Source organism: Sminthopsis crassicaudata, chromosome 5 (genome assembly GCF_048593235.1).
Source record: "Sminthopsis crassicaudata isolate SCR6 chromosome 5, ASM4859323v1, whole genome shotgun sequence".
Lineage (NCBI taxonomy): Eukaryota > Metazoa > Chordata > Mammalia > Dasyuromorphia > Dasyuridae > Sminthopsis > Sminthopsis crassicaudata.
In genome coordinates this window covers 4,207,873-4,276,801 of record NC_133621.1, presented here as the reverse complement: position 1 = coordinate 4,276,801, position 68,929 = coordinate 4,207,873, and the positions used below count along the sequence as shown (strand labels likewise).

General features: G+C 57.1%; 2 protein-coding genes across 2 annotated transcripts; both read right to left on the bottom strand.

The window, feature by feature from the left end:
• Positions 1–9,769: 9,769 nt before the first annotated feature.
• Positions 9,770–11,314, bottom strand: ARL4A (ARF like GTPase 4A). Its single transcript, XM_074269241.1, has 2 exons — positions 11,128–11,314; positions 9,770–10,562 (listed from the first exon to the last, which is right to left on the bottom strand). Exon 2 carries the CDS (start codon positions 10,475–10,477, stop codon positions 9,872–9,874), a length of 606 nt encoding a protein of 201 aa, XP_074125342.1. The 5' UTR covers positions 10,478–10,562; positions 11,128–11,314; the 3' UTR covers positions 9,770–9,871.
• A 13,864-nt stretch (positions 11,315–25,178) lies between these two features.
• On the bottom strand, positions 25,179–67,648 carry SCIN (scinderin). Its single transcript, XM_074269240.1, has 16 exons — positions 67,273–67,648; positions 61,632–61,786; positions 60,362–60,523; positions 52,072–52,221; positions 45,795–45,887; positions 44,842–44,974; positions 42,853–42,941; positions 41,998–42,201; positions 41,141–41,262; positions 33,840–33,930; positions 31,616–31,786; positions 30,195–30,372; positions 29,879–30,000; positions 27,121–27,198; positions 26,750–26,810; positions 25,179–26,191 (listed from the first exon to the last, which is right to left on the bottom strand). The coding sequence occupies exons 1-16, from the start codon at positions 67,472–67,474 to the stop codon at positions 26,043–26,045; spliced, it is 2,160 nt and encodes a 719-aa protein (XP_074125341.1). The 5' UTR covers positions 67,475–67,648; the 3' UTR covers positions 25,179–26,042.
• Positions 67,649–68,929: the final 1,281 nt, after the last annotated feature.

Sequence of the window (68,929 nt, the reverse complement as noted above, 5' to 3'; positions counted from 1 at the left end):
TAGGATGAAGGGATGAGGGCAGATGGGGATGAAGACGGGGTCTGAGCTGACCTGCTTTCTACCTTAAGAACTGAGCCCATCGAAGATCTCCCCTCCAACAGTGTCAGTCTCCATTCTGCCTCATTCACTCAGTGTGGTAAACATTTCCACACTGGAAGCTTCCTCTGGCTCTGTTACCAAGCCAAGGGTCCCCGGCTTCCCCTGGGCCGCTGTTGGCCGTTCCTCCTCATGGCTGGCCCGACTCCTTTTGGGATCACACACTTCCTCCATGGTGTTTTTCGTTTTTTTAGCCACAGTCACCGATGCCTCTCAAAGAGATGTGAGAGGTCCTGAATAAGTCACAGAATTCCATCTGACAGCCCAGCTGAACTTCTCTACTACCTAAGAGTGGGGCCCACGGATGTCTCTTCCCCGGGGTGGGGCCAGGGAGGGAGGCTGAATCTGGCTCTAAGATGGTACCCTGCCCTTGCCCTCCAGCACAATCCCAGGCCCACTTTGAGAAACCACTTCAGAATGACTTCCGTCAGTGGACTGGAACCTCTGGGCACATCCTCTGCCCCATTCTCCCCAGGCCTTTGGAGTTTTCCTTCGGAGGCTGTATCCAGTCCTTCTTCCATGTCACAGAGGCAGGAATTTAATCATTGGAAATGAGAACCAATCCACGTTTCAGGGATGCTGAGATTCAAGTAAGAAGAGGCGGGGTTTAGTGAATGCTAAAATAAAGGCAATTGTGTAAACGGGTCATCCAAAAGAAAGGCTGGACGCCTTAGACGTAAGAGTGTAAGTGACAAGCGTGAAAGAACCTACAAGGGAACCTAAAGTGACGTGGCAGAAACATTTTAGAACAGGATCTCCCCCAGGGCTAAAGAGCACCCCCCTCTGGGATTGATCATGGAGCGTAAATAAAAGGACCACCGGAGATCCTAAAGCTCCACAATGGAAGCCATGGGCAGGGCCTGGAAGCAAGACCACCCCCAAACTGATGAGGACACGAGCCAGAATGAAGTAGGAAAGCAGTCTGGAAAAAGAGCTCACCTCTGAGGTAAGTAGCTGCCTTAGGGACATTCAGGGCCCCCCAACATCACACCTCCGGAAGGAAGAAAGCCCCTCGCCTCTTATCTCTCAGCCAGACACTTCTGTCCCTGCTGGGGGAAGTATCTCCTGGAACACCTCCCCTCCCCCGCTCCCACCCTCCACGAAATGAAAAGAAAGGGAGGAAAGAGGGATGGAGGGAGGAGTCAAAGAAGGATGGAAGGAAACTCTTTCCCCTGTTTATATCCCCAGATATTCCATTCCGGTATCCTCGAGGGTTTCCATGTTAAGAAAACGATGGATTGCTTTGAAGCCCAGGCAGCCATAGTCTGTTTTGGCCAGCCTCTGTCCAGGGAGGCTCTCTCAGCCCATCCCTCCCCCTTGTGAGACCCCTTCTCTGGGCCCCCATCCCTTGGGCCCTCTGCTCCAGGCTGGCTAAGGGGCTCCGGGTCACACCGTTGTTGAGGGACCATGTCAGGAAGCACCTTTTCCTACGCACTGCTGGGGGCTCGGAGGGCACGGACGGGGCATGGAGCCCAGCCCTCAGGAGTGGAGGAGTATCTGCTCCCCCCGGGACTCGGACCCACAGTGTGAGATGACAGGAGGACTGGAAAGCAGGCCCAGGGGTGACACGTGAAACCGGGGATTTTAAATTCCTCGTCCTTTTGACCCCCGACACCGCTGGGCCTAAACGCCAAGACATCAAGGAAAGAGGAAAATGCATAAAAATGTACAAAAATATCGGTAGCTCTTCTTCGGTTAGCGGCCGAGAGCCGGAGGCTAAGGGACTGGCTTGGGGAGTCGGGGAGTAAGGGCGGAAATCCCAGCCTGGGAACATAGTGCAGAGCCGCTGTTCTCTCAGGAGCCCCCAAAGGGCCGCTTTCGGAGAACGGGCAAGACTCACTAATGCCAACTGATGCAGCGCACGGAGCAGAACCAGGAACACCGCCCACCGTCAGCAGAAAGGGCCCGGGAGCTGTCTAGTGGCCCACAGAGGCCCCAGAGGTGCAGGAGGGGCTGCTGGGACTGCTTTATTACAGGTTTTGTTTTCCTTTCTTCCTTGCTCCTCCCGTGGGGGGGGGGGGGGATGAGAGGGAGAGAATGGTTGTTAACTGGAAAAAGAAAAGGTCAAAAGACCCTGCAGTTACAGACATGGCGGCAAAGGCTGCACGAACTCACGGGGTCGGCCTCGGGCTTTACCTGTGCTATCCCTTCCATAAGGGGATGTGGGCGCCTTAAACTTACCGAGTCACCTCCGACAGCTGTGCCCCGGACTCTGGAGCCCAGGGCCCATTTGAGTAAACTGCGGGGCAGAAACGCTGCTTGTGACTCCCTGAGTCAAGGGGGGGGCGGCATTGCAGGCAATGCAGTTTTAATAAATCCTCCCACAAAATCCACATCAATTTACTCAACTGCCATCTGTCCCGGCGCACTCTGGGAGAGGTTACGGGGGGGGCGGGGACTCTGAGCCTCCCGGGAAAGGGGGTCCCTGCTTACTCTGCTGCGCTGAGGAGCCCCGTCCTGCCCCCCCCCTCACATATAGTCTGTCTCTCACACTCACACACATACACACGCAATCACACACACACACACACACACTCACACACATATACTCTGTCTCTCACACACACACTCCCCCACACACAAACTCACTCACACACACACTCACACACATATACTTACACTCACACACACACTCCCACTCACACACACTCACACACATATACTCTGTCTCACACACACACTCCCCCCCACACAAACTCACTCACACACTCAATCACACACACACGCACACGCACACACTCCCACTCTCGGGGCACTGTGGACTGTGGGACCGCGGCCCTGCCCTCGGGGGTGGAGGCCGGAGGCTGTCTCCCTCTGCACTCCCAGGCCTCGGCTCTGTTTTGACAGCAATGAAAACACGGGGCTGGGGGGGAGGGGCCGGGGGGAGGGGCCCCTCCCGGCGCTGCCGACGCCCCACGCCTCCCCAGGAGAAAGTGCCCGGGAGCGTGAGAGCTCCGGCGGCCGGGCGGGATGGCCCTGCCCTCCGCTCTGCACTATCTCCGGCCTGCAGGCGCATCCGGAGCGGCCGAGCGCGAGGAGCCTGGGATCCCGCCCGGGCGGCCCGCAGCGCCGGCTCTCGGGGCCTGGGGGCCCGGGCCGGGGGGGCTTTGGCCGGGCTCTCGCGCTCTCAGGCCGCTTCTCTAAGCCATGAATGGCCTTCAGGAACCGGCGCCGCAGGGAGGAGAGCGCGGGGAGGCCCTGGGCTCCCTTTAGGCCGAGCTGCTCCGGCGCCCCCCACGTCCCGCCCCGGGGCCGTCCCCACCGGCCACAGACGCCGTGGCGTGCACGCCCCCCCCCCCCCGGCCGGACAGACTCCTAGGCGGACCTACTTGCTTTTGAAAAACACCTTGAAGTGGGGGACCAGGGACCCAGGCTCGGCGTGCGGACCCCGACTAACCCCCCCCCCCCGTTTCTAGCAGCAGAGCCCGAGATTTCCCTCCAGGGGAAGCCCTTTGGATGGGAAGGGACACCTGAAGCAAACATCTCTGTAGAAGGAAAAAGCGGGGGGGAGGGGGGAATCTCTCCCGGTGTGAGAATAGCGGGGAACGAAAGGGGAGGGGGTGACGAAAGGGGAGGGGGTGATGAAAGGGGAGGGGGTGATGAAAGGGGAGGGGGTGACGAAAGGGGAGGGGGTGACGAAAGGGCTTCCCTGGCAGAAGCCCTCCCCCCCGGACACTTCCGGGAGCTGACCGTGGCAGCAGCAGAGCCGCAGATAAGTCCGCAAGCCCCCAAGGGAAAGAAGCCGCCCCGAAGGGGGCGAGGGCCCGCCGCCTGCCCTGAAAGAGCCCCTCCTTGGCTCCGATGGCATGACTGGGGAGGGGGGTGAAAACGAACTTTCTTCTTAAGACGCACCAGAAATCAAAAGAGAGCCTCCGGCTCCGGCCTCTCCCATCCCGATGGCCGGAGGCGGCCCCGGGCTCTCGCCCCTGGGGGGCCGCAGTCACTATTAAGCCTTAGGAAGGACTGTGTCTGTGCAAACCCACTGTAACGGCTCCCCCGTTCTTCGCTGAGGCCAGAGGTCCCAGAACTCCCGCCTCCCTGCCTCTGAAAGCCGTGGAGGCTGCTGCTGCCTCCTCCGGGAAGCCCTCCTTGATGCTCCCTCGGAGGCCCCTTCCCCGCTTGAGCTGACTGTCCCTCCGTTGTGCTTGAATTACGGGCCCACAACTTCTCTCCTACGAGAGCCAAACGCTGTCTCAGCGAGGGTCCCGGCCGGGAGCCCCCAGAAAGGATCTTACTGAATAATCAGCCCGGCCGGAGGGAGCTGGCGGCCAGACCGCAGCGGCTCCGAGGCGGCCCAGTCCCGACCCGCTGCGCCCGCGGTCCTTTCTGGGACTTTCTTCAGAAGACCTTGCAGGGTTCCTCTGGCCCAGGCCCATCGCCCTAGTCCCCGGCCCCGCCCCGCGGCCCCCCAGCGTGGTCCTCTCGTCCGCCCTCAGAAGGGGCTGGGGAGGAGCCGGAAAGGAAGGTGCCCGAGGGGGCTCCAGGTCACTCAGGCAGAGGAGAGTGGGGAGCCCCGGCGGGCCCGGCGGCCTGCTGCACCGAGGGGCCGCGGCCGAGCGCTGTTTCTGCTTGTCTGGCAGGAGGACACTGAACTCGGCCTCAGACGGCAGCCGATTGAGGGGATCTTCATGTTCGGGTTTTTTGTTTCCATTGTGGTTGGGGGGGGGGCGAAGGGGCAGCGGCCGGCAGCCCTGAGGCTTCGCTGGGCAGGGAGCGCCTGGTATGGCAGCTTCTCCCACAGTACAAGAAAAGGGGGAGGGGCACGGACAAAACCTGGAAAGTACACAAGGACGACAGAAAAACAGCCAGGAGGAAGCCGGTGAGTGACTACTGGGTAAATGTGGTGCCCGCCTGCCTCTCAGAACTACAAAACGTAAAGCCTGCGGCTCCCCAGCTCTCGTTCTCTCCGAGTTCCCGTGTTAGCCTTGGTCAGTAATGGCTAAGTTTCCAAAAGAGAATTGAGACAGAGACTGAGACACAGAGAGAACGACAACAATGAGGCTTCCCTCCACCAATGTGTTGTCACCTGTGACCCTCAGCCTTGGGAAGCACTTTGTGGCTGAGGCTACCCAGAGGCCTCCAGTTCCTGCCTACCCGCTGCCCCTGTGCCAACTCCGGGCATAGCTTCAGGTCTCACACAGCAGGGCTTCTCCTTTATACCAAAGCACACCCACCGCCCTTGAACTTTAATCCACTTGCCTCAGATCCCTGAAGACGTGGGGACAAGGGTCTGGACCAAGCTGGCCCCGGGACGGAGAGGAAAGGGTGAATCTGAGAGGCGTTTCAGGAAGAGATGCCAGGATTTGGTGACCCTGAACTTGGAAGTTTTTTTTAAAGGATGGGAAGGATCCTCCCTACTCCCAGCCCCCCATGGTACCTTCAAGGTTTCTATCATGGAAGAGAAATAAATACCCCCTGGAAAAAACATCATTTGAAAGAAGACTTAGAGCTAAGAGAATGGTGGTTCAGAAGGCTCTCTTGATATGATGGGGATGGCCTGCCTGCCTTCCTTGTTAGGGGCCAGAAGTCTGAACTTGAAAGAAAGGATCCTTACAAAGTGCTGAGTCAGTGGAATTGAGAGAGACAATCATTATCTAATTGATCGTGGTTCCATATGATTGATCTCCAAGGAGATGTTAGGGGCCAGAACTTGAAACAAGGTACTGAGTGGAACTGGAGACAATGGTTAAATCTAATTTAGCGTTGATTTATCCTACAACAAATAATGGTTTCCTAGTAATATGGTGTATACTTAATGTGGGGCATATAAGGGAGAAGCCTCAGGGCCAGAAAGGACAAGCTCACTAGAAGTTCTCAGAGGCAGAGACAGATTCATTCCATCTTCCACCCTTGCTGTGGCTGAGGCTGAAGCACAAACCCTTGGAAGCCGGGGAGATTCAGAAGCCAGAGACGGCAGGTGGGAGCTCAAGCTCTCAGAACCAAGGAGAGAGACAGGCCCCAGGAAAGGAGACAAGACTTGGAAAGAGACAATAAATTATTGGACAATAAAAAATTGGACTTTAACCCCTGGCTACTCGTGTGGTGATTACTGAACTGAAACGAAGGCTGCTCCCAGAAGCCTCCCAAAAAACCTGTTTCCCAAGAAAATTACATTTTAGAGAAGAATATTACACTTCCTTCTCTTTTCCTTCTGCCTCTCTCCCCATTTCCATCCTCTTTATTTACCATGATATGGCGACTTCTCGCCCTGCCCAGGTCCCTTTTGTGTCCAGAAAGCATCCTTTCCCCTCCACAGTACACCTTGGGTAGACTTATTAGTTCAGAATGTCTATTTCTAAAAAGGACCCCTTTATCTGAACTCTTCTCTTTAAACTGGCTCGGGATCCTCCAAGGGCACACACGCTGAAGGCTTCCCAGGAGAGGTGACCCAGGCTGAGCACTGAAGAAAGCTCCGGCCCCGGTGACTGAAGATGCTGAGCTCAGGAAGCCCCAAGGGTCCAGTGCAGCTGGAAGGATGCATGGGAGGGCCCTGCTGCGCCACCCGGGCAGGCTTTCATACGAAGGTGGTTCAGGGACATCTTTGAGGACATGTGCTGGCTCCTTCCGGGCTGGTTTTCCTCTTTTAAATTGAGCTTAAATTCAGCCACAAGCCAGAACTAAAGAACTCCTGCCAAAGAACGCCTCTCCCTGGCTACCTCGGGGCAACGGCTGCACTGGGGAGCCAGGAGGTGCCTGAGGCCCACTGCAGCTCCCACCCTAGGGAGCTGGGCGGCCCTGGACGTGTGCTTTCACCTGACTTCCACTCTTGTCTACACAAGGACAGGCCTTCACCCCTGGGCTCCTGGGGGCTCCCCCAAACAAATGTCCGTAAAGGTCTGCAGACCTGTGGGCACTATGGGTAAAAGCGCCATGGTGAGCAGGATGGCGAGTTGCTGTTGGAAAAGCCAGATCCCTCCCTGTGGATGCCAACAACTTCATTTAGGAAAATCAAGAGGAAAAAAGGAGTGTGGAAGACAACCGTGCGCATCAAGTGCCTACTATGTGCCAGGCTGTGGGAGAAGCCAGCACAAGGAGCTGAATCTAAAAGGAGAAAATGGGCACACGAGCTAGGGAGGAAAAGGGGCGGCCCAGTGCTGGGCCTCGGGACCCCCAGGACACAATGGACCCTGAGGACAGGCTTGGCGGACTCACCAGGGTCGAGGGCCCCACGGATGGGAGACCAGAGTGATTTTAGAAGAACTATGACATGAAAGGTGATCTTATGGGGGAAAGTTACAATAGTGAGAATCCCACTGACAGGCCAGGTGGGGGAGAAAGAAACCCATAGGGCCGGTCTTTGCCAGGCTCAGGGCCCCGGCTTCCAATACTTTCTCCTCTCACATTCGCAAACCTGATGTCCACAAATGTTGAATTGATCTCGAGTCCCCAAGGAGGAACACTCCTGCTCCTCTTAGGGCCTGACACCCACAACTGCACAGCTTCCCTCTCACCTGGAGGCTTGGCTGGCCCCCAGCTCACGGCTTCTCTTAAACCAATCTGCCTTTCTGAGGAAACCGAAATGCCTTTGGACCGTTAGGGATCAGCCCTTGGCTTCCCACAGCTTCCCTTATACAGGGAAGGATCCACCCACCCCAGAACCAGGGAGCACTCGGTGACTATGGACACTTTCCTCCTATGTGGAAGTCTATTGGAATTTAATATTAGTTTAATATGGAATTTAATATTTCAAAAGGCCATTTCTTTCTTTGTGCTTACGGCGTTTCCAGATTTCTTGAGCTAAAACTACTTTTGATTACCCTGAAAATTTAAAAAGTCAGTGTGGGGACGTTCGCTTTCTTCCCTTCCCACATGCTTCAGTGGTGACTGGAAAGACTGGGTTAATGCAACTACGGTGGGGGGAAAATTCTTCGGAGGAAAAAAGTGATTTTTATCAAGAACAATGAGTCCTTCCCCCCCCCCCCAAGTTTAATTTTGCTCAAAGGAATTTTCTACAAAGCCACGTGACACTGATTACTAGCAAAGGAGATGGAAACGGGTTGTGGAGTTCAACATTTAAGTGTTGGGTTTCTCAGGCTTAAGTGGCTTTCCCTGAAGTCATTGAAGTCCTGATTCTAGCCATTCTTCAGAGTGATGCGGCAGTGGGAGGGGGGAGAATTCACCAACTTCCTCCAAGCAGGAGGTCCGGGCCTCCCTAGTCCCTGACAGGTGGGGGGAGGGGTTATCCGCAGGGGCCCTGTAGTCTTTCCAACTCAGCAGAACCCAGCCAAGTTTGGCCTTGAGGCCCAGAGGTGGACAAGATCACCCAGCCCCCAGTCAGTCCTTCCCGAGTCCTGAGTGCAGGGGCGCTCAGCCAGAGGGATCACTTACAGGCAGGTGGGGGGGGTGGCCCTTCACAAAATGCTGGTGAAAAAAGCGACACGCAAAGGGGGGGGGGGGGGACAGTATCTTTTTAAAGCGGGTTGTTCTCCTAAGGGGACAAGCTGCGGCAAAAGGGGAACAGGTGGAGGAGGAGCCAGAATGACACACTTACAGAATGACAATAGGGGAGATAAGGTGAAGACAAATTTGTTCACCTGGAAGCAAACCTGGAGGTCAGATGACACCGCAGCTAATGGGAAGCACTTCAAAGGCCGCACCGGTTGAACGTTTAGATAACACGCGGATGACTGCGTCCCATTATGAGCTAATACACAGAATTAGTGGGTTCTTTCCCAGAAGGCCGGGGGCCTGACTCGCTCCGGGCTGCTCCGGTAACTCTACGGGTGCCCTGCGGGACAAAGTTTAGGTTTCCTCCCGTCCTACTTCTGAGGGTCCGGTGCCCCCCTCCCCCCTTCCCCAGGGACCTAGGTCGTGTTTCCCGAAGGCAGTCATCCCCACTCCTAGAAATCGCCCCCCCCCCCCCCCCCCCCCCCGCCACCAGTGCGGGTACACAGAACATACACCAGCTGCTGCTGCACTTTTTATTTAAACCCAGATAAAATCAGCTTCACTATAAAACCAAACAAAAACATCGCCGCTAAAGTGCATTTTGGTCGCCTTCAGAACAAACAGTGGCTGGTTGTACAATTCAAGTGTCTTTCCGCACAGAACTCCGGTGATGGCAGTCACAAGTCATTGCTGGTTGGTAGAAAAGGTCTTTTTCACATTGAACTTCGGGGCTTCCCCCGACCCGGGGCTCCGGCCCCCGGGACAAATTCCGCCGCGGTGGGTTTCCGAGGCTGCGGTACCGGGAGGAAGGGGCCTCGGCCCCCGAAGGCTGCCAGTCCGCCTGTAAACAAGGACGCAGCGCGGGCCCCGATACTGCCGCGGCCCCCGCCCGCCGGCCCCCGCCGCTCCAGGGGCCGGCCCGTAAGTGCTTCCGACACAAGACAAAGAGGCGCCCGGCGGCCCCCGGGGAGGGGAAAATGCCCACCCCCCACCCAAGCTCCTGCTCGGCCCCCCACTCCCTGCGCAGCCCCCCGCCCCGCCGGACCCCCGCCGCTCCAGGGGCCGGCCCGTAAGTGCTTCCCACACAAAACAAAGAGGAGCCCGGCGGCCCCGGGAGGGGGAACGTCCGCCTCCCCAAGCTCGGCCCCCCGCTCCCTGCTCGGCCCCCGCCCCCGGCGCGTCGCACACACGGCCACGCGCGGTCCATAGCTTTATTTCCCTAGTGCCTTGAGGTGCAATGCCTACAGCTGCGGTGTGGTCGGTCCGAGCCCGCGGGCGGGCGGCGGCGGGGGCCGCGCGCTCCCGGGGGCCGCGGCCAGGCCCGAGCCCGGCCCCCCGGGCCCCCGGCCCCCCCGGGGCTCGGCTCGGCGGCGCTCAGCCCGCGGCCTCATCTCTTCTTCTTCTGCTGGCGCAGCATCTTTCTGCGCTTGAGGATCATCTCGTGCAGCTTCTCGAGGCCCTCGCGCAGCCCGTCGCCGATGATGGCGCAGGTGGGCTGCAGGTGCCAGGGGGTGGACGCGGCCAGCTCGCCCACGGCCAGCAGCCGCGCGATCTCGGGCAGCGGCAGCGAGTCGCGCAGGTCCTGCTTGTTGGCCACCAGCAGCACGGGCACGCCCTGGTTCTCGGCCAGCCGCGTGATGCGGTGCAGCTCCGTCTTGGCCTCGTCCATGCGCTCCACGTCCACGGAGTCCACCACGAACACGATGCCGTCGGTGCAGCGCGTGTACGACTTCCAGAGCGGCCGCAGCTTCTCCTGGCCGCCCACGTCCCAGAAGTGGAACGTCACCGTCTTGGCGTTGCCCAGCGTCACGCGCACCTTCTCCGTGTTGAAGCCCTTCGTGGGCACCGTGTTCACGAACTCGTCGAACTGCAGCCGGTACAGCACGGTGGTCTTGCCGGCGCAGTCCAGGCCCAGGATCACGATGTGGAAGCACTGGAAGGGGGGCAGGCCGGCCAGGAGGCCGGGGCCGGGCTCCGACAGCCCATTGCCCATGGCCGAGGCGGGCCCCGCCGCGCCGCCGCCGCCGCCGCCGCCGCCGCCTCGGGCGCCTCCTCCTCCTCCGGCGCGGCTCACCGAGCTGGGGGGCCAAGGACACTCGCGGTCAGACCGGCTGCCCGGGGAGGGCAGGGCGCGGTGCGCCCCGCCCCCTCCGCCTCCTCCGCCCGGCCTCCCCCGGCTGCTGCGCTGCGTCGCGCCGCCCCGGACCGAACCCCGAGCCCAACGTAGCTCCGCGTGCGCCCGCCTCGGCTCCCGAGGCCAATCTGGCGGCTCGGAGCAGGGAAGCCGGGCTCGGCCGCCGCGCCCCGCCCCCGTGGTCTCCCATTGGCCGCCGGGCGCGCCGAGGCCCCGCCCTCGCCTCCTCCCATTGGCCGTACCGCCCCCCCACCGCGGCCCCCACCCCGCTCCAGCGGCTCTCTCGGCTGGCACCACCTGTGGCCCTCCAGTCCGGGAACGGCGCGGACGCGCGCACGAACACCGGGGCCCCGCCCCTGCCGCGGCGCACGCGCCTGGGCGGCTCCCCCCGCCGGCACCTCCCTCCCCCGGGGCAGGTGAGCTCGCCCCGCCCTGCTCCTCCCCGTCGACACTCCCCCCACCTTCCTCCAGACCCTCTCCCCCGCCTCCCCAGAACCCGCCGGACTTACCCGCGCCCCGCCCCGGGCCCACTGTGCTCGGGGCTGTCGAGATTTCCGGGGCCGGCGCGCGGGCCGAGCGCCTGCCCCAGCCCTTGCCCCGCGGCCCGAACGCCGCGGCCCGCCGGAGAGCGCCCGGGCAGCGGCGGCCCTGAAGGTGAGCCCGGAAGGTAGGTGAGCTCCAGCGCCTCAGGCCAGTCCGCCGGTCCGCACTAACGGTGCTACCGCGAGCCCCGCCCCCTTCGTGGCGTCAGCCTCAGCGTGGCTCCTGATTGGGCGCGCCTAGACCCGTCGCCTAGCGACGTCCAAACAAGGTCGAGGTTCGAATCCGCCTCGCGCCGCCGACCCTGCCCTCCGGCTCGGGCTCCGCCCCTTCGCCCTGCCCACAGGCTCGCAGCCCCGCCTTCCTGCCAACGAGCAGCAACTCCCCCGACTCCCGGCCCCGCCTCCCTGGCTAGTTCCTCTCTTCCCGGTGAAATCCCGCCCTCCTTCCCGCCTCCCGAGCGCCAATCGAATTAGGGTCTCAGGGCCCCGTCTCCTAGCAACGAGCAAACAGGGGAATGTCTGGAACGCGCCCACGGAGGCCCCGCCCGGCGCGGTCCTGGGCCCGCCTCTGACCCGCGGGGGGCGGGGTCGGGGCAGTCCTGTAGCGGGCGGCGCCCTCCCACCGAGGGGGAGATTGAGGCACCTCGAGGCGCGGGGTCCCCGGGTCTGAGAAAGGGAATCAGCGCCAGGATCTTGGAGATTGGGGGGAAATCCCGGAGCCCTCAACCCCCCCGGGCTCTGAAGTCCTGCCAAGCGAGCGCCTCGTCCCAGCTCCCGGGTCCGAATAAACCGGGGTCCATCGGGCAGAGTGGGCGGGGTTCGAGTCACCCGAGGCATGACTTAAGGCAACCCCTCCCCCCTGCCTCGGAGAAAGGGGCTGGGCGGGGAGGGAGGGAGGGGTCTCAGCCTTTGCCCTGCGGGCAGCCCCACCCCCAGGCCCCGGAGCCCCGTATTCCGCCCAGCCCTTCCTCCGGATCCTTTCTCCTTCTGAGGCTTTCTCCTTCGTTCAGGAGGGCAGGGGCTGGCCTCTAGCCCCAGGACCCCCCCAAATCTCCTCCTCTCTTCCCTCCCCTCCCCCAGCTTGGCACTTAGTAGGTTCTTGACCGCCTGCACGCCAAGATGTCAGGACGCCCAAGAACCTCTGTTAACCAGACTCTCTTCAGCTCCGAGATCCGGGGACCCCCGCTCTTCTTCCCGTGGCTTGCAGCCCCTTTGTGGGCCCTCTTAGATCCGAGGGGTCGCTGGGAGCAGGCGGGCTCTGTGTAATGGGCCAGAGCTCCGAACTTGAGGCAGGATCCTTGCGAGACAAGGATCACCTGACCGAGCCTGGCTCAGTGGGGCTGCTCGGACCCTACGAGGAGACGTTCTGGGCCAGAACCTGAAAGCAGGCCCCGAGAGGGACCGAGGCGACAGTGGTTCGATCCAGTTCCGCATAGATTGAATCCTACAACAAAGAATGGTCCCGGGGATGTGATGATGCGCTCAGCGTGGGCCGTTCGAGGAGCCTCCGGCCCAGACCCACAAGCCCCCTCTCCGAGGCGGAGTCAGACTCTCCGGCTTCCCCCCTTGCGGCTGAGGCTGAAGCACAAACCCTGGAGTCGGGGATTCAGAGAAGGAGCTCGAGCTCTGGGAGCCCAGGAGAGAGCGAGGCCTGCGAGAGCTTCCGGCAGGGAAGGAGCCGACACTCGGAGAGAGCCGATGGAGGACCCGCTGCGCCGGGTGATCACTGAACCCAAACGAAGGCTGCTCCCAAAGACCCAGCCGGAGGGGATCACATTTCAGAGAGAAAAGGCAGGAGGAAGCGAGCAAGGTGTCTGCGCTATGAGGAGGCGGCGGATGGAAGGACAATGCGTGGGAACGACCGGGAGCCCGGCTCACAAAGCAGTCCGGGAGCGAGCGGCTGTGGAACAGGGCTGGGACCCAGCCCCGGCCCTCTGCCCGCTCTCGGAGCACGCAGGATCTCTGAAGGGCGGGCCTGGCCCTCCCAACCCCCCCTGGCCCAGGCCCTGCCGCCACACCAGCACAGCCTTCCGGCGCCTTCTCCCTCTGCGGCCGCCCGCCCTGCCTCCGGCCTGTCTCCCTCTGCCCAGCTCTCCACACGGGTAGCCCACGTCTGCGCACATCCCACTCCCAGGCCTGGAGTCTGCGGCGCTTGGGACGCTGTTGCCATGGAGCCCAGCCCTGAGTGCTAACAGTATGGAGGACCCGGCCGTCTGTAGATGCGTGCCAGGCTCTCCGTCTCTGATTCTCTTCCACGGGCCGCAGCCGAGGCGCAGGCACTGCTGCCCCTCCGGGCCTGGCCCCCGAGCCTGGCGAGCAGCGAGGTGGTCTCTCTCTGGCCCGGAGCTCCCTGGGGAAGCCCGAAGGCTCCTGGGAACCCTGCTGGGCGAAGCCGGCACTCTTGTGCTCCTTCGTGGACAGGTTGGGGATGAGGGGACGAGGCAAGAAAATAAACTGTGATTCCCTTAGGCGAGTGGAAAAGACTCTGGAGGACGGGAAGAGGATCCTCCCTCAGGGCTGTGCCGCGCACTGCCTTTCTCTGTCGTTAGATACCTGAAAAGCTTCCACAAAGAACTGCTCGTCCTTTGTCTCGGAAACACGGGGAGCCATAAGGACAAACTGAAATCCGCCCAGGTCTCTGGCGTTGCCTGGCTCCCTTTAGCTCTAGCGCTGCTCTGACCTTCCCCACCATTACATCGAAGTCCTGCTGTGTGCCGGAACTGCGGGAGGTGCTGAAGATACAGAGAAAACCGGACTTGCCTTCAGTGAGCTTGTGATGGGTGGGAGAGTGCACAAGGCCGCCAGCGGAGAATAGCTACAAGTAAAACCGGACCACTGGGAGGTGGACTCAGGGGATCCCAGCTCAAAGCTCCCCAGCAAGAGGCGAGAAGGGAGGGGAGCCAAGGATGACCCGTCCAGCTGGAATGGGCCATGTGGGAGAGGAAATCCTGGAGAATGGACCGAGTCTGGGAAGAGAGCTTGGAGCCAGATTGTGAGCCATGCAAGGAAAGGCAGGGGAGGTGAGCTCCATAGAGGGAGACAAACGGAGACTTGAGGAGATGGCGCCCCCCCAGCCCCACCAAGCACAGATTAGCCCCTGAGGCGCTGGCTGTCCTTGAGAGGAGCCACGTGGAGCCGTCCCCCTGCCTCAGGAACAGGGATTCGTCCAGCTGGGGTCAGCTCCGAGCATAGGACCTGGGGAGATGGGAGGAGGGAGGGATCCTGGCTGGGGCGGAGGCTTGGGGACAGGAGGGAGAGACCAAGGAAGCCTTCACGGGAGCAGGGACAGACCTGTCCTGGAAAGAACCCTAGTGCACTTCGAATGGCTCAGAGGATTTTCAAAATCTTAAAGCTGTTCACGGGCAATAATTGCTCTGTTTTTGTTTAGTGCCTAATGTTTAACAACTGATTATTCTGTCTTAATTGCTCTTTGAGCAATCTGTCCATAAACAACAGAATGCTGTAGCCATCTATTTCACCGGGAGGCCGGTTGTCTGCAGGCCTTAGGCCCAACCTGTGAAACACGAAGCAGGAATCGCCATCTTGCCACACTCTGAAATCTCTTTAGTGTCAGCACTGGCTGGATCTTCTGAAGACTGGACAGTGGATCAGGCAGCCAGTCAACAATGTGCATTTATTGAGCACTGACTGTGTGCAGACACTGGGCTAGGTCCTGCCCAACTAGACACCATGAACACCACTAGGTGAACGTGGGAGGCGATGGAGCTGAGTCTTGAGGAAGCTAAGGAGACAAGGAGCCTTCCAGGAGCTTCCGGAGGCTCTGGAGCTGGAGCCATGGGCGAGGAGAGCAGGAAGCCGGCAGAAAGGGACAGAACTTGGCAAAAAAGGCACCGGGGCAGTGGAGGGGCGGCCATGCTGGAGAGAGACTTGAGAAACTGGTGTGGAGGATGTTTCAGAGGCCCCGGAGATTGATATGTCCTGAGCTCCAGGAGGGGGTAGAACTGAACCCCCAGTGTCCAAGGGGGAGCCTCTCTAATGGGGCTCAGGAAGCTGACACCAGGAACTTCTCGGCTGGCTGTAAACATAGAAGCCCTGTGAAAATTGTTCCCCTAAAAAGAGTTTCTAAAAACAAGAGAATGATTTGTGAAAAGAGCAGGGTGACTGTTTCCTGGGCCTGGCAGCAGGCCTGGCAGACGCTCCCCAAATTCTAGCAGCAAAAGAAGGGGAGGAGAGGAGAGGAGAGCCGGTGGCCCCTCTGCCACCAGATGATCGCCATCCCCCGAAAGGTGAGGACCCAGGCCCTCCCCTCCCCTCTGCCCCGGCCTGTCCTCTCACGTGGATGGACAAAGGATGAGTCGGGGAGACGTTCCAGGCCGAGCTGCTGAGCCTCCCAGCCCACTGCTGTCAAGTTCCTGCAGAGCCCAGGGCTGCACGAACCAGCCCGGATCATGGCGGGTCATGGAAATGAGGGGGGACTGGATGGCCTTTGGGACTTGGGGACGCCCTTCTCACCTAGGGGGCAGCCAGGCATTCAGTGGATGGCGAGCCAGTGGGGGGGGAAGACCCCAGGGTAAAAGGGCAACCCTGGGTGAGCCGCCCCCCTCCATCTGACACAGTCTCCTCCATAAGACAATAGCACTGATAGCGCCTGCTTCCAGGTGAGCGGGCAGGGTAATTGTGGGGGCCCTCACTCTTAAATTGCCAGGCACATGTGACAAAAGGCCCATTGGCCTGCTTTGTGGGGACCACTCTCTGATTGGAGTCGTGTGTGTGAGCGTGGGTACATGTGTGCATGCACGTGCACATGCACACTGGGGGGAGTTTCTCTCCATTCCCATGTCCCCGGCTGTTACTTAAATGCAGTATGGTCAAGGGTAGCCGAGCAGGATTGCTTCTAACAACAGAATTACGGGTTTTCTTTCTGAACCAAACCCACCATTTCTAAGCCGAAGTAAACGTAGAGCTGCCGAAGCAGCAACGGTTCCCTGTTCTTGGAACTGAAAGGTATTGGACTCTAAAGCTCCATCACCACTCTGGTTTGATTCTAAACTCTTGATTGTAAATGTTCACTTTTTAACTAGATTTGACCTAGATTGTGCAGCTCCTCCCACCGCTGGAGGGACATGGGAGATGAGATCCAAGATTCTTCAGAGCATTTGGATTCGGATCTGCCCAGCTGGCTCCGGGTTCTCCAGAGGCTCCCTTTGGGTGGGTGTGCTTGTGCTTGGTGGAAGAAGCTGGCTTGATGAAAAGGGGTCCCAAGCTTTGAGTCGAATCATTTTAGAAAGTTTGCCGTGAAAGCCGAGCTGGTGCTGGGGACGAGAGGAGCCAATGTTGACTCAGCTCTCTGCCATTTTGTTTGGTTTAGGATCCAAAACACCAAGGTGTTGAGCAGGGAGGGCGAGCAGGCTGGGCCTTGGGCTCCCCTCGCTGGATCTCACACTTTGGAACAAAGCCCAGAGCCCAGCTGGCCAGTCCTTTCCCCAGATAGCACAGTCCGAGAATGGCCGGCACGCGGTTTGAGATGGCATCGGTCAGGAGCCCTCCGTGGCAGCTGATCGGCCACCCTTGCCCCTGCAGAAGTCTCCAATCTGAATGCTGTGCGGTTGTCCCAGGGAAACTGGTCTGAAAGTGCCACCTGCTGACCCAGCTGAGCACGCGAGGGAGAAGCCCTAAAGCCCCCCAGAGAGCCTCAAGGCTTCTCTGCCAGCCAGAGGTGCTGGTGGTTCTGTCGTCTCAGTCTGGGTCTGACTTCGTGGCCCCACGGGGGAGTGTTCTTGGCAGAGATACTGGAGACATTGGCCATTTCCTTCTCCAGCTCATTTTACAGATAAGGAAACTGAGGCAGGTAAGGGAGTTTCCCGGTTTCACACAGGAAGTATGACCTAGGAAGTGAGGCTGTATTTGAACTTAGGAAGAGGGGGGCTCCAGACCCAGCACTTTAGCCACTGTGCCCCCCAGGTCCCCATCTAGCGGAATGTAGCAGTGCATTTTTTAAACTCTTGTGAAAGCTCAACAGTTTACAAATCCCTTCGCCTAAACCCTCCTATCTGAGGCTTTGACTTGTTGCAGGAGTTGTTGTCACATTAGACTACAATGTTGATGGATGCTTTCCCTCAGACCCACAATGAAGGTGGCAATGAGCCACGTTCTCTTCCCAGCAGAAGGGAAGGGCCCACAGCAGCACACAAGGCAGTCCCAGACCGTCCCAGGCTAGCAGCTTGCAAAATGTTTGTGATCAGTTGGCTGCCAACAGCTTTTTCAGCCTCCTTCCTCTTGGGCCTGAACTGGAGGCACAGGAACAGAGAGATCAGATATAAATTAATGAGTGAATATGCATCTATTGAGTGCCACCTATATGCGCTAGTGATAGCAAGAGAAAAGCCTGGTTCCTCTCCTCAGGAGTTCCCGTTCCAGGGCAGCTTGCAAGCTCCAGATAGAAGAGTTCCTGTGCTCACATCTCCTGTCTAGGACCCTTCAGATGAGCTTTGTGTAGGGTACTCTGCCCTAGAGCTACGCTTCCCAAAGTCAATGGCTGAAGAGGTTTGGAGGGTTTAAATGTATCAGTGCAGTCTGTCTCTCAGCAAAGCCAGTCAGCCGGGTTCTAATGTGCTGTCCCTTGCATCAAGCGCATGGAGGGCCAGACCTGGAGTCAGGACAACCTGAATTCAAATAATGCCTCAGACACTGCCTGTATGACCCAGCAAGTCATTTAACCCCGTGTCCCTCAGTTTCCTTGTTTTTAAAATAAGCTGGAGGAGAAATTTTTGTCAAGAAAACCCCAAGAAAATTTAACTGAATTGCAAAAAAAGGAGGGAGATGGATTGTAATCCAATAGTTGTATTACAATCTGTCTCAGAATTGGACAAATCTAACAAAAACAAAAGGACTATTGAATTGTGGAATTGAAAGAACTGTCATAAAATGAAGAAGTAAAAGATTTGTGGAAGCTTCTGATAAATATACATATTTTTCAGCACCAGATGACATTTTTTTTTTTTTACAAAAACAGACTGTGTTACAGCACAGAAAAGTTACAAACAAATGTAAGAAGATGCATATAAATATATAGATCATTGCTAGCTATTGTATCAGACATCACAAGAATTAGAACTACTAATGGGTATGAGGATATAGGGATCCCATTGACTTAGTTTTAAAATGTAATGTTATTTATATCTTACTGGATTTTTTATTTATTTTGGTAAATATTCTCAATTATATTTTAAGCTGCAGTTGGGAATATTGTAGACTACATGTGGCTCACTTACCACATGTCTGCTACCTCTAATTTACAGATCATCATAAAACAAACATAAAAATGTAATCAATTCGGAGTTAAACCAAAAGGCAATCTTAAATGGATATTTAATCATGAAATTCTAAATAATGAATTGGTCAAAAGACAAATTACAGACACTAGTCATTGATGATTATTATAAGACTACATAAAATTTCTGTATTGTAGCTAAAACAGTAGTCAAAGAAAAGATATCTTTTAAAACATTTAACAAAATAGGGAAAGAGTGTAATGGTCCAGTCTAACAAAAGAGAACATAATTTGAATGTGCATTTAAAAATGAAAAGTCAATTCATTTAAATCAAAACCAACTTACAAAAGGATAATCTTGAAAATTAGAAGAGAAAGTCAAACTAAAAATAAATATATATATATATATAAATATATAACAATATACAAAATCAAATAGTTCTTTGAAAAGATCAACAAAAGTGATACATTTTTAGCCAACATGGTTAAATGAAGAAAATCAGCTTTTGTTAATCTGATGAAAAATGAAATAGATAATGAAAAAGATAAAATGGCAAAAATAAATTAAAACGTTCCATTAGAACCTCTTAAAAATTGTATAACACAAGAATACAAAACAATAGAGCATTATCTTCAAAAACATGAAATGCTTTAACAGAAGGAACATTTTTCTTTAAAAGTTTGGTAGAATTCTTATATACATCTACCAGTACCCGGAATTCATTCTTTCTTAGTTCCTTTTTAGATAGTTGTATTTCTTTTCTGAGACTGAATTTTTCTTCTCTGTTGGTTTGAACATTTTGTATTTTTGAAGGTAATGTTTTGTTGCCTTGTATTCTCCTTTTTTTGTCATGTAACTGAAGAATAGGTTCTAACTAATAAATACCCATGTTAGCAGCTAGGTGGCACCACAATGGATAGAGCACCAGGCCCGGATTCAGGCATCTCCCTGAGCAGACGTTTCCTAGCTGGGTGACCCTGGACAAGTCACTACTCCCTGTTTGCCTCAGTTTCCTCATCTGTAAAATGAGCTGGGGAAGACAATGGCAAGATGCTTCCAATATCTTCTCCAGGAAAACGTCAAATGGGATCATGAAGAACAGGACGTACCTTAAAAACAACAAAGTGCCAGATGCTGTGCTAAGCGCTAAGTCAGCAAAAAAGTCCATCCATGCCCTGGAGGAGCTGACAGTCCAACGGGAGAAAACGATGCACAAAAAGCAAATGGGAAGGGGACAAGCAGAAAGGGGAGGGATGCAGCTGAGCCAAGAGGGGATGAAGGTTGGCCAGCCTGATCTCTGACCCAGAATGAAGGTCTCAATCAGGAGGGATGTTTCAGGTGGTGTTGCCTGTTCTGGAAAGGAATTTAGAGCAATCCAAATGAAGTCACGAAAATCTTCAGATCCTTGGACAGAGGATTCCACTGCTGGGCAGAGATTCCAAAGAAGTCACGGCCCAAAAGAAAGGCTCCAAGATTTATAGCAGTAACTCTTTGCAGGTGGCCATTGGTCAGGGGAATGACCAGACTCAGTGCTGTACCTTCTTGTAAGATGCGATGAGCAGGAAGAAAGCACGAAAAAATTGATGCAAAGGGAAGGAAATGGAGCCAGGAAAAGCTGGCATGGATGACTACACAAATCTGGAAGTAAAGAACAACCAGCAAACAGCACTCATGGAACACTGCAAAGCGATGAAGGCCAAGCTTGGTCTCAGAGAGGAAGCGCAAAAAGACAAAACTCCCCATTCTTTGTACAGAAGTGGGGGGTTCATGGCAGTAGAAGACCGCCTATAAAGAGAAGTTTTTTCCCTGTGTGTTCTATTAGTTTTGCTGTTTGTTATTATTTTTTATAAAGGATTGTTCTCTGAGAGGTGACAAAGAGAAAAAAGGAAGATAAAAACCAAAAATATCGATTAAAATCTATTGAAAACATTATAGGACTTAGAGAGGTAGTCGGGTCACCTGCCATTTTTGGTTAATATGAGCTGAACCAAAATTTTTTTCCTGGTAATCACAATAGAGCTGCCTTTGCTACTATACTAGCGTGGAAGCGGATTCCTCTAAACAGTACGGACTTTGTTGTGACAACTAAATTAAGAGAGTTGTTTTCACAGGTGATAGAATGTGGTGACGATTGAATATCTTTGACTACATTAGGAGCGAAGCACATTTGAAAACCATCTTTTCCTAGGAGATGAAACATATGCAAATGTATCCTAGTCAATTTAAACCCAGAATGACAAAGTGAATAAGGAGCTGATGCTAGAGGATCTTCGCCATCAGAAAAAGCAAACATGAAAATGCTTACCAAGGGGAAAAATAGAGGCGCCATTGAATCTCTTTCTCCTGATTGCTTATGGGAGGAAATTGCTAATCAGTGTCTTCCCTTCAGTGTCAATGGGAAGAGGGAGAAAGCTGCCACACTTTGCCGGGCGATGTGGCCTCTGGCATTTAAAGCCAACCGGTGGGCTTCCAGATGGATGAGTCGGACATTCTGCTCCCACAACTGCTGCCCATTTGGACTGTTTGTGGTGGGAGGCCCCTTCTGCACAAAGTCTCTGAATTCTAATGATCTGTGAGGCTGGTGTTTGACTCATTCTACCCTGCAAGATGGAGGCCAAATGGTCTTCAACTGTCTGGCATTCCATAAGTGGCCAAGAAGTCACTTCTAGAATATCCAAAACAGGAGAAGCCACGTCATCTAGAAAATGGCAGAGCCGCGCAGTTGCTGACACGAATGGGGGCATCAGGTGGGCCGTGGAGCTCCCTCTGGGAAACTGGCAACTGCAAGGAAGTAAAAGGCACTCTCTTCAGAGAGAACACCAGGAAGTGCCAACCTTGCGGGAGCATTCTCACGTTATTTTGTGTCTTTAGAAAATAGAAAGTAGAGGCAGCTGGGTGGCGCAGTGAATAGAGCACCAGCCCTAAAGTCAGGAGGACCTGAGTTCAAATGCAGCCTCAGACACTTACCACATCCTAGCTGTATGACCCTGGGCAAGTCACATAACCCCAATTTCCTCAGAAAAAAAAAAATTAGTAGCTTTGCCCATCCCATGAGTGGATTGTGTAATAACTTGATGGGTTTGCTAAATATGATGTAGTGGGGATACCTACTCTGGAGAACCAATCTGTTCTATGGCCCATGTTAGGAGTAAAGTACTTGTTGGTCAGTCTGCCGAGGAAATTGCAAGTCTGGAAATCTTGACGAAAAAAATTGACCAATTTAACTTTGTACTTTTTCATCCTCTTTTTTAATAAGAACCCATAAATTTTGGCTGTCTTATCTCCCCCACCCTCACCCCCACTATACCAGTGATAACTAATGGTTTTGGCTCCCTGGCAATTAAAATCCTTGGCCAAGCTCACTTGAAGACTTAATGCTGCTCTCTTTCCTCCTTCCTACATCCTTCTCTCACTCAGGTAGTGTGCTCTTTCCTTGGGATGGCTTCTTAACCATAATTGGCACATTGTTATAAAAGAGATTTCGTGGGACATCTCATCTATCTTGATTCTTCTACCTCCTAGATACTCTTAAGGCGCTCTGAATCATGCTCCAGCTTTAGACCATCATTTTCTAATTTTTAAGGATCTTTCAGATTTAGTGATTTTCTAGTTGTTTGAGACTACTCGATCCATCATCCTCAGTTCATCCATTGTTTTCATTTTCTTGTAGATTGCCCTTTTATAATTTTGAAGAGTTTTTCTTACAATCGGGGGAAAGAATCAATGGTACCTCTATCCTCTTGGTAAGCATTTTGTGTTTGCTTTATCTGAGGATAAAGATATACCACCATCCCTCCTTATTCAGTTGTCATTCTGTGATTTTTAATTGACGAGGATATATCTGTATGTGTTTCAGCTCCTTTTTCTTTAAGAACACTCTCCTCCCAGTATTAAACATGAACAGGAACATTGGAAGCTTGCCATGCTTGATTTCTTTAAAGAAATGACAAAAGCATTAAACTGTGGAGCAGTCTGTTGATCTCACCTGGACCTGTTCTCCTGGGGCACATGGGTGAGCAACTCCCCTTGCCCACTACAAGGAAGATTCCATGGATGACATGACAGACTTTTGTAGGAGGGGACGGGACAGTTCTCTTCACCTGCCCCTCAGGCTCTGCTGCCTGTGCTCAGGCCCTGCCTTCTGTTAACCCGTGGCCCTGCTCTAGTTCATAAAGGAGCATCATTGGTGACAATCTCCAACTATCTCTCCATTTCCTTAGGTAGACTTTCTCATGTTCAGATCTCCTTCTGGAACCTTTTTTTGCCTCCCAAGAATACGCTTAGAACCCCCCCCCCCATTCCACCCCACTGGTTTTTACATCTCTAGAGCTGAGGTTTCCCAGTCTCTCCTTTTCTAGATTATCAACAATTCTGTTGACTCAGATCCTGGTTTTCCTGGGGCACTCAGGTGTTTTAAACAAGTGCTCTCTGTTTCCTGTGATTTCCTGAGCAGCTCTGCCACAGAAGGCTGTAACCGTATGACTCTCACATTTTAGGGGTATTTTGGGGTCTCGTCAAGCCCGAATCCATGCAACCCTGGCTGATGTGAGAGGCTTTGCTTCATCCCACTTATCTGTTGAATTTGTTTCTCTAACCATCTGTTGAATGGAGATTCTGGTTGGGTTAGTGTATGGTGTGTGCATGTATTTCGGTAGTGTACTTGGCTTGAAATAGTCTTCAGGGAGAGTTGTGATTCGTCCGGTCTTTTTTCTTATGTCTCGGGGGATTGGTGCATGTGTCCGTGTACCTGGCTGATTCAGGGTGCCCTTCTGTATGGGTTGTGATGACTCACCCGGGCACTTGTAGGCATCCATAACTGGTTCTCTTCCTCAACTAACCATGTACTTAGGAAGGGAATTTTCAAATGGCTCTATATTGGGAACTGGCACCGTGGTCAGAGTTTTGGACATTTTCTCTCCATTTTTGGCAATTCTGCTCTTAGTGAGACTTCTAATTTTGGTGAGCAATCTCACTCTAAAAAGGGCGAAGTTTTGGTTCTTCCCACTGAGGTCAAAATAGGGCCCTATGAGATGTCCTTGGGTTCTTCCTTCCTTTTTATACATTAAATGAATGGATTGGAGTCTCTGACCTTTAGCAAGGAGGGACCCTTGGGAGTAGCCCAATGGTAGCCAAGAACTCATCCGGTCATATGGGGTCTCAGTGTGAACTTGGGGATCCAAGGTCATTGAGGTGGTACAGAGACCTGAATGTTGGAGTGAATGTTTGTACTTATAAAACCCTAACCCTAAATTCGCGCTGGTTATGAGGACTTAATTAGAACTGGGGGCTACTTATTAGCACTTAGCAGAGGCTAGGCCTGGACTCAGAAAGTTCTGAACTCAGATCCTACCTGTGATGCTTATGAGCTGCTGAGCAAGTCACTTCACCTGTCTGCCTCAGTTTCCTCAACTGAAAAATAGGGAGCATAACAGCATTTACTTTTAAGGCTTGTAATGAGGACCAAGTGGGATCAGAATTGTAAAGCATTTAACCTGTAGTGGTCCCATCTGCTTGCCACTTTCTGATGCGCCAGATAACCCTGACCCAGCCTAGAAAGCAAGAGAAGCTTTGATCCAAAGGCCAGAGTTAGCCTCTGGCAAACATCCCACATAATTTAAGTCACCTCCAGGCTTCGATCTTTCCCTTTCTGACCTTGTGCTTCAGGTGCCCACTGAGGAAGACGATCTGATAAGCTCTTAAGTTGTCAGTAACCATATTTGCTCTTTGAAGAACATTTATTCCTACATTAAGAGGAATGCCAGAAAGGACAATGTGTCATTAAAAGGAATGAATCTGGAATGGTGGAATTTCTGGGACTTTGATATTTGAAGGGAGAGATCTTTTTAGCATCGTCCAAATCATATTTCATAGTCTACATATACATATGCCATAGGGCGGCTAGGTAGTTCAGTGGGTAAAGCACCAGAGCTGGAGTCAGGAAGACTCATCTTCCCGAGTTCAAATCTGTCTTCGAACACATAATTAGCTGTGAGACTTAGGGCAAGTCACAACCTTGTTTGCCTCAGTGTTCTCATCTGTAAAATGAGCTAGAGGAGGAGATGGCAGACCACTCTAATATCTCTGCCAAGAAAACCCCACAAGGGATCAGGAAAGAGTCAGATGTGACAACTACTATGGCTTGGGCTGAAGGTAGCTTGTAGGAAGGAGCCAGGGAAGGACAAATGGTGAATTAAGTGACAGGGACCTTGGCAGCTTCTTTCTGGATTCTGGGCAGTGCCCAGTGCGCATTCTCTCTGCTCTGATGCTCTAATGGGGACCAGTGGGGGACTAGAAGAGAGAGTGAAAGGGGGCTCTCCTTTGTTGTAGTTTTGCTCAAAGGCCATGACTTCCACCTACAAGTCAGTTCAGTTGTGAAATATTCCCAACTTGAAACGATTTCACCAAAAAGATTAAAAAGATACTGAAAGAGATGAAGGGGAAAAAATAAAGCACTTGAAATTGTTCACTATCTGAGAACAAATGGGCCTTCCACTCCTGGTCTTGCCCTCACTGCTCAAAGGCAGCCCGGTGGCTTTAGATGTATACTTGTCTGGGAGACAGGAAGACCTGAATTCGAATCATCCCTCAGACCCCAACTAGTTGTGTGACCCCCCGGGGAGATGCTAAATCTCCGTTTGCTCCAGTTTCCTGCCTCCCAGAGCTGCTGGAAGGACCTAATTAGGTACTTGCCTCTTATTATACCCTTGTATACATGTAGATCCCTAGATCGAGCCAGACTTAGCCAACAACATTAATAGAGTAACTCAGGGCAAATTAAAGACATAATGGATTTAATATTCATGTTTATTCATGTGTTTAAATATTTAAACACATTTAACAGCACAATGAGCTGAGGACAATTGGAGCTGATTGTCACTATATAAGGCATTCATAGCAATTGTTTGATATTTAAAGTCTTATTCAAGATTTTATCTTATGTTACTAAATATATTTCCAAGTTCATAAAAGCAAAATCTCTTTTTTTTTTTTGTTTTTTTTTGTTTTGTTTTGTTTTTTCACTAAAAAGTCATGACTTAAAAACTAAAAGACTGAAGTTGTTTTTTAAAGCCCAGGAAAATTAGACTAATAATTAGAAGATATTCTTGTTAGAAAATATTTGGCATAATTACATAGAAATTAATTTTCTGGAAAGAAGAAACATAACCTAAGCCTTCTTAATGAACTCAGTCTTCCCCAAGCCGTATTCGCCCTAGCATCATTCCATTCAACCAACCCTGATTAAGCACTTCCTATGGCAGAATTTTTCTCTATGGGGAAGGAAAAGTCACCTGGAAAGCCATGCCCGCTGCTTCCTGATGGGCACAGGCAGGGCTTGGCCGACTAGTTCCCATCCCATGAAGCCCCTCGGGCACAAAGAACACACTCCATTCCCAGGGGGCTGCCAGGGAAGGATTCGGAGGCAGGAGAGTGACAAGGCTCCTGGACCTCCCTTTGCCCCCCTGCATAAGGAGAAGCTTTGACCCCACCGCCCCCAAAGTCCCCGTATGATCCCGTCGCATTGGAGAGCATCAATTTCTGCCCTTGAAAGGCTCTAACCCCAGGGTGGCAGTCTGAGGGCCGCCCTTTGTGCCATCAGCGGAGGAACAGAACGCAGCAAATCCAGGTGATTTGTGCCGGCGGCAGGGACGTTTACACTGACCCGGGGTTCTCCTGCCACTTGCTCGAGTCCCATCCCAGGAACCAGCCCGTGAACGTGGGAGGCTCGTAGCCCTGCTTGACGATGACGATCGGGGTTCTCTGGTCCCTCCCGGAAGGATCCGTCTCAAGGTAGACTTTGGCTGGGAAGAGAATGGCCGCAGCATCAGGGTCAGTCACCTGCGAGTTATCTGGATGAGAGGAACGCTGCCCATGCCAAGGAAAGAGCCCAGTGGCCATGGCTGTGACCCGGGGGGGGGGGTGCCCACAGAACCAGAGCTTGGCAAGCTGGGGGCGGGTTATGTCTCATGGTTTTCTGTGACCTTGGCTGCCCTCACTGTAAAAGAGCCCTTGTTTTGGCTCTGGAAAAAGCATGAACACCCGCCTGCCAACCTTTCAGCCCATGGGCATGTATGAAGTGCCTACTGTGTGCTAGCAGTGTTTCTCAGGAAGGAGAAAAGTGGGAGGGACAGCAACGACAAGGTCATCACCTATTCACAAACGTCCCCCGGCCATGTCCAGCCCCCTCCTTTGGCAGGCAGGTGGTTGGAGGAACTGGGGAGGGGGTGTTTAGTCTGAAAATCTGGGGATGAGGGGATGTTTCCAGCCGCCGGTGGCTGAGGTGAGCCTCGCCCTGACCCCCAAAAGCGGAACCACAAGGAAGAGGACCCGCCTCCCATCCCCCCAGGCAGGGAGCTCACCAGACTTCATGGATTCTGCTCGTTCCACTTCATTGGCATCTTTGCCGATCCAGAGAAATATCTGCAGGGACACAAAGTCGTGTGGGGCCGAGCTCCCGGTGGGGGAGGGCCCTTCACATCTGGCTCTGCCCCGTCTGCGGCTCGGCCCGATGCCGGGAGGGGGGCGACGGGCGTTCCTGCCGCACAGCATCCCGTGTCAGAGTCCCCGGTGGGCAGCGGGGCGTCCCCAGGGCCCGGCCGGGGGGTGCGCCCAGGCGCACACGGAGGTTACTGAGGCCTGGGCCACATCTGGCTCCACCCATAGAAGGCGGGGTTCCAGCACCCCCTGCAGGGCCGAACCCGCCCCCAGGGCCCCCCACAGCCTCCCTTACCTGCTCCCACGCGTCCAGCAGCATGACGTCATCTTCCGCCAAGTCATCCTGGGTGAATTCTCCCGGCACCTCCTCGATCTGAAACACACGCGGCGTCTCTGCGTTCCCCCTTGTCAAGTCATATTTAACAAGCAGCCCTGGGAGAGGCCCCCTCCCCCCCCCCATGCAGAGGAAGCGGCCTTGCCCTGGGGGCCTAGAAGTGTTACTGTGACTGTTAACCCCGGGGCTCCCTTTCCAGGCCGGCTCCGCAGGAAGGCCCCAGGCAGGCGCTTCGTAGGGACTGAGCTCCCGAGGAACCCTGGGGGGCCGGGAATCCCTTACTGGGATCCCCCTCACAGGAGCGGCCACAGGGGAAAGGTCCCCGAGTCCCAGCAAGAACAGGGCTTCCCGACGGCTCCGGCCAAGGATTTCCACAGCGGGCAAAAGGGCCTCGGCTACAGCAAGCGCAAGGGGAGCGGGAGGGCGGCTGGGGGGAGCGGGAGGGCGGGAGGGCGGCTGGGGGGAGCGGGAGGGCGGCTGGGGGGAGCGGGAGGGCGGGAGGGCGGCTGGGGGGAGCGGGAGGGCGGGAGGGCGGCGGGGGGGAGCGGGAGGGCGGCTGGGGGGGAGCGGGAGGGCGGCTGGGGGGGAGCGGGAGGGCGGCTGGGGGGGAGCGTGGAGGGCGGCTGGGGGGGAGCGTGGAGGGCGGCTGGGGGGGAGCGTGGAGGGCGGCTGGGGGGAGCGGGAGGGCGGGAGGGCGGCTGGGGGGAGCGGGAGGGCGGCTGGGGGGAGTGGGAGGGCGGGAGGGCGGCTGGGGGGAGCGGGAGGGCGGCTGGGGGGAGCGGGAGGGCGGGAGGGCGGCGGGGGGGAGCGGGAGGGCGGGAGGGCGGCGGGGGGGAGCGGGAGGGCGGCGGGGGGGAGCGGGAGGGCGGCTGGGGGGGAGCGGGAGGGCGGCTGGGGGGGAGCGTGGAGGGCGGCTGGGGGGGAGCGTGGAGGGCGGCTGGGGGGAGCGGGAGGGCGGCTGGGGGGGAGCGTGGAGGGCGGCTGGGGGGGAGCGTGGAGGGCGGCTGGGGGGGAGCGTGGAGGGCGGCTGGGGGGGAGCGTGGAGGGCGGCTGGGGGGGAGCGTGGAGGGCGGCTGGGGGGAGCGGGAGGGCGGGAGGGCGGCTGGGGGGAGCGTGGAGGGCGGGAGGGCGGCGGGGGGGAGCGGGAGGGCGGGAGGGCGGCGGGGGGGAGCGGGAGGGCGGGAGGGCGGCGGGGGGGAGCGGGAGGGCGGCGGGGGGGAGCGGGAGGGCGGCTGGGGGGGAGCGGGAGGGCGGCTGGGGGGGAGCGGGAGGGCGGCTGGGGGGGAGCGTGGAGGGCGGCTGGGGGGGAGCGGGAGGGCGGGAGGGCGGCTGGGGGGAGCGGGAGGGCGGCTGGGGGGAGCGGGAGGGCGGGAGGGCGGCTGGGGGGAGCGTGGAGGGCGGGAGGGCGGCGGGGGGGAGCGGGAGGGCGGGAGGGCGGCTGGGGGGAGCGGGAGGGCGGGAGGGCGGCGGGGGGGAGCGGGAGGGCGGCGGGGGGGAGCGGGAGGGCGGCTGGGGGGGAGCGTGAGGGCGGCTGGGGGGGAGCGTGGAGGGCGGCTGGGGGGGAGCGTGGAGGGCGGCTGGGGGGAGCGGGAGGGCGGGAGGGCGGCTGGGGGGAGCGGGAGGGCGGGAGGGCGGCTGGGGGGAGCGGGAGGGCGGCTGGGGGGGAGCGGGAGGGCGGGAGGGCGGCTGGGGGGAGCGGGAGGGCGGGAGGGCGGCTGGGGGGAGCGGGAGGGCGGCTGGGGGGAGCGGGAGGGCGGCTGGGGGGGAGCGTGGAGGGCGGCTGGGGGGGAGCGTGGAGGGCGGCTGGGGGGGAGCGTGGAGGGCGGCTGGGGGGAGCGGGAGGGCGGGAGGGCGGCGGGGGGGAGCGGGAGGGCGGGAGGGCGGCGGGGGGGAGCGGGAGGGCGGCTGGGGGGGAGCGTGGAGGGCGGCTGGGGGGGAGCGTGGAGGGCGGCTGGGGGGAGCGGGAGGGCGGGAGGGCGGCGGGGGGGAGCGGGAGGGCGGCTGGGGGGGAGCGTGAGGGCGGCTGGGGGGGAGCGTGAGGGCGGCTGGGGGGAGCGTGAGGGCGGCTGGGGGGGAGCGGGAGGGCGGGAGGGCGGCTGGGGGGAGCGGGAGGGCGGCTGGGGGGGAGCGGGAGGGCGGCTGGGGGGAGCGTGAGGGCGGCTGGGGGGAGCGGGAGGGCGGGAGGGCGGCTGGGGGGAGCGGGAGGGCGGCTGGGGGGGAGCGGGAGGGCGGCTGGGGGGGAGCGGGAGGGCGGCTGGGGGGGGAGCGGGAGGGCGGCTGGGGGGGAGCGTGAGGGCGGCTGGGGGGGAGCGTGAGGGCGGCTGGGGGGAGCGTGAGGGCGGCTGGGGGGAGCGTGAGGGCGGCTGGGGGGGAGCGGGAGGGCGGCTGGGGGGAGCGGGAGGGCGGGCGGCTGGGGGGGAGCGTGGAAGGCGGCTGGGGGGAGCGGGAGGGCGGCTGGGGGGGAGCGGGAGGGCGGCTGGGGGGGAGCGGGAGGGCGGCTCGGGGGAGCCGGAGGGCGGCTCGGGGGAGCCGGAGGGCGGCTGGGGGGGAGCGGGAGGGCGGCTCGGGGGGGAGCGGGAGGGCGGCTGGGGGGGGGGGGGAGCGGGAGGGCGGTTCGGCCTCCAGGGGGCCCCTGCGCCCAGCTCTGTACTTCGGACCCCGATTGCGCCCAGCAGTGCCGGCCCGGCCCACGCGGAGCCCACGCCCCGGAGACACTCACTAGGAAGCGGCCGGTCTTGTTGGAGCAGCCGAAGAGCCGGGGCGGGTGGTCTTCCACCTGGGCTTCCAGCAGGGGCGAAGTCTGGTACGCTTTCTTCCCACCCAGAGCGTCCCAGAATTCCTCTGTGGAAGAGATGAGAACAGGCTCGAGGGGGTCCCCGCCCCCCTGGGGCGCGTTCCCTGGCTCGCCGATCCCCAGATCTTTGAATGACAGAGCCGGTCCCTGATTTCTTAGCTGGCCCCTGCAGGCCCAGGCCAAGGCCCGGTGGGGCGCCTCCAGCGGAGCAGCTGCGCCCCCCCTTCCCCCCGGCGCTCACCTGGCTCCTGGCCCTCGGGGACCCTGGCGGTCTGGCACTGGAGCACGCTGCTCAGGTAGCGGGCCCCCTTCTCCTCCTCCTCGCTGGCCCCCCTCCCGATCCAGGTGTAGCCGCCCTTCCGCGGCAGCTTCAGGACAAAGACGTCGTTGGAATTCAGCGACTCCGAGTCCGCGTCCACCTGGAATCAGAAGGAACCCGCCGCGTGATTCCGGAGCCCCCACCTCCCCTGGGGGGCAGCGCCTGTGCAGCCCCGAGACCTCCACCTTTAAAGGGGGGGGAGTCCGTCCAGCCGAGCACAGGGGGCCAGACCTCCAGTGAGAACGCAGAACGGCTGACCCGGTACCTGGGGATAACCCCCAGCAGGGCTCAGGATGCCCTTTCTCTGCCCACTGGACTTGGGGCTCCGGCGTCCCATTACATCCCGCTGCCATCTTGGCACTGGCCTCTTAATCTTTTTCCCAGTCCCAGCACTGACATCCTCCATTCCCAAGACTCCTCCCTGCTGTTTGGCTCATCCCCACTCATTGCCTCTGCTCATTATGTCCTAGGGGACTCATCTTCTGGGGGCTCTCGCCTCCTCCTGAGCCCTCACTTCCTCCTAGGAGTCTCACCTCCTCTTAGCAGGAAGGGGGAACATTCTGCTCCTTGGCCACCCCCTTTCCTCCCCCCAGGATGGCTGCAAGCCCCTCGGCTCAGGACCATCCCTCAGACTGGGTCATCCCTGCGCCTCCTGGCCACACCACTGGCTCACGGGTTCCTGGTCGGGTCCCCTTGTTTCAGGGACATCAGGCACTGTCTGCATTCGCCTGGGTGACATCTCGGGGCTGCCCGAGCAAGGACCGAACAAGATGGCTTCCGAGAGGGAGTGAGGGGCCGGGGGCAGACAGAGGGAGCTCCGTCCGGCCCCAGGGAGCCGCTCTTCTAGGCTCACAAGATAGGCCATTAAAGAGTAGGAGCCGGGGGGAGGAGCAGAGAGGCCGGCCTGCGGAGCCGGCCGAGGGACTTTCGGCAGCAAGCGGAGGGGCTGGGTCAGCACGGAGAGCCATCGGCCAGACCGAGATGCCGTTTGCTTCGTGAGCCTGCCCAGAACTGGCCCCCGGGAAGCCCGTTTCTGCTCCTCCGGGAGGTTTCCCAGGGCCCATCCAAGGGAGCCCTGGGGCTTCCGCCTCAACTCTTGCTCACCGGGGCTGGGGTCCCTTTCTATAAAATCTGGGCGTGCTAGGCTCCCAGGAAGCCCACTTAAGTGGCCGCCAGAGGCTAGGGGAATGGGCAGAGGGCGGAGGGTGGGTTTGGGCGAGGCTCAGAGAGGGGAAGGAGCGGCCCGAAGTCCCACAGCTTGTGAGGCTCAAAAGCCAGACTCTGGGCTGATCTTCCCGAGCAGTTGGAACCCCGGGGGCCATTCCTAGGAGAGGGGTCTTTACCTCCACGATCCTGGTGATGGAGCCGAGGTTCCGACGGATTTGGAAGAGGCGCGTGGGGGCCGGGGGGACCTGGCCCCCTTTCCTGGATGTCCCATTCTTGTAAACAATGAGCGGCTTGTCTTTAAACAAGCTCAGCAAGTGCGCCGGCTCCTTACCTTGGGAGACGCGGACCTGGGGGGAAACAGGGCTGTGAGAAAGGAGACCCCCCTCCCAGATCAGAAGGAGCCACAATGTAGGTCCCGGGCACATGACCAGGGGGCTTCTGAAGGCTGGATCAGCATGGGGGGGGGTGCCACAGCCACACTTTGGGGGGAAGAAGGCAGGAAGAGCCTGGGACCCGAATTTAATTCCCTCTGCCTGATACCCCAAAGTAACAGAAGAGAGCCATGGGGACACTCGGGATTTAGTGTCTACTGCCGAGTCCCTCTCCCCCAACGCACGGAACCACCAGGAGGCGCAGTCCTCACTCCTCCCTCCCACCCCCATTCCCATTCTCCTTCCACCTGCCTAACATCACCCGCAGCAAGAAGGCCAAGAGAGCAGCTGGGAAGGGGTTTGGGGAGGTCCCCGCGGCCCAAGCAGAGCCACAGCTGGCACCGGGGTCTGCCAGGGAAGCCGCCTGGGACGGGCACCAGCCAGCCAGGCCCTGCGAGGGAGCCTGCCCATCTGGGAGCTCATCGGGCCTCAAGTCGCTCGGTCCACAAGCTCTACGGCTCCAGCCGGGGGCTTGGACTTGGGAACTCTGGAGGAGGATCCGAGTCCCTGCCCAGGTGGAGTCTGTGCGGATCCCCGGGGCCACGGCCCAGCAGGAGTGACTATTCGCTGATGAGCCAGGAGGCTCTGGGACTTCCTGGCTCATGGGGGCCATGCTGCCTCGCAGTGCAGCCTGCTTGAGGGGGTGCCCCTGGGCTGAGCCTTGAAGAGGGGCCTGCTCTGAGGAAGGCCTGGGGGCGGCTGGGTCGGAGCCCCAGGGATCAAAGCCCAAGCCTGGGAGCCGCGGATCTCCCTGCTGGCAAGGCTGCCTTCATCTGGGCAACCCTGCGGCCTGGCCCGCCATCTAGTGGCCACAAGCAGCGTCTCGCTTGGGCTGGGTTTGCCCCAGCCAGCTCCGTCTCCAGATGGAGAAGCTCCTGGCTCGTCTGTGGCCTCCATTCATAGAGCGCCTGTTCCCCACGCCGCCCCTGGGCCCGCAGCCCGTGTCGCCTCTCCCTCCGAGGGGCCCCCTTTGGCTTCTGCCCCAGTGCTGGTCCGGGGCTTTGTGGAGGGACTGGGGGGAACAGCACATCGGGATCAGCAGATTCGACGTGGCAGTGGGCCGCGTGGGACGGGCCCTGGCGGCTCGGCTGTGGCTGGAGCTCAAAACGGCTCAGTCCTGGCTCAAGGATGGCGCTTAAGCGCGGCCGAGGCTTCTGGGGGCCAGACTCCCCAAGTGTTCACCCAGAGACTGAGAACTCGGAAAGCCCGACCTTGGAGCCCTGGAGAGTGGGCGCAGAGCCCAGGGCCGAGCCGGCAGAGGCCGGGCAGGGCACTTCTGCCCCTGAGCGCGAGGCCCGCCGAGGCTGTGAGGGGAGGCCACCCGCCTCCCTCACTTGTGTCACGGCCCCGGAGCCCCCGGCCTGGGGAAGCTTAGGGCCCTCCTAGGGGCGGCTCTGCCCATTCTTAACTTAAGAAATTTCAGAGAAAACAATGCTGAAAACATAACAGGCCAAGAATGCCTGATTTCAGCCTCATGGGACTCAGTGTTGTGTATGCAGCAAGTGCTCAGTGATGCACCCCGGGACCCCCTCCGTGAAAGCAAAGCCACAAAGGAAATCTCAAGCCGGCGAGAGGCCTGGAATAAACTCTGGTGGTTTCCAAGAAGCTCCGCTCTTCTCCACCCAGAGAAAAGGGAGGGAAGGAAGGGAGGGGAAAAGGGAGGAAAAGGAGAGAGGGAGGGAGGGAAGAAGGAAGGAAGGAAGGAAATAGGGAAGGGAGGGATGAAGGAAGAGGAGGGAGAAAGGAAAGAGGAAGGGATGGATTGTTCAGGTATAAGATGGAGACAGTGCTGCTCCAAGATTATTTCTCCTTTTCCAGATATGAGGAAATAGAGGAAAACCAGGAAGTCTTAGTTTTCCTGTAGTAAAAAGGTCTTTAGTTATAGGAAAAAATTTGCAAGTGTGCAGGTGAAGGCAACACTGGGAGCCAAGGAATACCCACGTGTGAGGGAGCCGGCGCCGCCACTGACCTGCACGGGCCTCCCTCCCAAGGAGCGGTCCAGCTGAACGGTCAGGAAGGCTGAGGCGGTCAGCTCATCTCTGGTCGAGTGGGCGCCCTGCCTGCAGAGATAAAGCAGGGGCCTGAGCAGGGGGTCCTAGGTGTTCCTGCAGGTGTTCCCCGCTGGGTTCTAGGCGCCCCTGAAGGTGTTCCCCACTGGGTTCTAGTTCCCCACTGGGTTCTAGGTGCTCCCTTCTGGGTCCTAGGTGCCCCCTGCAGGTGTTCCCACTGGGTTCTAGGTGTCCCTGCAGGTGTCCCCTGCTGGGTTCTAGTTCCCCACTGGGTTCTAGGTGCTCCCCTCTGGGTCCTAGGCGCCCCCTGAAGGTGTTCCCCACTGGGTCCTAGGCGCCCCCTGCAGGTGTTCCCCACTGGGTTCTAGGCGCCCTCTGCAGGTGTTCCCCACTGGGTTCTAGGTGTCCCTGCAGGTGTCCCCTGCTGGGTTCTAGTTCCCCACTGGGTTCTAGGTGCTCCCCTCTGGGTCCTAGGCGCCCCCTGAAGGTGTTCCCCACTGGGTTCTAGGTGTCCCTGCAGGTGTTCCCCCACTGGGTTCTAGGCGCCCCCTGCAGGTGTTCCCCACTGGGTTCTAGGCACCCCTGCAGGTGTTCCCCACTGGGTTCTAGGTGTCCCTGCAGGTGTTCCCAGCTGGACCAGAAGAAGCAGGAATGGCAGCCCAGACCCTTGCAGGAATGAAACGGTTCCTGGAGGAGCCTCTGCGCCCTCATGTGTAAAACGCGGCTGCCATCCACGTCTTTCGCAAGACGCCGTCAGTGTTACTTTATTTGAGACAGCCCCCCCCCCCAGGCTCCCATTCCCTCCTTCACGTGGAGCTTGTGCGCAGCACTTTATCTGATGCAAGAGAAGGTCTCTTCCCCCCTCTCCATCATTGCGCCCCTCGGAGCGCGGAGAAAGCGGTGATTTTTAACAACATATAAACGAGCCTGCGCTAAGCACCTACTGTGTGCCAGGCGCTGTGTGAGGGCTGGGGATACAGAGGCACCAGACAGCCCCTCCCCCCCCCCCACCCCCGGGTCACGTGCAGACCCCTGCAGTCCGCTCAGACGCGCTATAAATGGGACAGGCCCAGGAAACTGCTCCCACCGGTTACCCCAAAACCAAACGGAGCCTCTGGACAGCGTCTGACAGAGGAGAAAGTCCGAGAAAGAGGGGGGGGGAACGGTTCCACCCCGTCAGACAGGAAAGCCGGGGGAGGGGCGCAATCCCAGGCAGTCCACAGGGAGACTCGTCCTGCCACAGCGGAGGAGCCCGGCAGAGGGCAGACTCGGGATACCGGCTGTGTCCCGGACAGATAACCAAGCTACCCCTGCAACACAAGAGGGCGCTGTGCTCCAAGCCAAGGCTGGGCCGCACTGGAAGCTCGGACAGCGCCCCCTACCGCAGGAGCAGAGAGCTGGAGTATGGGGGGGGAAGAGGGGGGTCTGAAAGGCTGATGCCGACGGGGGCAAAGCGTCTGTAGAAGAAAAGGGGGAAATGGCTTTGGGCCCAAAGGCAAATAAGAGGAAGAAAAAGATGAAAAATGAGCCAATGGTTCCGAAAAGGGAAAAAATGAAAACGCCTTAAAAAGTAGAATTAACCAGACGCGGAAACTGAGGAACATTAAAAACGACAACAGGGCACGTGGAAGCTAATGGGGGGAGGGGCAGCGAGAGCCCCTCAAACCAAAATGTGAAAAAACAAGAAAACGCGTATGGGAAACCGCCTGGAAACGAGACCGGGACCACGATGTAAACATGACTGGCCCAAAGAGAGCGCGAGGTCATTGAGGAAAGTGCCCCACCTTCTAGAACTGGAGGGAAATGCTCGTGGGAAGGACCCTCCCACCGCCTCTGCGGAGAGAGCCCACAGGGAAACCGCCGGGGTCAGCCGGGGCCACCGGGATCCGGGAGCTTGTACAAGAAAGAAGCAGGCCCGCGATACCGAACATTCCGGAAGGAAGGGGGGGGGTGTTACAACCACGAATCGCTAAGTGCCCAGCCAAACCCCGCCTCTTTCTGGAAGGTGATGGAGCTTCAGTGGAGAGACTTTCAGTCATTTCTACTGAGAAAAAAACTAAACAGAATCTAATCTACAAATACAGGACTCAAGAGAAAAGTAAACGGGAAGAGTTCTATGTTATTTAAAGGTTAATCTGTTTGCCTCTTAAAATGGGAAAACCATCGATAACTCTCGAATACTGTATGGGGGGCGCAGGGACGGAGGGTGTGGCTGTGACTAATGTGATTCTGGGGTCCCCTTCCGGGGGCTTCTGGCTTTGGAATCTGCCTCAGCAAACAGCACCCCCACCTACGTGGAGACCACCCGGAGCCCTTCCCTCGGCCACAATCAGTGTCTAGGGCTGAAAGCGGTGTAAGCGGACCCGCTGGCTTCCGGCACTGGGCTCGCTCAGTCCCCTCAGGAGCGGCGCCTTCAACACTGCCCCCACTCGGAGATGGGCGCAAACCTCACGGCGCCGTCCGGGACTGGGGATCCCCTCTCACCCTCGGCAGCGGGGAATGGAGGGGCTCTGCGAGGAAGGGGCGGAGGAGGGAGGGGTGAGGGGACAGACCACGGGCCAAAGTCCTCCCACAATCGGGAAAGGAGGGAGGGGGCGAGCCACGGCTGAAGCTGATCTCCTCTGTGTGGGCCTAGGAGGAGAGGACCGGATCATCCAATTGGGTGCAGAAGTTTTTTTATCCTATAAAGCGGTAGGAGGAGAAAGAGGAAAGAAAAGGGAGGGGCCGATAGAAGGGAGCACAGAAACTGGAGGAAAAGGAGAGAGAAGGGGTAGAAGATAAGGTGGGGGGGAGGGGCGAGCTAAAAACCACTGAGGAGGGGGGTGATGGGAGATAAGGTGGGGGGTGGGGCGGACTAAAAACCACTGAGGAGGGGGGGGTGATGGGAGATAAGGTGGGGGGTGGGGCGGGCTAAAAACCACTGAGGAGGGGGAGCAGTGATGGGAGATAAGGTGGGGGGTGGGGCGGGCTAAAAACCACTGGGGGGGGGTGATGGGAGATAAGGTGGGGGGTGGGGCGGGCTAAAAACCACTGAGGAGGGGGAGCAGTGATGGGAGATAAGGTGGGGGTGGGGCTAAAAAACAAATGGAACAAAGTGGAATCCGCAGATGAAAGGCAGTGGGATGAAGGGCTTAAAAGGCACCTAATCCACGGCACAGAAGCCTGTGACTCTCACACACTTTTCACTTTCAGACTTGAGCTAAGATTTTGCTGTTTCAGGGAATGTTCCAAAGTGGGAGCGATCTCCTGCCGTGGGCGCCAAAGGGCGATTCATTGTAACGCTCTATCTCGGAGAGAGCGCCGGGATTCTCGGAAGGACCTGCGCAGTTTGTGTCCGAGGCAGGATTTGAATCCGGCTCCATCCCCCACTCTGCCCCAATGGCCTCAGGGACGCCCCGGGCTCTCACCGCGGACAGCTCCGAGCTCTCTGGGCTCCGGCCCCTTTCAGAAGGACGCGGGGCAGAAGGCACAAGCTCTTCTAACCACATTGCTCCAGACCCCTTCCCTCGCCTGCCTCGCTCCCGACCCGCAAGAGAGCGAAGAGGAAGGAAAAAAAGATGGAGGAAAACGGCTGCATTTAATCCTAAAAACTCAGAGCCACAAACCCTGGGAAATTCAGCCAGGGAGCCCCGACGAGCCCTAGTCCAGAAGTGTTCAGCCCCCTCTCAGTGAGTCTCAGTGATGCTCGAGCCTTGGCCCGGCGTCGGCCAAGCCTCGTCTTAGGTAAGTCACCTCCCCCTCCCCCTGTGGGAGCCCCCTCCTCCCCTCTGAAATCTGCTGCTGGACTCCCCCTCTCTCCCTCCCTTCCTTTCCGATCTCTCCTTTCTTCTTTCCTTCCTCTTTCCCTTCTTCCCTCCCCCTTCCTTCCCTCTCTCCCTCTCTCTCTCCCTCCCTTCTTCCTTCTCTCTCTCCCTCTCTCTCTCTCCATCCCTCCTTCCTTCCCTCTCTCCCTCTCTCTCTCCCTCCCTTCTTCCTTCCCTCTCTCCCTCTCTCCCTCTCTCCCTCCTTCCTTCCCTCTCTCCCTCTCTCTCTCCCTCCCTCCTTCCTTCCCTCTCTCCCTCTCTCTCTCCCTCCCTTCTTCCTTCCTTCTCTCTCTCCCTCCCTCCTTCCTTCCTTCTCTCCCTCTCTCCCTCCTTCCTTCCCTCTCTCCCTCTCTCTCTCCCTCCCTCCTTCCTTCCCTCTCTCCCTCTCTCTCTCCCTCCCTTCTTCCTTCCTTCTCTCTCTCCCTCCCTCCTTCCTTCCTTCTCTCCCTCTCTCCCTCCTTCCTTCCCTCTCTCCCTCTCTCTCTCCCTCCCTTCTTCCTTCCTTCTCTCCCTCTCTCCCTCCTTCCTTCCTTCTCTCCCTCTCTCCCTCCCTCCCTTCTTCCTTCCTTCTCTCCCTCTCTCCCTCCTTCCTTCCCTCTCTCCCTCTCTCTCTCCCTCCCTTCTTCCTTCCCTCTCTCCCTCTCTCCCTCCTTCCTTCCCTCTCTCCCTCTCTCTCTCCCTCCCTTCTTCCTTCCCTCTCTCCCTCTCTCCCTCCTTCCTTCCCTCTCTCCCTCTCTCTCTCCCTCCCTCCTTCCTTCCCTCTCTCCCTCTCTCTCTCCCTCCCTTCTTCCTTCCTTCTCTCTCTCCCTCCCTCCTTCCTTCCTTCTCTCCCTCTCTCCCTCCTTCCTTCCCTCTCTCCCTCTCTCTCTCCCTCCCTCCTTCCTTCCCTCTCTCCCTCTCTCTCTCCCTCCCTTCTTCCTTCCTTCTCTCTCTCCCTCCCTCCTTCCTTCCTTCTCTCCCTCTCTCTCTCCCTCCCTTCTTCCTTCCTTCTCTCTCTCCCTCCCTCCTTCCTTCCTTCTCTCCCTCTCTCTCTCCCTCCCTTCTTCCTTCCCTCTCTCCCTCTCTCCCTCCTTCCTTCCCTCTCTCCCTCTCTCTCTCCCTCCCTTCTTCCTTCCCTCTCTCCCTCTCTCCCTCCTTCCTTCCCTCTCTCCCTCTCTCTCTCCCTCCCTTCTTCCTTCCCTCTCTCCCTCTCTCCCTCCTTCCTTCCCTCTCTCCCTCTCTCTCTCCCTCCCTTCTTCCTTCCCTCTCTCCCTCTCTCCCTCCTTCCTTCCCTCTCTCCCTCTCTCTCTCCCTCCCTCCTTCCTTCCCTCTCTCCCTCTCTCTCTCCCTCCCTTCTTCCTTCCTTCTCTCTCTCCCTCCCTCCTTCCTTCCTTCTCTCCCTCTCTCTCTCCCTCCCTCCTTCCTTCCCTCTCTCCCTCTCTCTCTCCCTCCCTTCTTCCTTCCTTCTCTCTCTCCCTCCCTCCTTCCTTCCTTCTCTCCCTCTCTCTCTCCCTCCCTTCTTCCTTCCCTCTCTCCCTCTCTCCCTCCTTCCTTCCCTCTCTCCCTCTCTCTCTCCCTCCCTTCTTCCTTCCCTCTCTCCCTCTCTCCCTCCTTCCTTCCCTCTCTCCCTCTCTCTCTCCCTCCCTTCTTCCTTCCCTCTCTCCCTCTCTCCCTCCTTCCTTCCTCTCTCCCTCTCTCTCTCCCTCCCTCCTTCCTTCCCTCTCTCCCTCTCTCTCTCCCTCCCTCCTTCCTTCCCTCTCTCCCTCTCTCTCTCCCTCCCTTCTTCCTTCCCTCTCTCCCTCTCTCCCTCCTTCCTTCCCTCTCTCCCTCTCTCTCTCCCTCCCTTCTTCCTTCCCTCTCTCCCTCTCTCTCTCCCTCCCTCCTTCCTTCCTTCTCTCCCTCTCTCTCTCCCTCCCTTCTTCCTTCCCTCTCTCCCTCTCTCCCTCCTTCCTTCCCTCTCTCCCTCCCTCCCTTCTTCCTTCCCTCTCTCCCTCTCTCCCTCCTTCCTTCCCTCTCTCCCTCTCTCTCTCCCTCCCTCCTTCCTTCCCTCTCTCCCTCTCTCTCTCCCTCCCTTCTTCCTTCCTTCTCTCTCTCCCTCCCTCCTTCCTTCCTTCTCTCCCTCTCTCTCTCCCTCCCTTCTTCCTTCCCTCTCTCCCTCTCTCCCTCCTTCCTTCCCTCTCTCCCTCTCTCTCTCCCTCCCTTCTTCCTTCCCTCTCTCCCTCTCTCCCTCCTTCCTTCCCTCTCTCCCTCTCTCTCTCCCTCCCTTCTTCCTTCCCTCTCTCCCTCTCTCCCTCCTTCCTTCCCTCTCTCCCTCTCTCTCTCCCTCCCTCCTTCCTTCCCTCTCTCCCTCTCTCTCTCCCTCCCTCCTTCCTTCCTTCTCTCCCTCTCTCTCTCCCTCCCTTCTTCCTTCCCTCTCTCCCTCTCTCCCTCCTTCCTTCCCTCTCTCCCTCTCTCTCTCCCTCCCTTCTTCCTTCCCTCTCTCCCTCTCTCTCTCCCTCCCTCCTTCCTTCCCTCTCTCCCTCTCTCTCTCCCTCCCTCCTTCCTTCCTTCTCTCCCTCTCTCTCTCCCTCCCTTCTTCCTTCCCTCTCTCCCTCTCTCCCTCCTTCCTTCCCTCTCTCCCTCTCTCTCTCCCTCCCTTCTTCCTTCCCTCTCTCCCTCTCTCCCTCCTTCCTTCCCTCTCTCCCTCTCTCTCTCCCTCCCTTCTTCCTTCCCTCTCTCCCTCTCTCCCTCCTTCCTTCCCTCTCTCCCTCTCTCCCTCCTTCCTTCCCTCTCTCCCTCTCTCTCTCCATCCCTCCTTCCTTCCTTTTCCCTTCTCTCTCTCTCCCTCCCTTCTTCCTTCCCTCTCTCCCTTCCTTCCTCCCCCAACGCCTGGAGGGAGAAACCCTCACCAGCTTGTCTAGAGCCGAAGGAGTGTGCGCTCACTTGGCCGGCCGCACAGGCCTTGCTGGGGGAGACCCAGCATGGACAGCACTGTCCCATTCGGGAGGAGGTCAGTGGCCCCCGAGCCCCAGCCCAGGCCCCGGGGGCTGCCCAGAGTGGCGGCAGCCTGCAGCTGATGGAGGAGCCAGGACGCTAGACCCCGTGGCCGAGGTGTGCACGGCTCTCTAAAGTTCCCCAGCCTGCCTGCGAGCCGCTTCCGGCTCTGAAATAACAAACGCCAGTGAATGGCACCGGGGACAGCCTTTTCGGGCTCGCAATAACGGCCATCGGTTACGCGGCACTTTAAAGTACATGAATCACTTTTTAAACATTTCATTTGACCCTTACAACAACCCGGGAGGCAGGGGCCATGATTATTCCAAGTTTACAAATGAGGAAACTGAGGCAAAGATGAAGTGGCTCCCCAGGGCCACACAGCAGGGTTCAAGCTCGGGTCTTCCGGATTCCTTCCTCTGAAGCAGGAGGAGGAGGAGGATGAAGCCCACGTGCAAGATGGCGCCCCTCGGGCTCGGGCCAATCAGGGGATGAGGGGAACTTACCAGGTGTAGATGATTTGTCCTTTGGAGTAGGTGTACAGTATGATGTAGCAGTCCCCCCCGTAAAACTCTCCGTAAGTCTTTGGGTCCACTGGCACCCGGCCGGTACTCTCCACTCGCCAGATCTGGGATTGAAGAAAAAAATACTGACGGAAAATCTGGCAGCGTGGGGGGGGGGGGGGGCTTTAATGGACCCTTTTGTGCCTGCGGAGCCGAACGCGAGCGTCCCTGCAGACCAGTCCCCAGACGGACTTCCTTCCTTCCAGCAGAGCCGACAGACCCGGCAGCTCCACGGAGGACTCACCGGGACAGCACAGCACTCCCGGTCCGAGTGGCCCCCTCTCTCCACCTTAGTCCCAGCGCTTTATGGCCTGCTCACAGATCTAGGTCTCACCAGGAAAGCCTCCCCATGACCCCGGCCTAGAGTCTTCCTCAGGTCTACTGCTCACCGCGCGTCCGGAGCTGGACGCAAGGTGACCGGTCTAAGCTGGACGCGCTCCAGGGAGCTCACACTGTCCGGACCCCCAGACCCACATACTTATCTCTCCCTCACCTTTCCAGGAAGGGGCCTGGGATGGACACTAGTAGTTTATGGGCCCAGCCGAGCGATCCAAAGGCCCCAGCAAAACCCTGAGCCAGGTCAGCGTGGCCGGACCGTCTGGATGAAGCCGCCAAGTGGTGCTTTGGGTCCAAAGGTTCCCCCTTCACCAAGCATTTGGCCAGGATAAGGCGGCGGCCACCGGCCCAACAGCCTGGAGCATCGGTTCCATTCCCCTGGGCAGGTCAGAGCCCCGCCAAGGTGTTGGGCCCCCACCCCCCCGACCACAGTCAGCACTCCTGCCTCTCCCAGCAATCCCTACCTCCACGGTCCCAGAGCCGTCATCCACCATGTGGTGCTGGGCTGCCATCTTAGGGCACTCGTGTAACTTCTGGGCATCGAAGGGGACCTGCTGGACCCTGGCCACCCTGTCCGTGTAGACCTTGCCGAACTCGTCCGTCCCTCTCCAGTCGTTGAAGAATTGCTTGAACATCGGCGTCTCGCCTCCCTCTGGGAGAACTTGAATCTGAGATGGAGGAATGAGCAAATTATGGAGAAAAAGCCCTTTTCCAGCTGCAGAAAAGGGAGGGGGGGGGTGTGAGTGCCGCAGCAAGGCTCCGGGTGCTTTGATGGTGGAACTGGACTCGATACAGCGGAGCAGTCCCGGTCAAGAGTCTGATCCCTGACTGTCCTTCAGGGAAAACCAAAGGCCGATTGTCAGGAAGGCCAAATGGTCCGGCCTTGGGTCACAGACCACAGACCCATGGGCGAGCAGAGCCTGGAGCCCTCCACCGGACAATCCCTCCTCCCCTGGGGAGCACGGAGGGGGAGGGGTACACCCTCAGAGAAGAAGGGAATGACCTCAGGGGAATGGCCTGATCTTGGCTAATCAGAGGGAGGACCCAGCCATCATGGCCACTGTAGTCCCACCGAGTTAGCCTCGGATCAGTGGCTCCCTGACAGGACGGATGGTCTTCCCTCTCCCTCTCCCCCATGGATGAGCCCATCAGAATGGAAACTTCATGTCCCCCGGCTCCTAGAGGGGAGCAAACCTCCTAAATACATCTTGGGCGGCTCGGGATGGATGAGCCGGACCCAAGGACAAGGGACAGGGGTAATGGGGGCTTCCAGCTGGAGCTTGGCAGAGCGCCCCCTTCCGGACTCCTCTGGCACCTACTTGGGTATTGAGGGGATAATCCATCTGCCTCAGGAAGTCCTCAGCAGTCTTCATGGCCGCCTTTCGCTCCTTGGGATTGGCGTCTTTGCCTGGAAGGTAAAGGACACAAACCCTGGGCCAAGGTCTCTCAACCATGATCAGAACACGGGAGGTTCCTCGTCTTTGGCCATCACTGACCCTCACCCTGAATGGAGGAAGGAGGGAGGGAGGGAGAGAGAAAAGGAGAAAGGGAAGGAAAGAAGGGAAGGAGGGAGGGAGAAAGGAAGGAGAAAGGGAAGGAGAGAGGGAGAGAAAAAGAAGGGAAGGGAGGAAGGGGGAAGGAAGGAGAAAGGGAGGGAGAGGGAGAGAAAAGAAGGGAAGAAGGGAAGGAAGGAAGGAAGGAAGGAAAGGAGGGAAAAATCCTCAGCATTTTTATACATTACCAACACAATCCAACAGCAAGAGATACAAAGAGAAATTCCATTCAAAATAACGGTCGATAGTATAAAATATTTGGGAATCCATCTACCAAAGGAGAGTCAGGAATTATATGAGCAAAATTACAAAACACTTGCCACAAAAATAGTCAGGTTTAAATAATTGGAAAGACAATGAGTGCTCTTGGATAGGCTGAGCGAATATAATTAAGATGACAATACTCCCTAAACTAATCTATTTATTTAGTGCTATACCAATCAGACTTCCAAGAAACTATTTTAATAACCTAGAAAAAATAACAGAATTCATATGGAACAACAAAAGGTCGAGAATTTCAAGGGAAGTAATGAAAAAAAAAATTAAGTGAAGGTGGTCTAGCTGTACCTGATCTAGAACTGTATTATAAAGCAACAGTCACCAAAACCATTTGGTATTGGCTAAGAAATAGACTAGTTGATCAGTGGCATACATTAGGTTCACAGGGCAAGATAGTGAATAAAAATAGCAATCTAGTGTGTGACAAACCCAAAGATCCCAACTTTTGGGATAAGAATTCATTATTTGACAAAAACTGCTGGGAAAACTGGAAATTAGTATGGCAGAAACTAGGCATGGACCCACATTTAACACCACATACTAAGATTAGATCAAAATGAGTCCATGATTTAGGCATAAAGAACGAAATCATAAATAAATTGGAGGAACATGGGATGGTTTACCTCTCAGACTTGTGGAGGAGGAAGGAGTTTGTGTCCAAGGGAGAACTAGAGACCATTATTGATCACAAAATAGAACATTTTGATTACACCAAATTAAAAAGTTTCTGCACAAACAAAACTAATGCAAACATGATTAGAAGGGAAGTAACAAATTGGGAAAACATTTTTACAGTTAAAGGTTCTGATAAAGGCCTCATCTCCAAAATATACAGAGAATTGACTTTAATTTATTAGAAATCAAGCCATTCTCCAATTGATAAATGGTCAAAGGATATGAACAGACAATTTTCAGATGAGGAAAGGAGGGAAAAGAGGAAGGAGGAAGGGAGGAAGGAAAAAGAGGGGGAGGGAAGGAACTCATACAGTGTGGATTCAAATTCAGGTCTTCTGAACTCCACATTCAGACCTGCATCCACTTGACCCCCACAATGGAGGAGCATAAGCACAACACTGTGAGGAAGAGGGCGGCGAGCAGTTAAGGGGGTCCAGAAGGGCTTCCTGTGGGATGACCAGTGAGCTTGCTTTGGAAACTAGAAAGTTTGGAAGAGGGGAGGAGGGAGGGCATTGCAAGCAGGGAGCACGTCCCAGGCAAAGGCATTGGGGGGGGAAGGGAGGAGGGACTGTCGCTCAGAGCACTGAGGGCAGTCTGCCTTATGCGAGGTTCAGGGAGTCTGAAGGGGAACAATGCCCAAGACGCCTGGGGAAGGAGACAGGTTATGAACGTCTCACCTTGGAGGCGAGGGGAGCACTGAGTGTGTGAGGGGCAGTGGCTGGTGGTGTGTTGGGCTGGGGGAGCACCCTCAGGGACACCGGGAGCCTCCCCGAGGCCCGATCAATGCCGGGACCCGCCTACCTTTCCACACAAAGATCTGCCGGGCAGCCCCGTGGTCCAGGATGAAGCACTCCTCTGAGAGCAGCATCGACTTGGAGAAGGGGTTTTCCTCCGAGACGATGGACACCCGCATGGCCCCCGAGGCGTCTGAGACCTGGGCAAGGAGGGGCTGTGAGGGACGTCCTGGGCCCTTCTCTAGATCCTCCTGGAGCCTGGGCAATGGGAAGCGGCCTGTGCCCCAGCCTGAGGATCCGGAAGGGCCTTCGGGGCAACCCCAGGGGCCGCCAGACCCGACCCTGCACACTGGAGGCCAAGGAGACCCAGAGACCCGGCCCAGGAGTGTCTGAGGTGGGGTTTGGATCCAGGCCTTCCAGGGCCAGAGCTGCTGCAGGGATCGTCCCCCCACATTTTCTGTCTCATGATCGCTGACCACTCACCAGTATAAAGAAACAGGCTCAGAGGCAGGGGCCTTGAGGCCGAGAAAGAACTTCCCCCATCCTTATGCCCATTTTACGGATGCATCGGCTGAGGCTCATTGAGGCAAACTGGTGATCCACATTCACATGGCTTGGGGCTGGCATCTGGGCTGAGCCCCCCCCCCCTCCTCAGTGCACCCATTGGCACGAGCTCCCTTCCAACCCGAGTCCCCAGAATGCTCATGCTCATCATTCCCTCTCCCTCTCCCTCCCTTCCTACCCTGCTGTACATTTCTGAGGGAGGAGCACCTCCCACTAGGACGATTGATTGCCAGGAGCCTTGGGGGACGTTTCATAAAAGGGACCCTTCCCAGGCCCGGGGGAGGGCAGAGCCAGAGGAAGCCACTCGGCCAGGCCAGGTTCTGGCCCTTCTCTCGGACCCCCTGACAGAGCTCTCGGGGCTGTGTCGAGTGATACTTATGCCTGTGCGAGGGGCAGCAGGTCCCGGGGCAGTGCCCAGCCCAGAGCCCCCGGCCACAAGCCCGGCCCGGCACTCACCATGTACAGCCTGGCCATCCTCCTGTTGCTGAAATCAGCCACGATGTCGTCCTCCTCCTCTCCCTTCCTCAGCTCCGGCTTCTTCCCTAAAACCTTCAAGGGGGGAACACGACAGTGAGATGGGCCTGGGGGTCAAGGGGCACCCCCTCCAGGGGCCGGACGCCCCCCCCTCGCCAGGAACCCCATGGCGGCAGCCAGGTCAGCCTGTGCCTCCGTGGGCCCCATTTATTGTACGTCCCAGGATTGGAAGTGAATAAAAAACATTAGAAGCCCTGCCCTCCAGATCCTGAGAGTGGGGGGCCCGGAGCTGAACTTGGTCCCCAGCCCCCATAAAGTGTTCCCTGCTCCTCTGGATCATGGAGATCGGAGAGCTAGCCACAGCCCGGAAATCCCGGGAAAGTCCCGAGAAGCTGGAATGGGGGGAGCAGCGGGGAACGCTCCGACTGGTTAAAGTTCTGGGAGTGGGCGCACAGACGGGGCGGCGTGGACACTGTTAGGGGGCGCTGGTCCTGACCCGGGCGGGGAACCCCTGCCACAGGAGGCCCCTCCCCCGGCTCACTCTACGTGTGACAAAAGTCAGCGGCCCCAAACCCCAGGAAACAAACCGCGGGAGGGACGGCGGGCTCTGTTAGTTCTCTGATGCAGCAGAAACTTGTCTTTGCCCAGGGGCGAGGGGGGGAGAGTGGGGGACGCTGAGGCCGCAGGAGAGAGAGGGATGCTGAGGCCGGGCCCACACCCGCCTCGGCCCCCCTGAGCATCCCCCCAACTCATGAAATCCTCTGGGAAATCAGAGGCGGGGCCACGGTCCCTTCCAGCCCCAAGTCCTCCGTGACACATCGGGAAAGAGCCACTGCCGGTGACCTTTGGCCTAGTCCGATGCTGCCCAAGGTCCTGGATCGGTCCGCAGGAAGGACAAAGAGCCATGGGGACGGTCCGGCTGTCTGAGCCCCCCAGAGATGAGCCCAACCCAGCTTCCGCGGGAACCCTCTGGAGACCGGACAGCACCGACTCTTGCTGCCCTGGGAGCCAGGCGGGCCCTGGGGTTGTCCAGGCCCTCGGACCCCAAGAAGAGGCCATATTTGTAGGTGGTGAGAGGACTCTGCCAGCCGGGCTCCTCGTGCCAGCACCCTTCCCTGGCACAGTCCCTCTATCTGGGGCCCGAGTCCCATCCTTCACTCTCCAGAGCCAGCGCCTGATCCCCTAGTGTGCAGCCCCTCCCCCCAAGCCCTGACCCTCCCTTACCATCCCCTTTCTGCCTCTTTGCCCCATGGTGCCCGGCTCGTAGCTGCCTCCTAGGAGTGGTCGCTCCCCCTGCATCAGTCACTGTCACCGAGCCTGGGGACGTCCCCAGAAAGCCCTCCGGTCTGCCCGCCCCGGCCCCTTTCTGGCCCACAGCCTCCCGTTCTCACGCCCACTAGGGCTGGGGAAAGCCAGATCACTTCTAGCCCACTAGTCATGGGGAGGGGGATCCTGGCCAGGCTGGGTCCTTGGGAAGGGCAGGCTGAGTCCCTTAGGCCTCTTGGGGGGGCACAGTCTGCCCGATAAGCGCCGAGTCACGAGGCTGTGGCGCAGAGACCCCCACCACGTCCCCGACAGCCCCCGCGGCTCTGCCGGAGATGAGCAGGGAGCCGGGGGCAGAAAGGGCCGCTCACATGAGCAGAGGCTCTTTGGGACTTTGGGAACCATGATGTCATACTCCAGGGGAGTATGCGGGCAGATGGAAGTGCTTGGAGAGGAGCGGGCCCGGGGTGCGGGCGCCCCTGCTGAGCCCCAGAGCATTCCCACACTGGAAGAGGCTCCCCTCGTTGGGGGAGGGGGCTAATGACCAGCAGGGGGGCCTGTTCCTATCAGCACTGGACCACACGGGCCTGTGGGACTCCAGGAATGATCCGTGGCTGGGGTGGGGTCCCAAGTGACCTTGAGAGGTCTCTGAGGGGCTTGTCCTGGGGGGGGCAGCCCCTCCCCTGTCCCCCTCAGTCCCCCCAATCCGGAGCCCCCACCCGCAGCAGCGGCCTCCAGCTGATTCCCCTGGGAGGGTTTGCCAAAGGGCACGGTTTCAAGGCACTTTCCTGAGGGCAATAAAAGACCTTATCAGGGAGCGTTCAGTCGGGCCGGGCCGGGCCAGGCGCTCCCACTGACCTCTGGCACCCTGCGCGGCACACGGCACGTGGGGCTAGCCGGCTGTGTCGGCTCCAACACCTGTCTGCGCCCGTGGTGGGGCTGGGGCACCCAGGGAGCACCCCCCCACCTGCTCCCGGGATCCCGCTCGGGGCCGTTTGGAGAATACACCAGAAAAACGTCCGTTCCAAAAGCCTCCTGGGGACGTGGTGAGGGCTCCACATGTGCACAGGGGAATCCAGCGGGCATCTCCAAGGGCAAACACGGCCTGGAAAAGCTGGGGCCCGAGCCCATCCTAGGCCCGTCCGCCCCATGTCCAGGGGCCTCCAACTCCCTCCCGATGGCATGGATGCAATGCCCCACGTCTTGGCGGCCAAGGGCACGGTACCCACATGTACAGACCCCCGTGGGGGTGGGGCACAGAGCTCTGCCCCCTCCGGTTCCTCCCCCAGCTTCTCGGTTCCTCCTCAGCGCACTTCTCCCTCCGTCACCCAGGTACATGGCGGGAGGACATCCCCACGGCCTAACCGGCCCAGGCTGGACATTGGCTACCTCCCCCTCCCCCTCAGAAGGGGCCGGTAACAGGCCCTGCCCTCAGCCTCCCCTGAGCTCTGTGGGAGGGGGGATGAGTCTGTGATGAAGCTCCCGCAGGGGCAGCTGCTGGGCTCATGACTTCCCTCCCAGAGAATTTCTCCCCCCTTCAAAGGCTGGGAGTGATGAAGGGAAGTGCTCTGGACCACGTGACCACAGCCGAGGAGAAGTTAGGGGAACCTCGGGGCCAACACGGCCCGCCCCCGTCTGGCCTGCATTCTGGGGAGGTTCCGCACTCAGGGGGGAGGGCCCCGACGCCCCAGGACTTGGGACCCTCCCCCTCCAGCCGAGTCCCCAGAGGCTGCCTGAGAAACCGCGGCATCCGAGTGCTTGGGCAAATTGCAGGCCTCTCAAGGAGGGCTCGGGCCGGGAGGAGGGAGGGGCCGGATCGGGATCCCTGGGCAGGGACACATAAGGGTCCTTCCATCTAGCCTCAGCCTGAGGACACCAGAGAGAGGCCATAGTTCAGATTCTGCCCCCCAGGGCCACCCCCGGGCGCCTCCGGCTCCCCAGAGAGCTGCCTTCTGGACCCTTCAAATGACCCTCACCAAGAGCCGGGCTTACCCTCCCCCAAACGCCCCAAACTGAAAACAAGATGGCGGGTCTCCCTGACGCTGCTCAATCCGGCCAGGACGGGCGTTTTTTCCCACACACCCAGTGGCAGGAGCCCAGCTTCAGAACTGGACACTGACCCATCAGCCCCTCCTTTTGCACAGGGGATACTAAGGTCTCTGAGGCGGCCTTTGACCCCAAGGCCTGACCACCTTCCCAGTGCCCGGAGGGCGGCCATCCATAGATTAGCCTCATAAACGTCACCCAGTGAAGGGGACAGGTCAGTGAGGTTGGCGAGGAGCAGGGGAGAAACCCCAGGAGTCCTTGTGCTGGCTCCACTTGGAGCAGAACCCCCGGCCCTGCAGCTGTCGGAGGGGCTTCCTCCCAATTCCTACCCCACCCCAAGCCAGGGCTGGGCCAGGTGAGCCCTTTGCCCTGCCTGCCAAGAGGCGCCAGGTGGCCAGCGGGAGGCGGGGCCCTGAAGGATGGCTGCTGCCAGCAGGTGACAGACTGCTGGGCGGGCTGGGGGCAGCCTGGAGTCTGGGATTTCCCAGAGCAGCGGCCTTGTGCCCTAAAGCACAGAATATAGATTTGAAGGGGACATTCGGGATCATTCACTGGCCCCAAACCTTCAATTAACAAATGAGGAAACCGAGGCAGAGGGGCACCCAGAGCCAGGATTCCAGCCCAGGCTCCTTCCCTCCCTAGCCAGGGCCTCCCTTTGCCTCAGCCATTAAATTCAAGAACTTAAACACTTAGTAGGTCTACTGAAGGTATGCATGGGGCTGAAACCAGTAGCAGCGAGGGCAGTGGGGGCTCCAGTCACTCACTTAAGGATTATTTAGCATTTCATCAAGGAGGATGGAGGAGATTCTCAAGGAATCCAAAGGACAGGTGGTCCGAGGAGCCTGGGGGGTGTGAGCAGCACACACCTTCCAGGGTCGTGGGAGTGAATGGGAGAACATTTGTAAAGGCTCCCTCTAAAAAAGCCGTTAAGGGAGGATGAGGAAAAGCAGAAGGCCTGGTAGGTGGCTCTGTGGGAACACGGCCCCCCATCAGCCTCGTCCCCGTGGCTTTGGGGATGGCCAGGTCACCAGATGACCTCAGGAGCAGGTCCTTCCAGTTTGGGAAAGGGCATGATTGTGCCTGGCCATCTGGCCAACTGCTTCCTCTCTCACATGCAGCACTTTCAGGGTGACTTTTTTGGGTTGTTTCTAAAATTATTTCTTTTTCCAGAGAAAATCCCAAGAGAAATGCGCCCCTCCCAGCCAGGAGGCTCATGGCCAATGTTTGGTGCCAGGGAGCGGATTTTAAGTTCACAGGGATGGCGACACGCTTCCTTTCCCTTCACTTTCATTGCGTTTCATGGAACAAAAGGAACGATGGACTCATGGGACACGGTTTAAATAATTTACATGTTACCCTTCAAAGGCAATGTTTGCAGAGCAGAGGGAAAAGCACTGGGAAAGAACGAAAATCAGAGAGAAGCCAGGGAGGGAGGCCAAGAGTGAGCGGCAGGGGGCTTCCAGATGTGTCCTAGGTGAAGATGCCCATGAGGGGCAAGTCAGGCAAGAGCGCGTGCTTGTGCCTTCTCTCTCTCTCTCATCCATTCATCTATTGACTGATCTCTCTCTCTATCCATCCATTCTCTCATATCTATCCATCCTTCCTTCTCTCTCTATCCATCTATTAATCTCTCTCCCTCCATTTCTCCATCTATCTCTACCCATCTATCCATCTATCCATCCATCTTTCCATCTATCTCTTCTTCCCACTTTCTTCATCTCTCTATCCATCCATTCATTGATCATCTCTCCCTCCTGCTCTCTCCCTTTCTCCCTCTGTATCTATCTTTCTATCCCTCTATGTATCTACATATTCATCCATCTGTCGACCTCTTTCTCCTTCCATTTGTCTCTCTCTTCCCTCCCTCCCTCTCTCCATCCATCCATCCATCACCCTTCTTGGTGATGTGTCACGGCTGTAAAGATGTGCTGATGTTCATTCCATAATATGGAAAAAAAAGGTTAAAAAGCGCCGAGCCGAGGGCGGATCCCCTCTGAGGAACTCCTTCCAAGACAACATCAGACAGCCAGTCAGTCAATAGACATTCATGAACACGCTGTTTCTGGCTCTGGCCCCTCAGGCCCGAGACTACGTAATGACATCATGTCATTCCCCTAAGAAAGCTCTTTGAGAATCGTGATGTGTCCGCACAGTGTCCCCAGCCTCGCAGCTCTCATGAGAGGAAGCCCAATGCTTCACATTCACCGGCCACCCCTTTAATAACGTTCTAAAATAAAATGGTTTCCTAGGGAACAAAACCAAGCTCGATGGCCTTCCTCTTAAAGATTCCAGGTCAGTTCTAAAGATCACACAAGAAACTGCCTTGCTAGGAATGTCATCTGTCAACGATACCTTCTGAATGAATCAACTGAAATTGGACCAAGCAATAGGACAGAAGTCCAGTGGCTGGAGGGGCCCCAATCTGGGGAGCAGCTCGTGACGGGATGCAAAGGCTAAGACAACACAGGGAAGGAATGAGAGGCAAGTCTGGAAAGGGGCCATTGGAGGAGATTGGGTGGGGTTCAAACGGCCGGCTGAGAGAGAGGCCAGGGTTGGGGTTAAGTGACTGGCTCAGGGTCACACAGCTAGGAAGGGTTAAGTGTCCGAGATCACTGGCAGACCAACTGGCAGTCCAGAGAGACTCCTCCCAATGCTTGGGGCTCGGGAGGCTCTGGGGCTTGGAACTAGAGCTTAGGTACATGGCAGGAGCCATGTTGGGAAGCATCAATCCCAAGCTCTTGCTTTGTGAAGACAGGGAGGCATAGAGGAGCCCACAGGACCCCTCCGGGCTGGAGCCGGGGCTGGGCTCTCCACACCACCTCCCCGCCTCTGCCTCCAAAAGTCAGGTTGGTGGCTGGCCTTGGTCTCTCTGGCTGGACCCCCCGGGCTCTTCCCTCCCTGAGCGGAGCCCCTGCCCTGGGAGCACCATGGAAACACGTCTCACACCTACCGCGAGGATCTCCGGGGGCTCAAATCCGTCTTCCACAAAATTCAGCTGGGCCCGTCCTTGCCTCTCGGTGTCCCGAATGTCCATGGCGACTTGGTTGGCCTTCAGACGCTCGTACTTGTTACAGAAGGAGCCGCACCACTGGTAAATCTCCTAAGAGACCGAGACAGAGACTGTGGTCATGGCTGGAGGCTTGGAAGCCTCCCTGGGGGTTCTGCTAAACACAAAGGACCCCCAGCTTTGGGGACCTAACTCCTCCCTCAGCTTTCCCAATGATTTCCCCAGCCTAATGACCGCGTCACTCCTCCAGGACTCGAGGGGCTCCCAGAGCACCTGGTCTGAGCCTCACGCTCTGAGGAAATGGAGGCCCAGCCTGGGGACGGGCCGGTCAGAGGGAGCTGCACAGCCAGAGTCCCGGTACAGGCAAGCTCCAGGACAGGGTCAGCACCCTGGACAGCCACCCGGCCCCCTGCCTGACGCAGGAGCCCAGGGGCCCATCTCCGTGAAGGCAGGGACACCTTTCTCCCTAACTCCCGCGTTCTCATCAGTGCCCCGGTTACTGCAGCAGGTGTTCCACAAAATGAAGCCATTCTAGCCTCGGAAATGAAACGGTCACGATCAAACCCAAATAAGGGCGACCCTGGCGTGTTAGCCTTCTGTACGCTTTTGGGGCTGCCGGGGTCCTGGAGATCTTGGGGTGCAACGCCGCGCCCTCCAGCCAATCAGCCGGGCCCGAGAGGCTGGGGATGTGCCCGAGATGGCGCAGTAATTCTCCTCGAGTGGTGCAGTAGAAACGAGAGCCACCGAGCGGCACAGACTTCGGTCTGCTTGGAAAACGACCCCAACAGGGGGTATTTTCCTGGCCCCTCATTCCCCGGTGGCGTCCCAGGCTGCACGTCCGACACCTCTGTTGGACAGTAAGAGGGCCCCGAACCCTTGGAAAGGCTCCCCTTGCCCTCCGCTGCGTCAGCAGAGAGGGGTTCTCTCCGAAGGAAATGAGAAGGCCCAATAGCATCATAAGGGGGCGGAGAAGGACCCCAGGAGCCCGCACACAAATCCCGAGCCGCGGGCCTTCGCGTGTCAGGAAATAGTGACAAACGTCCTCCAGCTTATTCCGTGTCATAGACCCCCCTCCTTCCTGAGCTAACCCAGCTCTGCCCATGGGGGGGGTCAGAGCCTTCAGGGGATGGGCGCTTTGGGGTCCGGAGGCCCCACGGACAAGCTGCAGACAAAACATCCCGGAACATCCGGCACAAGTCACGGACGGTGTTCCCTATGAATCCGCTTGGGGGAGGGGGCATCTGAGGAGAACTCCTTGGTGGTGGTCCCCGCCCCCCCCCCCCACTCCAAGGTGAAAGGCCGAGCTGTAACAGCTAAATGTAGCCTCCCCCTTGGAGGACACGCTGGGTGCTGCCGGGCACAAAAGGGCACCGCCATGCGCCTCGTTCCCCGGAGAGACCTCCAACGGGAGCCAGGCTGGCCTCCTCCCGCCCCAGGTGCCCCAGCGCTTGCGAGGGCTGCGGGAGGCGGTGCCGGAGGCGGCTTCAGGCCCCGGGGCCACCGCCTCCCCCAGATCCCTTCACTGGGGGCTGCCCCAGAAACCGAGGTTAGGCCCGGGGCGTCCTCAGAGACTTCACTTCAGCTTAAATGGGAATCACAGGATGGTCCCCAGGCAGGAGGACAGGAGGTGCCCCCGCCGCCCCCTCCGGGATCTGTGGGAGGGGCGGGGCCAGGGAGGGAGGTCCGGCCCCCAGGCTCTTCCCAGAGCAGGTTCCCTGAGCAGACCCCCAGCAGGGGCCGCCTCCCTCCCCACGCAAGGGCGAGCCCGAGGTGTCCCAGGAGGCAGGGGGGGGGGCAGCGGGAGGGGGGAGGGGTTCTGAGGAGGGGTGGGGCCTGGGCAGGGGGCGGGGCTGACCGCAGCCTTGGAGGAAACACCTGGGCAGTGCTGGGTGTGAGAGTGGGTGCGCTGTGTGTTTGTGAGCGTGTGAAAGTATGTACGTGACTGAGAGAGCGCGTGCATGCGCTGTGGGGGGGCCACACGGCAGGACCGCGGGGCGCAGGCCTAGTCACACGGCCCGGACTCCCCCCCCCCCGCCCCCCCCCCGCCCCAGTCCGGCCATTTCCTGCCTCCCGACGCCCACAGCCGCTCAGCGCCCCTCCCCCTCAGCCCCCACAGCCTCTGGTCCCCTCCCCCCTCAGCCCCCACAGCCTCTGCTCCCCTCCCCCCTCAGCCCCCACAGCCTCTGCTCCCCTCCCCCCTCAGCCCCCACAGCCTCTGCTCCCCTCCCCCCTCAGCCCCCACAGCCTCTGCTCCCCTCCCCCCTCAGCCCCACAGTCTCTGCTCCCCTCCCCCCTCAGCCCCACAGTCTCTGCTCCCCTCCCCTGCAGACCCTGCCCTTCAGAGCAGTAATAACAACGCCCCGTTCTCCCCATAAGCGCAGCCCAAGGGGCGGGGCGGGGGCTGCCCGGGAGGGGCGATCTTCCCCGCTTCGGCACTGACCTCCCCCGTGGCCCCTGGGGACCCGCCGGGAGAGCTTCGGGCCTCCCTGAGCGCGGAGCTGGGGGAATGACCTGCGGACGAACCCGAGGCCGAGCTGCTCCCCCGGCACTGAGGGCAGGGGGCCAGAACCCCATCCTTCCCTCAGACAGTTCCGAGCAAATTGCGCCCCAGCCCCAGTTTCCCAAACTGAGCATCGTTGTATTGACTTGAGGTTTACAAGCAGCACGTATTATGCACCTGCTGTGTGCCAGTCGCCGGGCGGACCTTGGGGGCGCAGGCAGAACGCCCACTTTCTCGTTCCTCACGAAGCTCGCAGTCCATCGGGAGTGAGGGGGGGCAATTGTGGGGCCGTCATTGTTGGGGGTCCCTTTAGGAGGCAGAGAAATCACCAGCATTGCCAGGGGGCGAGTGCCAGTCCCAAAGTGCGCCAGAAGGAGACCGCTAAGAGGCTGAGCCATCAGGGAAGGCTTCACGTAGGAGGTGACCCTGGCACGGGACTAGTCTAGAGCTGGGGCCTGCCCCGGCCAAGAGCATCTGATTCTGTCCTTTGTTCCCGGGGCAGCCCAGGGTCCGGGGTCACGTTTGAGTCAGGCCCTCCTGGCTCCAGGGCTGGGGCTCCATGCCCTGCGCCCCCCCCAGCCGCCCCGAGCGCTCCATTCTCTAACTGGGGCAGAGAGGGGGCTCCCAGGCCGCAGCCCCGACCAGGAGGGCCTGCTCAGGAGACACGACCCCGCGCCGGTACACGGCACCTACGACAGTGCTCCGACTCCCACGGGGGAAACTGTGCGGGGGGAGGAGGAGGGTAGAGAAATGGCAAAGCAAAATCCTCCATTAGTGGTGATTCAGCTTATGGGGAACCAAGAATTGGAGCCGGCGCCCCCCCCCCCCAGGGACCCTGGAAATGGAACTGTGGCACTAGACTTCAAGCTCGGTTTAGTTTTATTTTATTTTTAAACTCTGCGCTCACACCGAGTCCGATAGCCCAGCGAAGCAGGGCCGCGCAGGCTACGAAACAGGAAGTTGTTGGCGGCCCACGGAGAAGGAAGCGCGATCCCGGGGCTCCGGGCCCACGGGAGGCTGACTCAGCCCAGCCTCCCTCCCTCTTTCCTGAAAGCCCAAAGTCTCTTTGCAGGGAAAGGCCGGAACCTTCCTGGCCCGGGCGACTTAAGGTTCTATTCTGAATGTCTTAGAGCTGAGGGGGGAGGGGGGGACCCGAAGGACTTTCACTCCCACTTGGCTCACACCCTGGAAGCCCACGGGCCACAAACCTGTAGATCAAAGTCCCGCCTAAGCTGTCCTTTTCTCCTAGTGACCAAGCTCCGGACCAGAGGAGCTTAATAAAGATCTGGGAAGGGATTGGAGAGAGGGCCAGTCTCATGTGGGCCAGCAAGGCTGGATAAAGCACCTACTGCGTGGGGTCTGCGCCCGTGCTGGACACAAGCACAAAGAATGAAACCGGCCTCCTCGCCAGGAACTCACTCCAGCGAGAACGAAGACACGGCTACGCATGTCCAGGGCGTGTGATAGTGCACGTATGTGTACGTGTGTGCGCATATATGTGTGTACATGAGCACACGTGTGTGCATGTATGTGTGTGAGTGTACATGTATTGCGTACATGAGCATGTGTGTACATGGTCACACGTGTATGTATGTGTGTACATGAGTGCACGTGTGTGTACATGTATGTGTGTGAGTGTACATGAGCGCGTGTGCTGCTGTGTGTGTACATGAGCGTGTGTGTACACGGTCACACGTGTATGTATGTGTGTACATGAGCGTGTCGGTGTGTGCATGTATGTGTGTACATGAGTGCACGTGTGTGCATGTATGTGTGTGAGTGTACATGAGCGTGTGTGTGCATGTATGTGTGTACATGAGCATGTGTGTACATGGTCACAGTGTATGTATGTGTGTACATGAACGTGTCTGTGTGTGCATGTATGTGTGTACATGAGTGCACGTGTGTGCATGTATGTGTGTGAGTGTACATGAGCGTGTGTGCATGTATGTGTGTACATGAGCATGTGTGTACATGGTCACACGTGTATGTATGTGTGTACATGAACGTGTCGGTGTGTGCATGTATGTGTGTACATGAGAGCACGTGTGTGCATGTATGTGTGTGAGTGTACATGAGCGCGTTTGTGCATGTATGTGTACATGGGCATGTGTGTACATGGGCATGTGTGTACATGGTCACACGTGTATGTGTGTACATGAGCGTGTGGGTGTGTGCATGTATGTGTGTACACATGAGCGCGTGGGTGTGCATGTATGTGTGTGTACATGAGCGCGTGGGTGTGCATGTATGTACATGAGCGCACGCGCGTGTGTGCATGTATGTGTGTACATAAGTGCACGTGTGTGCATGTATGTGTGTGTACATGAGCGTGTGTGCTGCTGTGTGTGTACATGAGCGTATGTGTGTACATGAGGGTGTGTGTGCGTGCTGTGTGTGTACATGAGTGCACGTGTGTGTGCATGTATGTGTGTGTACGTGAGCGTGTGTGTGCGTGCTGTGTGTGTACATGAGCGTATGTGTGTGCATGTATGTATGTGTGTACATGTATGTATGTGTGTGCATGTATGTGTGTACATGTATGTGTGTGTGCGTGCTGTTTGTGTACATGAGTGCACGTGTGTGTGCATGTATGTGTGTGTACATGAGCGTGTGTGTGCGTGCTGTGTGTGTACATGAGCGTATGTGTGTGCATGTATGTGTGTGTACACGAGCGCATGGGTGTGCGTGCTGTGTGTGTAAAGAGAATAAACCCTAAATAGTAAAACCAAGGTCGTTGGGTACCTGTTAGCTCTCGGGGAGGACTTGAAGAAAAGGAGGGGATTGAGAAAAGCTTCCTCCAGAACATGGTCCTTGGCCCAGGTCTTACTGACGTCAGGACAGAACTACTGAAACCTGCATTTTTGTTCTTAGACCAGAGGAATCACCCAAGCCCCCCACAGTGCCTGCTGTGCTAACTGCTTGTCATCATTATCTCATTTGTGCCACACAACAGCACCGGAGGGAGATGCTGTCGATGTGTCCGTTTTACAGAAGGGAAAATGCTGCTCGGGTTCCTCACTGAACCTTGCTCTGAGCTCTTGTGAGCAGTAACAGGACCTAAAGCCCGAGAAATCCTCAGGTCCTCAGGGAGATCTCTGCAGAAAATCGGCATCTCTGTCACAGAAAGGAGAGCGCCAGTCTTCCCTGGCTCTAAAATCCTATGGATTTTGAAAAAAATAACTAAAGGAAAAACAAAACTAAGTCGCAAGCCTAATCAGAGAGCCATAGGCCTGGCGTCGGACCAAACCTGGAGTTAAATTCTGCTCCCAGAATTCACAGAAGCGCTGGCTCTCGAACGTCAGTGGGCCAGGCTCGGCTTAGAGAGAACCGGGACCGTACGATGGAAAGAAAGCTGGATACGGCGTCAGAAGGCCCGGAATCGGTCCCAGCCCCCACCGAGAGCTGCCCATCAAGGGGCTCTGAGCACTAGGACCCACAGAAAACCGTGATAAAGGTGCTCCAGCTTCTCCCACACAGACTCGGTGTTTGTCCAGTGAGCGAATGAATGAATAGTGGAAACACATAATCTTGGCCCAATCTTGACCCCAAGACCGAGCCAGAAAAAGGAATGCTGCCTTTCGGGTGGGGGGGCATGTGGCTGTGTGGGCGCTGGGGGCGGCGCTTCTATTTTAGCCCAGTGTTTGCCAGGTGCCCTCCTGCCACTCCTATGTGAGAACCAGCCTGACTGGCCTGTGACAGGGAGAGCCGATGGCGTTTCACTGATACAAAGATGGTGGTGTCACAGCCCATCGGGTGCCTGCTTCATCTCTTTCCTGTACAGAGTTGTGATCATGAAGCCAACAGAGATCCTTGTTACCAAACTTTGTGGGTTGGGGGCCCTCGTTTTTAAAAAATCTCTGGACATTACGTGCCAAGGATATTATCTATCTGTGTCAGTCTTACAAAGAACAGATCTAGAAGGATTCTCCCCTTGGTTTGGGCAAAGGTAAAAAGTGAGAGAATTCAGGTCATACGGGAAGTCATTTTGGTTGCAATTCCCTCTGTTCCCCATTCTTGTGTCACCCCACTATACCTTTAAATAAAAGGGGCAACAATTTCAATGAAAGTCATGTCATGGCTTATACTACCATCCCTCTACCCAGTTTAATAATCCCTCTATGACCCTCCAAGCACTGCCCATCCAGCTCCTATTTGAACGTTACTGGAGAGGACCGGGGCACTCATCACTTGTCAGTTCTAGACAATTTAGTTACTAAGTATGTTTAAAAAAGGAACACCACCGCTGCCCTGGTCATGCTACCTCGCTGTCTATTTGGCAGACATGACTCCAGTTAACCTCTGCAGACTCTGTCAGTTTAGGGCACTGACCAGACTAGATTGCCAAGAGCTTTTCCAGTTTTCAAATTCTACGACTTTATGATTGAACAATTAGTTATGACAGGGAATTTCAACCCATTGAAACTGGGCCAAAGTAAATCTGTAACGCCTGAAAATCATTTGTGCCAATTGATTACTTCACAAGCAAGTGGTGAAACTCCATGGATTAATATGAAATGCAAAGGGCTGAGGGCTGTTCTATAATATTAATGACAATGGTAACAATAAAGAATACTAATTAATATGGTCAGGACTTTTAAAGGGCTTTCTGAGCACTTTCCCTTTGTTAAAGTCACATATCCCTTTTACAGATGGAAAAACTGAGGCTTAAACAGTGGGAGTGACTTGCTGACCATTTCTCAAGGACTTGGTCAGAGTCCCGATTCAAATCCACATCTCCACATTCTTTCTCCTTCCCTAACAAGGTTGTTTCCCCGTATTTTATTTATTTATTTATTTGCCTAAAACATTTACGGTTGGATGATCTTTCTCAATACTCTTGTTTTCTATACTGTTGAATGCTCCAGAAGCACCTTAGCCATCTTGCCCCTTACTATGAACAGCTAATGCATCCTCCAAGATGGCCAGAGTTAGTCTGGAGGACACGAGACGCCAGAGGTGACTGGCCCAACAACCCCAATCTACACAGGAGAAATGCAATTTGCCTGAGGGATGGAGCACACCCCAAAATTATGCCCAGAGCTTATGTTCTAAATCTAGCATTCTTGGATATAAATGAGGGAATCCCCGGCCCCGCTGCTCTGTGTTTAGGCAAATGGTTCCTCCAGAGAACACTAAGGTTAGCCACCTTTGCTCATACAAAGTCTGTTTTCACCCAAACTACGGAAAAGGAAAGACAAAAAAAATAAAAAATAAAAACTAGTACTGGCTTCCATGACTCAATTAATAAAGCAGAGGAAGACATTTCAAAAAGGAAATTATTTAGGAATGTTATTCGATCATGGCCCTCTGACAGGAGCAACCAAACAATTCTTTCTACCCATTCAATGAGAAGCTTTGAAGTGACAGTTGGCATTCTTTGCTAGTTTTCCCATTCTTCTTCATCCCAAATATATTTACCTCTTTTCACAGAAGCTTTGCAGCTAGTTCTCTTATTAGTAGGTTGAATGGGACCTGATCAGTGCCACATTAATGGAATAATTCCACTGTAAACGGATTATATTTTTCCTTTTCTCTTTTGGGATCCATGATTTTGGGTGAGGGCTCCCCTAGTCACAATGCAGGTCATACAACCCATTACCACTAGAGAAATTTCACTCGTTGCCGAGTCCCCACATCATCGCTCCATGACCAACTTAATAACAGCCTTCAGACTCAGCCCTTGGGGCAGAGGAGCAGTTTTTTCCTACTCCCTCATCATGACAAACTTACCGTTCCAAGGTCAATGACAAAGCAATCTCCCTTATTGAAGCTGGCCCAGCTGAAGGGGACCTCTGTGGCTCGGACCATCCGGCGGCCCTTGATGTGAAACAGCCTCTTGGCGGACAGGTCGTTTGTAATGGCGTGATTGAATCCAGACGCCACGCCGCCGGCCTGAACGGAACAGGAGGGGTGGTCACAGAAGCCGAGAAATGAGCCTTCTCCCTCCCACATGGTACAAAGGGCCCACAAAGTCACAGAAGAGACACAGATGCCAGACGGGCACCTTGGAAAAGGGAACGGGCGTTTTCTTGATCGCCTTGCTCCCTCAGGGGGGTAATGAGTGGAAGGGTCCTCAGGGCCTCACGTTCGGTGGGCCAGCGGTCCCCAGCTGATCTCACTCCACTAGAACACCCATAGTTACAGCCCGATCACCCTTTCCATAGCAACCAGGGAGCCGCCTCCTGCTGATTCTCAATCGGAATTTCAGAAAGGATCATTTTAGAATTCTGGGAGCCCCCAAGCATGCTCAGGGTGTTGTAGATTAAGAGCTCACCTGGGTGGGTGGGGGGAGACTGAGCTGATGGCTTTTGGTTGTGAGTGTTTTTAAGGCCGCCCATCTCTATCAAGCACAGCTGTGGCTCCCGATACCCTGGCAGATTCAGCCTCTGACAATTCCCGCTTAATTAACAGAACGTGATTTGAACTCGTGCCCAAAGCAGCTTTCCCTGGAGTTTGCCCTTCTTTCAGGGCTTAGTGCTGGCCACTAAGGCCTCTGCCTTGGTAAAGCTAGACTGTCTTCATGCAGATGCTGAGCAAGGTAAGGCAGTCTGCTCTAGGCCAGCTAAAGGATCCTGGGGGACTCAGCTCCCTGGGAGCATTTGGTCCTTGTCAGGGAAGCATAATTTCACCTGCTGATATGGGAGGAACAAAGGGAAGCGAACCTTCCTTCCACCTCCGCATCAAGAAACCAGACCCTGACACATTGTGCGAGCCCTTCCTTATTTAGGATTGTGGGAAGGAAGCCCACTGATGCTTTATGACAGTCATGAGATGATGACTTTGTCAGCTGGCCCATCCACAGTAACCAAAGGGAATGGCATGAGGGCTGGGTCCCAGAGGGCTCAGAAAGCTCCTGGGAGGACTGGTTCAGGCCATGGCTGATTGACAATGGGAAAACTTTAGCTAACTGGGAGCCATCAGCAAGTTGTCCACTTCTTCTAGTCAAGGAGACAATCTCCAGAAGGAGCCGGGAGGCTTTTGCTTTGGGGAGACGGCTCACCTTGTATTTCAGGCCTCCTTTGAAATAGCCAACAAAGTCCGTTGTCTCATAACCCTGCAGTTCTCGGCTCTGCACAGGTTTCCCACCCAGGTAGTCGTCCATCTGCATCGTATAGATGGCGGCCGCTCCGCTCTCATCTTGAGTGCATTCCTTCCCTAAAGTAAGGAGCAAAGACACAGCATTGATTCAGGGAGATCCAGGCCTGAGACCATCAATAAAGCACTGATTTGGGGAGATCCAGGTCTGAGAGCATCAATAAAGCACTGATTCGGGGAGATCCAGTTCTGAGAGCATCAGTGCAGCATTGATTCAGGGAGATCCAGGTCTGAGAGCATCAGTGCAGCATTGATTCAGGGAGATCCAGGTCTGAGACCATCAATACAGAATCAATTCAGGGAGATCCAGGTCTGAGAGCATCAATAAAGCACTGATTTGGGGAGATGCAGGGCTGAGACCATCACTACAGCACTGATTCAGGGAGATCCAGGTCTGAGACCATCACTACAGCACTGATTCAGGGAGATCCAGGTCTGAGAGCATCAATGTGTGGATTCGGGATTTCTGCTAGCTAAAGAAGCCTCTTACAGAAATGGCCCAAGAGCCAGGCTTGGTCCTTCCGAAGAGGGCTTCGAATCAGACTCAAGAGTAACACTGAGAGAGTGCTCTGAGATGCTTTAGACAGCTGGTGATACAGAAGAATGTGGCTGTCTGCCCCAGCAGTGCTAGTGATCCGTGAGTTTGTTTTATTTTATTTTATTCTCGGACAGGGACCAGGACCAAGTCTCTTCCCCCCCCCCCAAGTTATTGCTCTCCTCCCCTTTGGGGGAATGCTTGGACAAGCCCTGGTTCACATGGCAGCTCTGAAACGCACTGACCAGTGTGATCCTGAGAAAGTCACAGCAGCCACTCAGCCCCACCCCCCGCTGCCCCAGGCCTCCATTCTGCTATCTGCTCTCTGATGGCTAGATTATATGGCCTGGGATCTCAGGATCTTCTCTAGCTCTTCTCTGCACAAAGCTAGGGTGGTGCTGGAGGACTCGGAGGGCCATTTATAACTGTGGAAGTGCAGTCTAGTGGCTGGGGGCAAGGCCATACACACACCAGCCAGTCAAGACTTCAGCATTTGACAATCAGGCAATACATACTTAGGGGATGTGGGAGGAGCCAGAAGGTCCTCAGAAGCTCTCATATCCACCCTCCCATTTGACAGATGAAGAAACTGAGAGCCAGGGACGAGATACTTGCTCAAGAATACAGTCACTAAATGTCAGTGCACATGAGTCTCCAAGGCTCATCTCTGCTCTCCAGACAATCTTATCTCTGTACGTTTGAAGAAGCAAAAGAAAAGCCAGCCCACATTTCTTTAAAAATATTCACTTGTCTTTTAATCTCTCTAGCCTAATCTGCTTTATTTAGGGTGAGTTAGGACCATGAGTTCTTCTGTGGAAGTGATTCAATCTTCCCACACCCTATCTCCTCCCCCCATTTTACAGATAAGAAAACTGAGGCTCAGAAATTGAGACAGAATTTGAACCTATGTCCCCTTTCTCCAGTGCTGTTTTACCACCAAATCTCCATTAATTATTCATAATTAATAAAATCACCATTAACTTTCAATTTCTCTCATCCCCCTTCTCACACTTTGATTCTACCTCTTTACTTTATATAAAACGATGAAACCCAAATCCCTTAATCCCTACCCCGTAAAATAAAAGGGGTTTGAAGAGGAAGGCAGATCCAGAGGTCTGAGGCTTGATCCTCCTGTTTTCCGAATTTGGGGGCACCCGCTTTAATCAGCCAATGGGTTAAGCCGGCTCTGGAACTTCTGAGGGAGGCAGAGCCCACCAGCAGCCCTCCCCCACTCAGACCCTGGGGTGCTGCTCAATTTGCCCTCGCTCCCCATCATCCCTGCTGAGTCCCAATTCTCCAAGTTCCCATTTCTGCCTTGGTGCTTGTGGGGAAGAGGAACTGAAAACTGACTAGTAGTCCTTGGGGGAGCTGACGCCGAGTTCCGTCCCTGCCAGCCCTCGATGAATGGGTCCCCCAATCATTCCTGTCTCCTGGTGAGTGATCTCTGCCAAGGACTCAGGGGATTATCCTTTGGTCCCATCCTCAGGTGGGTGATGATCTGCCATCCTGGGGCCATCCCCAGCAAGCAGAAAGCACTGGATTGGGGATCAGCATTTTCCCTTCCAGGAAATCACTTAAGCTCTCTGATCCTCAGTTTCTCCATCAGTAAAATGAACCTATTTATAGTTCCTTTTCCCCAGGATTGCTGCAGACCTCAATAGGGAAAACTGACCAATCCCCCAGCACTCACTGTTTGCTGGGTCACCAGGAAGTGAGGGCAGACCCTGCTCTGGAAAGCTTTACACCCAGTGGTGTATAAGCATGTAAATAGCAGCTGCACGCAGAGGGGAAGGGCCAGGGACCCAGACCCACAAAGGGCTCTTGCAGAACGTGGTATTTGAGCTGAACCTCAAAAGCAGCCACAGGAGGAGGTGAGGAAGAGGGCCGCCATTATTGACAAAACGGGGGAAGGGAGGCTCAAAAGGAGGTCTGTGTCCAGAGCGGGCTGTGTTTATCCAGGGTGGCTCCTGCGAGCTGCATCTGGGGAGCTCCAGGTAGACGCCCTGTGGCTCCATCCAAACCCAACAAACTTGGGCTCCATCTCGGGCGTGGGGAGGCAGAGCTGGCCTGCACACAGCTAGTTTGCTAGTGGGCAGTAATAATAATTAGAACAGCTAGAATTTCTATCTAATTTTAAGGTTTACAAAATGCTTCATAAACATGATCTCATCGGATCCTCATAACTCTGGGAAGTCAGTGCGGTTGCCATCCTATTTTACAGATGAAGAAACTGAGACTAGAGCCTCCAGCTAGCGAGTGTCTTGAGGCTGGATCTGCCCCCATGCCTCCTGAATGCAGGAACTTTAGAGGAAATGACCTCCACCTCAGAATCTGTGATGGAGAAAGTGACTGAGACTGAACACAGTCAAATGCACCCGAGCTTTGGGGGAATAGAGCTCAAAGAAGAAATAGATCCCTCCGGGAAACTTTGGATTTATTTCCTTTCTTTCTAAGTAAACAGAGACTTGGTGGCTCTGCTCATTATTTCCTTTTGGCTAACAGCAGCTCCCTTTGCCTGGGACCGGAACATTCTCACCATTTTTCTGGTCCATTCGTCAGAGGCTGCAGCCCCGCTCCCTAAGAAGCCCCCAATTCAACAGATTTGAACAAATTTTAATAAAAATGTGAAAGTGAACAGCTGGAGTAAGGGGGGGGCAGGGACAAAGGGGAGTAACCACAAACTGGGGACTGGGGGCTAGATTAGAACAAAGAATGGCCTTGTCTTGCAAATTATTAGAGAAACGGCAGAAAGGGTCAGAATTAGAATCTTAAAAGGTCTTTGGTTCCCATTCAGTTGGATTTAATGGAGCCCAATTTCCCTGCAGGAAGTACTTCCTCCCTGGAGCAATCCCGGACAAGTGTCCCCCAGAATCTCCAGCCCCAGATGGAGACCTCCCCAGGAAATCCACTCAATCTCCACACCACTAATTATTAGGAAATTGTAGCTGTCCCCAGGGTAGATGGCCTCCAGATAAGCACGGTGGGGATTCAGCCTAGACACTCAGGGGAAGAACAGGACCCACCCTCAGCTAACTTTCTTTTCTCTAGAGCCATTTCCCATGGCCGGGGGTCCTGGGGCACGTGCGGCCCATCGCATCTACTCAACATTGGGCAAAAGAAGCAGCCCCCAGAGCTCTGGAGGCCCAGGCGAACACACCCAGATCCGATCCTTCCATGGGACCAGACACTTCACAAGGCGCCTTAAATAACGAGACCTGGAGGATTCGGTACTCGGCGGAAGAGCACCCTGCTTTCCAGCTGAGGAAACCGGGGCCCAGCAAGAAGGGGGGTTCTCTTATAGTCATCCCATGGAGGGCAGGAGTGGGATTGGAACCCAGGTCTCCTCTGCTCCAAATCCGCCAGCCCCGGGGGCGGGGGAGCTCGGGTGACAATCAGAGCTTTCTTAGCTGGAAGAAAACCAGCCGTACCTTCTAAAGAGCCCGAGTTGGGGCGAACGCCATCAGCCGCAGGGGGGGGAGGGGGGAGAGGAGGGGCAGACACAATAGCCCCAGGAAGGACACACAGTCCCGGGAGCAGGTCGGGAACACCAGCCACCCTCCTTGGGACACCAGGTCCCGCCCTCCAGTCCCAGTTCTCGCCTTCCCCTGCCTCCCGGCAGTCAGAATAAAAGCCTTTGCTCTCAGGACCACAGCCGTGTTTTGGGAGGCCCCCCCCAGGGGTCCCCATCAGCCCGAGACCATTGCAAGGGCGGGGCTGGTCCCCGGCCCTCTCCCAGAAGCCTCGGGGTCGAGGAAGGCAGAGCGGTTTTTAACACGTCTGGAAATGAGTGAAAGGAAGAAGCGGCTTCCGGGCAGACGGAAGGAGGGAGGTCGTGCAGCCCGGTGGTACCCAGCCCGATAGAAAGGCGGTCCAGCCAAGGACTGGAGGATGCTGCGGGGAGCGCTCACGAAGCTAACGCTGCCTACGCTGTTAACGTTGCTAACCTTTCCCAGCTCCCAATAATCCATCAATGGATGTCTGACACCTCTGATCGCACCCCTTCCATTTCACAAATCAGGAAACTGAGGCCAGGTAAGTAACAAGTGTCAGCATGAGGACTTGACCCCCCCCCCCACTTACTGGTTGCCTCCTGGGGACTTCTGTTGTGTTCCCGGCACATAGTAGGTGCTTGTGAGACCCTTGTTCCTTTCCTTCAGGATGACCCGCAAATCTTCCCAAGGGGGGTCTGGGGTCATCCTCAAGAGAAGATTTCTCAGCAAGATCCTCCCATTCCAGTACGTGTTTAAGGGCTGGGGGCAGGGAAGCCCAGTGGGGAGGACAGGTGAGGGGACTGTTCCAAGATCACCAGCTACCACGCAACAAAACCCCAACGCCACCAAGTCTGCACAATTCCAGTGTCTTTCCTTAAACCCAGGCCGTGGCCAGGCCGGCGAGGACGCAGACTAAGGGGGTTAAAGCCGGCGGAGCTCCAAGGCTGGGAGCCTGGGAGGCTCAGGAAGCTTCCCTAAGGAGGCACCTGGTCCTGGAGCAGCGCCCTAAGAAAAGCCCAGAGGGAGCGCTGGAAGTGCCGGGGAAAGGGCAGGGCTCCCACTTCTGACCCTTCCGAGCCTCAGTTTTCTCCTTCGAGGTATGAGGGAATTGGGTTTCCCTCTGGAACTAACGATCCTCTGCATCTTGGGCCATCTTGAGCCCCCTGGGAGCCTCAGTTTCCTCATCTATAAGGCGCGGTCCCCTCCTGCTCTCCATCTCAGAGCTCCTTGAGGAGCCCGGCCCTCCGCCTCATCCCGCACCGCTGCCCCGAGGAGCGGCTAGCGCTCGCCTCTCGGACCCGGCCCCCGCCCTTCCCGAGCGCAATCACGGAGCCGGCCCCTCAGCCGCTGGCACACACCCTCCCCACACCGCTCTCCGGGGCTGGCAAAGCGAAACGGGGGAAGAGGACGCTCGGGTCTCAGTGGTCACGAGCTGCCCGCTGCAGCCCCGCTCCCCGAAAACCCGACCCCATCCACCCCCCCCCATTTCCTTCCCCACTCCCTCCCCCCGCCATCCCTACCGAGCCAGAAGTGCAGGCGGTAGGAGAGGTCCTTGCGGGGCCCCTGGCGAGTGCAGAGCACCAGGTAGGCGTCCCCCACGTAGAAGCTGCCGTGCTGCTCGGGGGGCACGGGCACCAGCTCCATCTTCTCGATGCGCCACACCTGCAGGCCCGGCTGGAGCCCGGCCCGGGCGAACTCTTTGTGGTACAGCTGGGGGGCCATGGGTGCAGGCTGGGGGCCGCGGGGCAGAGTGGGCAGGCGGCGCTGGGCAGCAGGGGCGTGCAGGGGGTCCCGGACGGCGCACACGGAGGGCCGGGGCCGGGCCGGTGCTCCCCCGCGGAACGGGACGGGAGAGGAGGAACGGGGCTGGACAGGGAGCTCGAGTGTGCCGGGAGGAGGGCGCAGCCAGGTTTATAGGGCGCCCGGGGCCCGGGGGCGGGGCCGCCCCCCCTCACCCTCACCCCGCGGGAGGGGTGGGGCCGAGTCCCTGACCCCCGCCCCTTCCCGGAGAGACGCCCGCCCCCTCACCTAAGGACAGCTCGCGATCCAAGGCTCTTGGAGGCCTGTGTATGAGTGAGTGTGTGTGAGTGTGAGAGTGTGTGTGAGAGTGTGTGTGTGTGAGAGTGTGTGTGTGTGTGTGTGAGAGAGTGTGTGTATGTGTGCGTGAGTGTGTGACCTTGGCTGTATCTGAGAGGCGAAAGGCGGTGATGACTGATAACTGCCTGCTGGACGGACCCTCGGCCTCCTCGGTTGTAGTTCGGGGGCCACTCGCGCACGCACACACACAGACACACACACACGGACACACACAGACACTCTCACACACTCACACACACACTACACACACACTCACACACACACTACACACACACTCACACACACACTACACACACACACTACACACACACTCACACACACACTACACACACACTCACACGCACACTACACACACACTCACACACGCACACAGACCCACGCGCCTCCAGAGAGCTCCTCTCCTGAGAGGTCCCGCCCCGGGCTCCAGGTGTGCTCCAGGATGAAAACAGGAGCCGGGCCCCCAGCGGAGCCTTGGTGACCCAGTTTCCCTTTTCTGCGCAGCCCCAGCTCCCTTTGCTCTGCGGGAGGGGTGGAGGGGGCAGGGGCGGTGCCCCGGCCTGCTGCTGGCTGCCCCTCTCCGGGTGCTGTAGCCCCCGCGGGCACCGAGAGCTGCTTTACCAACACTTGTTGACTGACGGGCTGATGCTCCGCGTAATTCCCCCCTCCCCGCCCCCCACTTGCCTCGGCGTTTGCCCGGGAGCCGGGCGCTGGGGGAAGTTGCTGGGTGGGGGAGGGTGGCATGAAGGGGCGGGGCCGGAGGGGGCGCTGAGCCCGGGAGCTCGGAGAAGGCCGGCTTGCCGGCCGGCGAAGCCCCCGCCCCCGGGTAATCCGGGCTGGGCGCCTAGTCCCGAGCGTCGCCCGGCTGACCTTGCCTGGCTCTGGCCCCGGGAGAGCCGGAGGGGGCCGGAGCGAGCCGGATCCCGGATTGAGGGGAGCCCCGACCGAGCCTGCTCTGCCCCTTCCTAGCGGGGCGACCTCGGGACAGTCCCCTCGGAGCCTCCACGGCCTCTCAGGCCGTCCTCCACGTCGCGACCCTCGTGGTGATTAGGGACCGCATCCCCCACAGTCCCCCGGGGCCGT

Excerpts from the sequence above, each read along its gene's own strand:
- ARL4A (XM_074269241.1), bottom strand. The coding sequence starts at position 10,477 with ATGGGCAATGGGCTGTCGGAGCCCGGCCCCGGCCTCCTGGCCGGCCTG.
- SCIN (XM_074269240.1), bottom strand. The coding sequence starts at position 67,474 with ATGGCCCCCCAGCTGTACCACAAAGAGTTCGCCCGGGCCGGGCTCCAG. Across the intron at positions 44,975-45,794 it reads GGATGGCCAGGCTGTACATG|GTCTCAGACGCCTCGGGGGC; the intron begins GTGAGTGCCGGG and ends CTCCTTGCCCAG. Across the intron at positions 42,942-44,841 it reads GCAGATCTTTGTGTGGAAAG|GCAAAGACGCCAATCCCAAG; the intron begins GTAGGCGGGTCC and ends TTTACCTTCCAG.